This window comes from Oryctolagus cuniculus, chromosome 4, assembly GCF_964237555.1.
Source record: "Oryctolagus cuniculus chromosome 4, mOryCun1.1, whole genome shotgun sequence".
In the NCBI taxonomy this organism is placed as follows: domain Eukaryota; kingdom Metazoa; phylum Chordata; class Mammalia; order Lagomorpha; family Leporidae; genus Oryctolagus; species Oryctolagus cuniculus.
Genome location: NC_091435.1, coordinates 169,129,828 through 169,200,415, shown reverse-complemented (window position 1 = coordinate 169,200,415; position 70,588 = coordinate 169,129,828). Strand labels below are relative to the sequence as shown.

Here is a 70,588-nt window from a genome sequence, read left to right as displayed (position 1 = left end):
AACCGCAGGGCTTTTGCATTAACTCAATTCTCTGAACCAATCTGTATTGGTTTACTTTAGTTAACAACATCAAAGTCTTGTATACACAGAATTTACTCTCATTTTCTTAAGACCACTCTAGCTGGAAAGCAAAAACATGAATACAACATAGGTCTGACAACATTTACAACATTTTAATACATTTCACATAATCTGAATGGACTCAAACAGCTGTTACTTTAACACATTTAGAGTCCCATCCTTTGAGAGTTCCAGGGATCCGACTGGAAGCCCAAAGTTGGAAGACTCGGTTTAGAATTTAAGCTGACAGAGAGTCAAACAGTTTAGCCAACAATTAGTACGTTTCTGATCAGTTGGGTAATCACTCAAACATTAAAAACAGACAAATAACGTAAACAAACTTCGCGTTGCAGTTTTCCCAATCAAGACTCTTAATGGCAATAGAAAAACTCGAAACCTTCAAGACAGGTGAACGCTCTCATCAGATAAGTCAGGGACAGCAGCACAGAAAAGAACTCGTCATCGGCGGCGTATGAGCCCATTGCTTAGGCTTCCATTAACTGCAAAGAGAAAAACCCATCAGGTTGGAAAGGGTTAATGGATTACGGGTTCTGGCTCCCTTAGGTAAGGCCAGCAGTAGTATTGAATTGGAAATTCTCAGGAGAGGAAAAAAAGCAGCGCTGGGGTGGGGGCGCTCTCCCTAGAGATATCTGGCTGTGCCTGCCTGGGTGTGGCAGGCCACATGGCCTGGAATAGAGTGCAGAGAAAGGCTGGGGTCCCCCATTTACAGAGAAGACTGCGCACACCGGGCCTAGCAGGGCTGGCCGTGGGGTTGGATAGGTGCACCTTCACCAGGAGTGCTGGGAACCTCCTATAATTCAACCAAAGCCAGATCAATCAGGACTGCTGCAAACACTCAGTCAATTACAACAGATAGTTAACTTTAGCTCCTTTCCAGATTCAGTCCTCAGGCACTCAAAGCTTGGCAACAGTAACAGCGCACAAAAACTTTAAGACGCACCAGAGCTACCATAAGCTGCAAAGACAGAAACCTTCTACCAGGCTGGAAAAGGTTAACAGGTAACAGCTTTTCCCTAGGTGGAGAGACCTGTGGAATTTCCCTCTCCCTTTCTCCAGGCCAGCTGTATAGGAATGGAGATGAGCAGAGCGGAGTGGAAGAGTGGGGGAGGAAAGTGACAGAGGACGAGATGTGAGTGACTGCCCTCACCTTCCCCTACAAATCTCAGCTGGAGGAGAGCATAGGGAAAGGCCCTCATGTCTGGGGAAAGAGTGGGTGTTCCAAATCTCCTATCACTCAAGATTGCCCACTACCTAGTGGGCCAATATTAGCCTCGACTGAAGCTAAGCCCTGCTCACGCAGCAGTAGGCAGCGTGACCAGGCGTCCCTCCAAGAGAGGGACCTGGTCCTCGGGTCACAGTCCGGCCACCGGGAGGCCAAAGCGAGCTCAGGGGGTCTCCAGGCTCTCAGCCAACTGCCCTTCCTAATTTCCCTCCCGTTCCTTACAATCCCTCTGGAGTTCCGGCCGTAGCTAAGCCGTGGCGGGGGCAGGGGGGATACTCCGTGTTCTCGGAGAGCTGTGGGGTGCCTAACAACCTCATTCCTCAGTGTCACCCGTCTGCAAAAATAACCCTACAAATTGGCAACAAGTGGTCAGGGCCTTACGTTCTTGTCGTGCAGAGCAAAAATATCCAGGGGCCCTTGGGGCCCATGGTAACTGCTTCTCCCAACAAACCACTGAGTCAGCCTGCATTTGAGTGAGATGCCGTGGTGGTCTGTTGGCCTGTGAAGGTTGAGAGGTGCCTCTCCAGGGCTTATGCGAGCATCTGCCCTTCACATTGACCAGGCAGCCGAAGCTCGTCACCACCGCTGGCATCCACTGCTCTGCCTCTCACACATTTTCCATAGACCTGGTGTCATGCACAAAGCTGGGGAAGGAGCAGGGGAGGACAAAGCGTGCAGATGGGAGCTCGTGCACTAAGTCCCACAGGGGGCATTCTTTTCTCCTCTAGCAGGGGGTCCCCAGGGTGTCCTTCAAGACTCAGACCACAAATCCACCGTGCCACAGGGAACCCAGCTCTCCGGTCTTCTGTCTCCATCCTTAGCGTTTGGCTTTCACACTCACGGTTGCAAACAGCTGCACCTCCAGGAACCACATTCATATTCAAAGCAAGAAAACAGGAAGAAGAAAATCCATGTGTCAGATGAGTGTATCCCGTCCTTGTCTTTAAAAAGATCATTTTGCTGAGGTCTCATCCAGTGGACTTCTGCCCAGATCGCGTTGTTCAGGAACGAGGCACCTGGCCCGCCACGAGCCAGAAGGGAGACCAGGAGACTGTTTATTTAAACCATCACCTCGCCTCTGAAACGAAATTGTGGTTTTGTGAGCGAGGAAGAAGGGAGGAGAGGATACTGGAATGCCAGTAGCTGAAGCTGTTGAGCCCACGCAAGGTCCCTGGGGCACATGGAGGGTTGGGGGTGTCCAGTCCTACGGCCTCACAAAATTATCACAGATGCCAAGGGACTCACTGGGTTTGCTCTCACAGTTGCGAAGGGGCCTCGGACTTAGTCTTTTGACCTGGGCATATTCTATCATTGCATCTGTGTGGGTGTTTTCAAGTTAGGAATTGGCTCACTGCAAATCTTTAAAATAATAGCACATTTGTTATAATCTTCTTGTGACTTTTCTTTACTTAAAGAATTGTCAGCAGTCTGCAATGTATTAGTAGCCTATACGTCGCTCATTGTGTAGCCCTGTCATAACGGTTTAACTGGTAAAGTGGGCAGTTAAAGGGAGGGTGGGTCCCTGGGAGGGTGGGTCCCCGGGAGGGTGGGCCCCCACATCTACCACCAAGCAGTGCCCTCTGCGACCTGGAGAAGTCGCTGGAGCTAAGTAGGAGAAGACAGAGCACAGAGATTAGATGTGGTTTTGCATTTTCCCTTGAGTGGTTGAAGGTGATTACCTTGGGGCCTTAAGCTCCACCCGAGAGACATACATCCCTGGGTACTTCCCAAGGCAGTGCAGAACTGAATTCTTGCTTGCGTGTAGCCGAAGTCTACTCTGCAAGACAGGACAGGAGGCCGAGCTGTGAGTCAGGATCCTGGCACTCGGGGCAGCCGCTTTCTCCTAAGCGCTGGTCCTCTTTCTCAGCTGTTTCCTTTAGGGGATCTCAGTTTGCCTCCGGGGTAGATTTCCGGAAGGGGAAAGCCGCTGTAGTGGGTTCTTCTTTCCCCAAACCCAGGTGCCCGAAGCACCTGCCGCCCCGCCCCTCTGTGCTGCGCTGGCTGCAGCAGTGGCTTCCCTCTGACTGTCAGTGAAAGCACGGACCACCTTGAGTGTTGCTGCAGGACCACCTGCTGAAGACGCCGCCCACAGCTCAGCACCGACGGGGGCGGGGGGGGGGCTTGGTCGAGGTGTGCAATCTGAGGGTAGGTGTGTGGTGCAGTGGTAAGATGTGGCTCAGGGGGCCGGCACCTTGGAGCAGTAGGCTGAGCCTCCGGCCATGGTGCCGGCATCCCATATGGACGCCAGTTCATGCCCCGGCTGCTCCTCCTCTGATTCAGCTCTGCTATGGCCTGGGAAAGCAGTGGAAGATGGCTCCTGCAGCCAGGTGGGAGACCTGGAAGAAGCTCCAGGCTCCTGGCTTTGAATCCGCCCAGCTCCGCCATTGCAGCCGTTTGGGGAGCGAACCAGCAGATGGATGACCTCTCTCTCTCTCTCTCTCTCTCTCTGTGTGTGTCTCTCCCTCTCTCTTTCTGTAATTCTGCCTCTCAAGTAAATAAATAATTTTTTTAATGTTTACACTCCTATTTAAAAAAAAAAAAAAAAAAAACATGGCGCAGGATGCCCACATCTCATATTGGAGAATCTGGGCTCTGCTTCTGATTCCAGCTTCCTGCTAATGCACAGCCTGGGGCAGAGTGGTGATGGCTCAAGGGGTTGGGTCCCTGCTACCCGCATGGGGGACCCAGTGGAGTTCCTGGCTCCTAGCTTTGGCTGGTCTAGCCCTCGCTGTTGCAGGCGTTTGGGGAGTGACCCAGCAGATGGAAGGTCTCTCTGTCTGCCTCTGTAGCTCTCTCTCCATCGCTTGCGAATGTACAACCTGCAGCGTGACCTCTGAAATTCGGAATGAGTACCTGCATTTTAACAAGAGCCCTGTTGAGTCATCCTCACAGTGAGGCTTGACTGCCAGCCCTCTCGATCACCAACCTGCTCGCTCACTCAACCACCTTGTGGTTACAATGTGCTCCGTAGAAACACCTGTCTCAACATCCCGTCCCTCAGCTTCTCAATACCAGAGCTCCAGTGTTATTGGTATATCAGTGTGCCTGGCTCAGAGACTACACTTTGCAGTGTTCCTCATAGCTACACTGGTTACGAGACTCGACTCTCACCCACAAACAGTAAGCAGAAAGTTACTCCTGACCGCTGCCTGGGCCGTGGACATCAAGATAAGCCTCCAGCCCTCAACCTGAACCTCAAGGTCATCTAAGAAAGGCACCACAGGCCGAGGTTGGCAGCACACAAGGTGAAAGCTCATATCCTAGATGACACACTGGGTCTGCTACGGCAGCCTGGAGTTGTATGTGTTCAGACTTCTGTTATGGGAAAGAGAAACTTCTGTCTTATTTGAGCTACTGTAATTTGGGGATTTCTGTTTTAAAAAGGCACCATTTGTGTATCTAGAACCCACTGGTAATCAAAAATACAGATATTCAGCCTCTCAGCGGTTAAGACTCTCCTTGCAAATTAATAGAATAACAGTCTGGTTAATACATCAGTCTCTCTTTTCCTGTATTTTTTTTTAAAAATTTATTTGACAGAGTTAGTGAGAGACAGAGAGACAGGTCTTCCTTCCGTTGGTTCACTCCCCAATTGGCAGCTATGGCCGGCGCGCTACACCGGTCCGAAGCCAGGAGCCAGGCGCCTCTTCCTGGTCTCCCATGTGGGTGTGGGTGCAGGGCCCAAGCACTCGGGCCATCCTCCACTGCCTTCCCAGGCCACAGCAGAGAGCTGGACTGGAAGAGGAGCAGCCGGTACTAGAACCTGGTGCCCATATGGGATGCTGGCACTGCAGGCGGAGGATTAGCCAAGTGAGGCATGGCACCAGCTCCCCGTCAGTCTCTCTTGACTTTTGCCAATGTGGTTCCACCCCTAAGAGATGACCCAGTGATTAAGTGCTGGGAGTAGGGCAGTACAGGTGCTGACCAAGGAGCATCCCTCTGGTTCCTTCGCAGGCAGCACACTTCCCTCTCTCTTGCTTTTCTTTTCTTCTTCTTCTCCTCCTCCTCTGCTGCCACCTCCCCCTCCTCTTCCTTCTTCTTCTTCTTTTAAGATTTATTTATTTATTTGAAAGGCAGAGTTACAGAGAGAGGTAGAGACAAAGAGAGAGGTCTTCCATCCACTGGTTCACTCTCCAGTTGGCTGCAGTGGCTGGAGCTGTGCTGATCTGAAGCCAGGAGCCAGGAGCTTCTTCCAGGTCTCCCATACGGGTGCAGGGGCCCAAGGACTTGGGCCATCTTCTACTGCTTTCCCAGGATTTAGCAGAGAGCTGGATCAGAAGAGGAGCAGCCAGGACTGAACAGGTGCCCATATAGGACACCAGCACTTGAGGCGGCAGCTTTACTCGCTACGCCACAGAGCCGGCCCCTCTTTATTGCTCTAACTTTAATATGTACAACCAGCAAGAGAAAGGCCCACAGAATTCCAGATTGAATAATGGATCCTTCAATCTCTAAGAATCAATTTATCTATAAATTATTTCTTGACTTATGAATTGATCTTTGTATGTTGACCTTGTCTTTGAATGTTCTAGATAGAAAATTCATCTCTCTTGAAGGATGTTGTTCTATTATCATTTTTTTAAAAAAAAGTTTTATTTACTTGAAAGGGAAGGAAAAAGGGAGGAAGAGGGAGAGAGAGAGAGAAAGAGAGAGAGAGAGGGGATAGACATATATTCTGTCTGCTGGCTCATTCCCCAAATGCCCACAACAGCCAGGGCTGGATCAGGCTGAAGCCAGGAACTCTATCCAGGTCTCCCACATGGATGCAGGGGCCCAGGCACTTGGGCCATCCTCTGCTGCTTTCCCAGGTGCATTAGCAGGGAGATGGATCAGGAGTGGAGCAGCCGGGACTCAAACTGGCTTTCTAACATGGGATTGCCAGCATTGCCAGGGGTGGCTTATCCCACTGAGCCACAGCACCAGCCTCTATTCTTATTATTAAGCATAAAGAATGTCAGTGTAATTCTGGCATGTCAGCCACTTTCTAAACTTCAGTGATGAATGATAATATTTATATTGTCTCTTTATTACAGTGCCAGTTCCTTGTGTAGTTTGCTTAAGCCTCAACAGCTCTATGTGCAGGCATTCAGTCCATTTGTCTGTGCAAGAGTAAACAAAGACAGAGATGAGCCCAAGTAGGGATGAGAGGTCACCTACCAGCAGCGTGCTCCTCCTGACATGAAGACTGCGAAGCCCAGAGTAGTGAAATGATTGATCCAAAGTCTTAGGGTTGGAGAGCAGTCCTGCACCGTGCCCTCTGAGCCCCTCCACCCCATGGGGGCCAGCGCTCCTTCCAAGACATCACTGTCATTCTTGGTCAATTCCAAGCCGATTGTGGCTATAGCAGCCATGTTGGACCCCAATCAGGGTGTATGCTGGCCCAGTGTATCAAGATACAACTCCTGACCCTAATTCAATCTGGCCCTGACTTCCAGTGATTAACACCCAAATGAACCATTGGCTGTCCCGGGACCTGCATGTTAGTACAGGAACTGGTTCATGGAGAAGCCTCAGCTTGCCCTGCCGCTCTGGTCTTCAGTCAGCACATAGTCACCTTTGAATACCTTGAAGATGTGTTTGAAAAAAGCTAGGGCTCAATCACAAAGTAGCTTTAGACACAAATGTTACACTAGGGGGCTAAATTCACTAAACTGGCTTTCTATGTAAGCCCCAAGGAGTCGGTTTTTCTTCTGATGTAGGAAGTTTGGTGTTTGTTTGAGCATCAGACAAAATGGCTAACAATTAAACTTCATTGTTAAATGAAAAAAAAAATCCGTACATTTAGACACTGGAAACATCTCCAGAGCAGAAATAAAGAACCTTGTTGTGGAGTATTTGCTGCTATCCACTGTGTGACCATTCCCACTGTGGCCAGTTTCAAGTCAATGAACACAGCATGTGTCGGCCTTGGCACTCTACTGAGGTGACCAAGACTGAATTAGGAACCTGAGATTCATGTCTCTTGCTGCTGCTGCTGCTGCTGCTTCTTCTTCTTCTTCTTCTTCTTCTTCTTCTTCTTCTTCTTCTTCTTCTTCTTCCTTCTTCTTCTTCTTCTTCTTCTTCTTCTTCTTCTTCTTCTTCTTCTTCTTCTTCTTCTTCTTCTTCTTCTTCTTCTTCTTCTTCTTCTTCTTATTTGTTTCAAAGGCAGAGCGATAGAGAGGGAGAGAGAGTTCTTCCATCTGCCGGTTTACTCCCCAAATGGCTGCAAAGGCTGGAGCTGGGACAGGCTGAAGCCGGGAGCCTGGAAGTCCATTCAGGTCTCCCAAGTGGGTGACAGGGGCCCAAGTACGTGGGCTGTCACCCACTGTTTTCCCAGGTGCATTATTAGGGAGCTGGATCAGAAGTGGAGCAGCTGGGACATGAACCAAAGCTCTGACATGGGATGCTGGTGCCGTGAGCCATGGGTTAGCCCACTGCACCACAATGCCAGCCCCATATCTCCGGCTTCTGCCTCATTCCAGGGAATATGCTCCTTGCTCAGAGTATCAGACATATTGTGCGCACTACTGAATATTTGAGTGTGTATTTTTTTTTCTCATTCAGTTGAGTCAATGTAAATGAACTGTACCTATGATCCTTCTCTCCCTTAGCTGGAAATAGGCAAGGTACTTTAATTTATTATTTTTAGTGTTTTTTTTTTTTTTTTTTTTTTACAGGCAGAGTGGATAGTGAGAGAGAGAGACAGAGAGAAAGGTCTTCCTTTTTGCCATTGGTTCACCCTTCAATGGCCGCCGCGGCCAGCGTGCTGCGACCAGCACATTGCGCTGATCCAAAGCCAGGAGCTTCCCTGGTCTCCCATGGGGTGCAGGGCCCAAAGACTTGGGCCATTCTCTACTGCACTCCCGGGCCACAGCAGAGAGCTGGCCTGGAAGAGGGGCAACCGGGACAGAATCCAGTGCCCCGACCGGGACTAGAACCCGTTGTGCCTGCGCCGCAAGGTGGAGGATTAGCCTAGTGAGCTGCGGCGCCGGCTATTTTTAATGTTTTTAAAATTTATTATTTGAGAAGCAGAGTGACAACGAGATAGAGAAAAGGGAGGGGGAGAGAGAGAGAGAGAGAGAGAGAGAGAGAGAGAGAGAGAGAGAGATGGCACACTCATTTGCTAGTTCACTCCCCAAATGCCTGCAACAGCAGGGGATAGGCCAGGCCAGTGTTAGCAGCTGAGAGGTCAATACAGGCCTCCACGTGGTGGCCAGGACCCAGCTACTTGAGCCATCATGTGCTGCCTCCTAAGGTCTGTGTTAGGAGCAAGTTGGGATCAGGAGCAGAGATGGAACTAGAACTCAAACCTTCCAATACGCGATACAGGTGTCTCTTTTAATTTTTTAAAAGATTTATTTATTTACTTGAAAAGCAGAGTCACAGAAAGGGAAGGAGAGACAGAGAGAAAGGGACCTTCCAGCCGCTGATTCATACCCCAAGTGGCTGCAATGGTTGGAGCTGGGCCAGGCTGAAACCAGGAACCTGGAACTCCGTCTGGGTCTCCCACGTGGGTGCAGGGGCTCAAGGACTTGGACACTCTTCTGCTGCTTTCCCAGGCACATTAGCGGGGAGCTGGATGGGAAGTGGATCAGCTGGGACCGCACCCATACCGGCTGCCGGCATCACCGAGGGTGGCGGCTTGACCAGCTATGCCACAATTCTGGCCCCACCAGCAGTATCTTAACCACCAAAGTCGAACACCTACCCTCGTCTGTTTAGTTGTAAGTGGTTGCTATGGTAATAGCCAGGCATGGTCATCAACTGTCCAACTGTTCTCTTTCCTGGCCTTGGACTCCATCCAGCAGCTTCGTCTGCTGAGCGCACTGTGGGCCAGGGATACATTTCATTTCTGGCCACGGCACTTAACAGCTGGTGTGCCTTCCCTCCTTCTGCACTGCAACCCGGGGACCCACAAGAAGGAAGGGTTCCTGGTTCTCTAAGCTGCCTGCCTGCCTCTCATTTCCTGATGTGCTGGGCCAGTGCTATTTTGTAGTTTATTGTTGCTACAGCACAGCTTAGTTAGTCTCTCCCGACTGCCACAGTGGGTGACATTTAAACTTACTGAATTGTACATGAACACGTCTGCTCTCCTGACTTGTGCCGAGAAAGGGAAGCTGTGCCAAAGCCGGGCTTGACTTCCCGGCTGGCAGTGGTGTCTGGGGTGGAGTGGCATTCCCCGCTGGGGGGCAGGTATGAATTCTCTGTGTCACCCCTGTTCCCACCACTCCCAGGATAAACCCCTGGCGATCCAGCTGAGGGCAGTTGCCAATTATCATTACTCTTGTGTAGTTGTTTTCTTAAAATCAAAGGGAAGGGAATACCCCTAGCAAAAGTGGAGAAGGTAAACACAGATCATGAAGGCTATGCACTTAAAGAAGTGACAAGAGAGTAATGTTCTTTCTTTAAAAAGGAATGCTTTATGTGCGAAGTGTGTCTACATGCAGAGGACCACGAACCATGCTGTTCCGCAGTGGCTCATGGGAGAGCTATGAGGGGCTTAGAGGAAAAGTTGTCTGCCGAAAAACCTATTAACTGAAGATTGGGGCTTAGATGTCAACAGGGGTCCCTTTGATTGTGACTACAATAAGTGGTACTGCCGTGAATGGTCTTTGTGTATCAAGCGAGAAAATTATATGCCGTTCACTTTGCTCGCTCGCCTGCCTGCTTCCCTGAGGCCTCCAAGTCTGAACAGGTTGAAACAGACAATGCCTGGGGAATACCGAATGTGGCATGAAGAGTGGCCTAGCGCGGTGCCTGGCCTGCTGTTGGCTCTGAAAGGACTCATTCATTCCTTTTTTTTTTTTTTTTTTTTTTTTTGACAGACAGAGTGGATAGTGAGAGAGAGAGACAGAGAGAAAGAAAGGTCTTCCTTTTGCCGTTGGTTCACCCTCCAGTGGCTGCCACGCTGGCGCGCTGCGGCCGGCGCACCGCGCTGATCCGATGGCAGGAGCCAGGTGCTTCTCCTGGTCTCCCATGGGGTGCAGGGCCCAAGCACTTGGGCCATCCTCCACTGCCTGCCCTGGCCACAGCAGAGAGCTGGCCTGGAAGAGGGGCAACCGGGACAGAATCCGGCGCCCCGACCGGGACTAGAACCCGGTGTGCTGGCGCCGCAAGGCAGAGGATTAGCCTAGTGAGCCGCGGCGCCGGCCACATTCATGCCTCTTGATTCATTCATCTTGACCCCAGGGAAGGATTTTGAGATCTATTTCCAACTTCACCCTGAAGCCCAGCAGCTCACTATCAGCACCGAAGCAAGGAGGCCGACAAAAGACATTGCATTGAACGGAGTGTGGAGACCAGGGAGGAAAGCCAGACTGAATGGGGAGAAGGGGGGCAGCGTGTTATCCATTCCCCTAATGACAAGCACTTTGCTTGATCCCACATCTTGACTACTGTGCTTGTCTTCATTTTATTTGAATGGTGGAGAGAGTTTCAGAGACGCAGATCTTCCATCTACTGGTTCAACCCCCAAATCCTTACAACCGCCAGGGCCAGGCTAGGCACAAGCCAGATTCCAGGACTCTAGCCAAGTGTCCTGTGTGGGTGGCAGGGCCCCAAGTGCTTGAGCCTCTGCCGCCTCCAAGGGTGCACATGAGAAGGAAGGTGGATCGGAAGCAGAGTAGCCAGGACTTGAACCAGGCACTCGCATGAGGGAAGCCGGCGTCCCAGGCGGTGCTTGAACAGCGGTGCCAGATGCTGGCCCCTCAAGCTTGTATTGGCTGCTGTGGCGCTGCGGGTGCACTGGGTTTGGATAATGGGCACCAAGTCACGGTTAGGTGGAAGGAAGAAGTTTCCTCTAGTACAGCCTACTGGGGAGCCTGTAGTTCATGGTGACCTGTATATGTGTGTGAACAGACAGAAGGAAGAAGCTCCAGGCCTCCAATCATAAAATAATGTCAGAGAAGGGGAGCTGTTGATTCTTCTGATTTGATCAGTACATGTTGTACACAAGCATTGCAGTGTCACGCTGTAGCCCACAAACATGTACAATTATTGCCAATAAAATGGAAATAAATAAATTTATAGAGCAAACAATAAGTAAGTATTGCCAAGTGTCAGCACCACTGAGTTTTGGGGAGCCTTGTTATGCAACATTGTTTTTTTTTCCCAACCCCACAACATTGTTGCAATAAGAGCTATAGGGGCTGCATATTGCATCAACAAAACGAATGCTACCAAGCATGCAATTATGGCAACAGGTGCAGAGGAAGCATTTGATAAAATACAACATCCATTTATGATTAAAAAAAAAACTCAAAAAATTGGGTTTAAAGGGAACGCATCTCCTAATAATAACGGCAAGCACTGACAAGCACATAGCCAGCGTCATATTGAATGGAAAGAAGCCGGAAGCATTTCTATTAAGATCCAGAACCAGACAGGGATGTCTGTTCTCACAACTTTTATTCACTATAGTTCTGGAAGTTTTAGCCAGGGCCATTAGGCAAGAAAAGAAATCAAGGGGGGCCAGTGCTGAGGCGTGGTGGGCTAAGCCTCTGCCTGTGGCGCTGGCATCGCTTATGGGCCCCAGTTCTACACCGTGTGTAGATTTCCTCCGTCAGCTTGTTCTCTCCAAAGGAGCTGTCGTCTGGCCATTTCTTAGGATTTTCCTCTCCTGTTAATGATAACAATAACAACAGCTAATACCAAATAACTTTTAGGTGGTAGACACTGCTTTGAGTGCTTGACAGAGTTTAACTTGTTGACCTACACGACCTACACAGCCACCCTGAGTGTTAAGTACTGGGTGTCCCATGTGGGCACAGGGCCCATCTTCTGCTGCTTTCCCAGGTGCATCAGCAGGGAGCTGCATCAGAAGTGGAGCAGCCGGGACTTGAACCAGCGCCCACACGGGATGCCGGCGCTATAGACAGCAGCTTAACCTGCTGTGCCACAAGGCTGGCCCCTGAAGCTCGGCTCCTGCCTGCTGCTGATCTGGGTACAATAGCCTGGGCACACGCTGGGCAGAGCGTTTGCTCCACTTTAATTTTTCAGACAGAATTGTGCAAGCCGAACCAGCTGAGCTGTGTGTGCTGCTGACCGTCGCTCCTGCTGTTAATCAGTCCTCTTCAACTGGGGCGTGAACAAGTTTAATTTTTTTCCCGTGTGCTCTGCAGCTGTAGGCTTCATCTCCCACACTGTCTGGTCCCTTCTTAAAGGGAATTATCCATTTCTAGACCGTTCACTTCTTGAGGGCGTTGTCGCCATAAACTCCTCATAGACCATCAGTGATTTCACCCTTCTTCACCATAAATCTGATGTTTGTTCTTGCTTCAGTTTTTTTTAAAGACTTTATTTGTTTATTTGAGAGGCAGAGTTACACAGAGAGAGAGGGAGAGAGAGAGAGAGGTCTTCCACCCGCTGGTTCACTCCCCAAATGGCTGCAATAGCTAGAGCTGAGCTGATCTGAAACCAGGAGCCAGGAGCTTCTTCTGGGTCTCCCCCGTGGGTGGCAGGGGCCCAAGGACTTGGGCTGTGCTCCGCTGCTATCCCAGGCCATAAGCAGAGAGCTGGATGGGAAGAGTAGCCAGGACATGAACCAGCGCCCATATGGGATCCCAGCACCGAAGGCAGAAGCTTAGCCTACTACGCCACAGCGCTGGCTCCTCTTGCTTCAGTCCTGACGTAATTCACACTGTTCTGGTAGGAGTTCTATATAAACTGATGTCTCATCCTTGTTAGTGGTTCAAATTAGATCCTTTGTACACGCACATGGTGGATCAAACTAGTACAAGTTTATGTTGGTGCAAACTATTTTTAGTCCAGGTATAGTTTTTTTTTAAGTATTCACTTTTATTTTGTTTAAAGATTTATTTATTTATTTGAAAGTCAGAGTTACGCAAAGAGAAAGGAGAGGCAGAGAGAGGTCTTTCATCCGCTGGTTCACTCCCCAATTGGCCGCAACGGCCGGAGCTGTGCCGATCCGAAGCCAGGAGCCAGGAGCTTCTTCTGGGTCTCCCACACGGGTACAGGGGCCCAAGCCCTTGGGCCATCTTCCACTGCTGTCCCAGGCCATAGCAGAGAGCTGGATCGGAAGTGAGCAGCCAAGACTCAAACCCTTGTCCATATGGGATGCTGGCACTGTAGGTGACGGCTTTACCCACTATGCCACAGTGCGGGCCCCCAGGTATAGTTTTTAATAATGCACATTTTCCATGCACTTTTTGAAAATCCCTTTTGTATCTAAAGGCCTAAGCAGCAAAAGAAAATATTTGGCCCTCAGCAGGAAGTTAGAGAGGATAATTAATGTCGTAAAATCAGAGATAAAACTTCTCGATTGCAGTTTTAGCCCGGGAAAGGTCAGGCTAGACATGAAATAGCAGGCCTTTATCTTAAGAGCAAATCACCTTGTTTTAGGCAATCAGGAGGCAGAGCGAGTCCTCAGCCTTCACATCCAGCGGGACCTGTGAAGCCTCGTCCAGCTGTAGTGTTGCACAGGGATCACAGAACGGTAAGCTCTTTGTGCAAGCTTAGGACTGAGCTGATTTCCAGGAGGGACCTGCTCCTGGCAACAGTAAAACAAGTTCTTTCTGGGGCCGGCGCTGTGGCGTAGCGGGTAAAGCTGCCACCTGCAGTGCCGGCATCCCACATGGGTGCCGGTTTGAGTCCCGGCTGCTCCACTTCAGATCCAGCTCCCTGCTGATGTGCCTGGGAAAGCAGCAGAAGATGGCCCAAGTGCTTAGGCCCCTGCATCCACGTGGGAGACCTGGAAGAAGCTCCTGGCTCCTGACTTTGGATCGGTCCAGCTCCAGTGGTTGAGGCTATTTGGGAAGTTAACCAGCGGATGGAAGACTTCTCTCTCTCTCTCTCTCTCACTCTCTCTCTCTCTCTCTCTCTCTCTCTCGCTGCCTCTGCCTTTCAAATAAATAAATCTTTTTTAAAAAATAAATTAGAAAACCCATTCAGATATAGAGAAGTCATGCTCTGCCAAAGAGCCTTAGTGATTTATCTCAAATCAGTCTGATTCTGGAGCTGGGACAAGTAAGTCTTTATACCATGTATACCATTCCAAACACTGAATCCAACCATTTGGTTTCATCTAAATGATGCGAATTAGCTGCCCATGCTCCTCTATTAATCATTAACATTGTTAGAATAATACTTAGATTTGATGATGTGGACAAAGTCTAAAATGTCAGCCTCAATATAATATTGCTTTTATTAGCCATGAGCTCATATGGCCAGTCTATTCATTAGCCTACAGCCAGCGTGTCCAAAGAATCCATCAGAGTGAAAATTCTAGTCGTTTGTCCAGCTATTCCTCATTTACCCATAGGTGAACTGAAAGATGAGATGGAGTTGACTCTTCAAAAGAAACCTGACATTATTGGGGGGGGGGGTGTCACAGAGGACGTTCCCCTGTATTTCAGCTCTCACCACCAGTGACTGGGTCAGGAGTGAGCACCCCAGAGTCAGGAGAATCTCCTCTCTTGCCAAAGACAACCTTTTTTTTTTTTTTTTTTTTTTTACGGTGTAAGATAACTGATTTATCTTGTTCATAAAAAAATTCCCACTGGGCAACTCTCTCATCCTCCTGCCATGAGGGGAAAAAAGAAACATGCAAAATGTTTTTGTTGGTGCAGAATAGATTATAATTCTAGCTTTACTTTTAGTAACTGCAATGAGAAACCATAATTAGCTCTAGAATAAAGTAGATAAAATTGCTATAAATATGAAATCACCAACAGCTACAAGAGAGAGCACGTTTCTAAAAGTAATAGGGAGTTTATGTAATTTTTTTGTTTTCATTTTGCCTAATGCAGCTTCCACCAAGCAGAAAGACTTCATGACCTTTGTGACCCAGTGTTGGCAAATCTCAAACCATAAAATTAGTGATTAGATATCTTCTCCCTTAGGAAGCAAAGAGGGTGACACTGGACATCTAAGAGGCAGGAAGCATCAACATCACTATGTGTAGAAACAGGGTAATGGACTTGACCTTCAGAATGTTTGATTACAAGGAAAGGAGACCCTCCAAACATATGTGTAATAAATATCCCGTTAACAATCCATCCATCAGTGGACCTTCTTTCTTCTTTTTCAGTGGTAAGGAACAGATTAAAATCACAATGGCTTCTGCGCATCCTAAAAATCCTATCTGTTTTGTATTGGAAAATCCCTGATAAGGTCATTGAAACACTTAGAAGAACAAATGTTCTCGTAGCCTGAGAGGTTAAGTCTCTGGTTGGTTCACGCAGGCTGCTGAGGGTGGGAGCTGATTCTATAAGCTGCTACTCTTCCATTCGTCACCCCATTTTTTTTCTGGGATGGACATGAGCATCGTGCTGAGGAGTTCAGTCTGAATTGAAAAGCAATGCTAATGCTTACATTATCCTGAAATTAAAAAATATATATCTGAAGATTGTTTCACTAACTGATGAAAACATTTCTTTGTAAAACCGATTCCTAAAGTATTCTTGCTTAAAAATACACACACACACACACACACACACACACACTCACACACACGTACTTATTTTTTTTAAAGGAGGAGGATTTCATTTCAGATGTAAAAAGCTGTTTGCTAAGAAGAAAGTCTATTTCTACCTTTTTTTTAATTTGAGAGATAAAGAGAACTTCTATCTACTGGTTCATTCCCCAAATGCTGGCAATGGCCAGGACTGGATTGGACTGAAGCCAGGAGCCAAGAACTCAGTGTGGGTGGGTCTCCCACGTGAGTGGCAGGGACCCAGCTACACAGCCAGCGCTTGATCCAAGAATAGAAACGAAAGTACTCTAGTAAGGGATGTGGGCAGCTTTTTTTCTTTAATTTATTTACTTATTTGAAAGTCAGAGTTACAGAGAAGGGGGGGAGGAGACGGGGAGGCAGACAGACATCTTCCACCTGCTGGTTCACTCTCCAAAAAGCTGGCCACAATGGCCACACTATCTGAAGCCGGGAGCCAGGGGCTTCGTCCGGGTCTCCCCTGTGGGTGCGGGGGCCTAAGCTCTTGGGCCATCCTCCACAGCCCCCACTGCTTTCCCAGGCCGTTAGCAGGGAGCTGAATCGGAAATGGAGCAGCCTGGACTCGAACTGGCGCCCATATGGGATGCGGGCGGTGCAGCCAGCAACTTTACCTGCTGTGCCACAGCACTGGCCCTGGTTATGGTGTTTAACCCCAGGCCAAAAACCTGCCCCTATTTCCACGTTCTATCCTCGGGCTATTCCCCATTTCTTTATTTGTGCTAAGATTGGAAGGGCTGTGGGGGCTCACTGGATACACCCCTACGGGAGTAGCAGGGGAGGTGTTAGGTCTGTAATTGGAGAGACAGGTAGTCCATCGGTTCATTTCTTCTAAGGAGGTATAGGCCGGCGCCGCGGCTCACTAGGCTAATCCTCCGCCTAGCGGCGCCGGCACACCGGGTTCTAGTCCCGGTCGTGGCGCCGGATTCTGTCCCGGTTGCCCCTCTTCCAGGCCAGCTCTCTGCTGTGGCCAGGGAGTGCAGTGGAGGATGGCCCAGGTGCTTGGGTCCTGCACCCCATGGGAGACCAGGAAAAGCACCTGGCTCCTGGCTCCTGCCATCGGATCAGCGCGGTGCGCCGGCCGCAGCGCGCTGGCCGCGGCGGCCATTGGAGGGTGAACCAACGGCAAAAGGAAGAACTTTCTCTGTGTCTTTCTCTCTCACTGTCCACTCTGCCTGTAAAAAAATAAAAATAAATAAATAAATAAATAAGGAGGTATATAAACATGCCTGGAAGGGAAGCAGAAATAAGCACCTTGGTGTGTCTGCTTTTCTGCTTTCCCTCTGGTCCCTGCCTGGGTCTGCCAGGACAGGCTGTGAGCAGAGAGCAGAGATTCTGCCAATGCTAGTCTGGCCATTTGGTCTCAAATGTCAGGGATGCTGCAAAAAAAAAAAAAAAAAAAATGCATGTGGTGGGTAGGCACTAGGACTACTTAAATTCCGAAGCGCTTTCCAACACTGTTTTGATATTTGAATAGTTCAGAGTCAGATCTTAAAGGTCTACTCCCCTTGCACAATTCCTTGTAGTTTTTGGTTTTGGCCTTTCTGTCAGCTTTGTTTATTCGTCCAAGCCTGGCAGCTCCGGGCCCAGCAGGGGAAGCGGATCTTAGTGGAAGCCTGCTGCTGACAGCCTGTGGGAGCCGCCAGAACAGGAAGCAGTGGAGCGGTGGCTGGCGGCTGCTCCGTCCAGGTTCCCAACCACGGAGGGAGGCAGCCCCACCCGAGAGAGGCAGTGGTGCCGGTCACCCCACCTCAGGGTCCCTCCCAGCTGAACTGTGTCTGCGAGCCCTCACATTGCTTGAGGAAGTAGAATAGCTGCCTGTGGCCTCGAGAAAACTGAGGAGTGAGTGGAGGAGGCCGAGCCGCGGGGAGAGAAGGCAGACAAGCAGAGAGGAAAGACGTGCAGCCCCTGGGAGTGAGGATGGAGGAGGGAGAGGGGCTGTCCCCGTTCTGGCTCTCGGGCTCCATTTCCTGCTTCCAGGCCCAGGGCTCCGCCGAATCAGAAACACACTACAAGGCAAGCCTTGGGGACTGGTGCTGTGGCGTAGCAGGTTAAGCATCTACCCACAGTGGCGACATTCCGTATGGACACTGACATGGAGGCCCGGCTGCTCCACTTCTGATCCAGCTCCCTGCTGATGTGTCTGGGAAAGCAGTGGAAGATGGCCCAAGTGCTCGGACCCCTGCCACACATGTGAAAGACCCAGAAGAAGCTCCCGGCTGCTGGCTTCAGCCCGGACGCTGTGGCCATTTGGGGAACGACCCAGTAGATGGAAGATCTCTCTGTCTCTCCTCCTCTCTCTGTAACTCTACCTTTCTTTCTTTCTTTCTTTCTTTCTTTCTCTCTTTCTCTCTTTCTCTCTTTCTCTCTTTCTCTCTTTCTCTCTTTCTCTCTTTCTCTCTTTCTGAAAGGCAGAGTGGACAGTGAGAGAGAGACAGAGAGAAAGGTCTTCAATGGCCGCTGTGGCTGGCACGCTGCGGCCGGTGCACCGCGCTGATCCGAAGGCAGGAGCCAGGTGCTTCTCCTGGTCTCCCATGGGGTGCAGGGCCCAAGCACTTGGGCCATCCTCCACTGCACTCCCTGGCCACAGCAGAGAGCTGGCCTGGAAGAGGGGCAACCGGGACAGAATCCGGCGCCCCGACCGGGACTAGAACCTGGTGTGCCGGTGCCACAGGCAGAGGATTAGCCTAGTGAGCCGCGGCGCCGGCCTGTAACTCTACCTTTCAAAAAAAACAAAACAAAACAAAGAAACAAAATAGGGTATCCCAGTAAGATCTGAGCATGTCCTCCAAAGCAACAGGGTACCATGAATAATATATTTTTAAATTTTATTTTTTTTATTTTTTTATAAGGATATCTTTGATCTTTATTTATTTATTTATTTATTTATTTATTTTGACAGGCAGAGTGGACAGTGAGAGAGAGAGACAGAGAGAAAGGTCTTCCTTTGCCGTTGGTTCACCCTCCAATGGCCGCCACGGCCGGCGCACCGCACCGATCCGATGGCAGGAGCCAGGTGCTTCTCCTGGTCTCCCATGGGGTGCAGGGCCCAAGCACTTGGGCCATCCTCCACTGCACTCCCGGGCCACAGCAGAGAGCTGGCCTGGAAGAGGGGCAACCGGGACAGAATCCGGTGCCCCGACCGGGATTAGAACCCGGTGTGCCGGCACTGCAAGGCGGAGGATTAGCCTACTGAGCCGCGGCGCCGGCTTAAATTTTATTAACATGTAATACTTGCACATCTATATGGAGTCCGTGAGATATTTCAACACCTGTATACAGCACAAACTGATCAAACCAGGCAGCTGGCATTTCCACTTGCTGATTTGTTTTTATGTACGAAGCTTCCTAGCGCCTTCTTCCTGTTCTCTCCATGTTCTTAGGAAGCACAGCTGCTCCACGCACTGTGCACACTACCACTTACTGCCTCTCCTGGCTCTGTTGGGTGCATGTTATCCAGCTTCCTTTTGTTGCCCTTTTCCCCGCCCTTCCCAGCCTCTAGTCACTCTTTCTAATTTGGATAGATTATTGTTTCAAACTTCCACATATAAGAGAGAACAGGTGGTATTTACCTTTCTGTGTCTGACTTACTTCATTTAACATAACGACCTCTGCTTGCACCTGCTATGCTGCAGGTGTTGGGGTTTCCTTGTGCTTAATGGCTGAGTAGCGTCCCATTGAGCATGCCCACCACGGACGGGTACTTCCGGGGCTTGCGTATCTTAGGTCTTGTGAATATTACTGCAGTCAACATGGGAGAGCAGGCATCTCTTGGATGGGCTGATTTCATTTCCTACAAATACATACGCAGAAGTGGCATAGCTGGGACCTAGGGAAAATCTATTTTTAGTTTTCTGAAGAACTCCATCCGTTCTCCATGAGGGCTGTACTAATTTTGCATTCCCACTAGCAGTGTACAAAGAAAAGTGTATCCTTTTTCTTTGCGTGATCACCGGCACTTGTTATTTTTTGGTCTTTTGACAGCCATTCTCATTGCAATGAGGTGAGATCTCATTCTGGTTTTGAGCTGCCTTTCCCCGATAGCTGGCAATGGTAAGCATACGTCTGTGTTGGTTATAGTGCCTATGACGCGTGTCTTGAGACCAGGCAGAGCGATGCCTCCAGCTTTGTCCTCCTCGTTCAGGGTTGCTTTAACTATTCATAGTCTTCTGTGTTTATATCATATAAATCATAGGATTTTTTCTGTTTTAAAAAAAGATTTTATTTATTTGTTTGAAAGGCAGAGTTACAGAGAGGGAGAGTCAGAGGCAGAGAGAGAGAGGGAGAGAGAGCGCTCCTATCTGCTGGTTCAGTCCCCCAGATACCCACAATGGCTGGACTTAGGCCAGGTTGAAGCCAGCAACCAGGAACTCAATCCAGGTCTCCCATGTAGGTGGCAGGAACCCAGGCACTTCAGCCATCACCTCTGCCTCACAGGGTCCACACCAGAGGTGGGAATACCTGGACCATTGGCTGTGTGAGTCATGAAAACATTTGGTCTGACCCTGCCAAGACAACCGCAGGTGGGACTCAAAAATTCAATAAATATGTAGCAGGCTAATTTAAAAAAACCTTTTATTTAATAAATATAAATTTCGAAAGTACAATTTTTGGATTATAGCAGGTTTTTCCCCATAACCACCGTCCCACCTGCAAACCATGCATCTCCTACTCCCTCTCCCATCCCATTCTTCATTATGATTCATTTTTAATTATCTTTATATACAGAAGATCAAGTCAGTATATACTAAGTAAAGATTTCAACAGATAGCACCCACAGGGACACACAAGAATGGTCAGAGCAAAAGTCGCCAAGCAAACGGGGCACACACAATGCTCGGAGAATAGCAGTAGGGCTGAGATGGCTGGAAAGGAGAGAGGAACACACACAGTCCCAGAGGCAAATGGCAGCCGGACACTGTGTGGCCTTGGGGGCCCTGTAAGGGCTTCGGCCTCCACTCTGATTGCAATAAGGAGCTACCGCTTGGCTTTAAGCAGAAGAGAGACACGGTCTGTCTCACACTTTTTAAAAAGATTTATTTATTGATTTGAAAGGCAGAGTGACACACAGAGAAAAACAGAAACACAGAGAGGTCTTCCAGCGGGTCACTCCCCCAATGGCCATAATAACCAGGGCTGGGCCAGCAAATGCAGTCAGGAGCTCCATCTGGGTCTCCCTTGTGGCTGGCAGGGGCCCAAGCACTTGGGTCATCTTCTGCTGACTTGCCAGGTGCACTAGCAGGGAGCTGGATTGGAAGTGGAACAGCCAGCCCCTACTTCATATGTTCAAAAGATCATGCTGAAGAATCATTTACAGAAATTCAAGCAAAAAATGGCAGCTCAGACAAAGCGAGTATCAGGGAATGCATGATAGGAAGTTGGATTGTGGGGCCCGCACTGCATGATAGGAAGTTGGATTGTGGGGCCCGCACTGTGACGTAGTGGGAAAAGCTGCTTCCTGCAGTGCTGGCATCCCATGTGGGCACCAGTTCGTGTCCCAGCTGCTCCACTTCCAATCCAGCTCCCCGCTAATGTGCCTGGGAATAGCAGCAGAGAATCGGCCAAGTGTTTGGGTTCCTGCCACCCATGTGGGAGACCTAGAAGAAGCTCCAAGTCCTGGCTTCAGCCTGGCCCAACCCTGGCAATTGTGGCCATATGCGGAGTGAACCAATGGACGGAAGATCTGTCCCTCTGTCTCTCTGTCTCTCCCTCTCTGTGATTCTGACTTCCAAATGAATAAATCAATCTTTGAAAAAAAAAAAAAAAAGACGATGGGTCTATTTTGAGGGTGGGAAACAACAGGATTGCTCTTGGACTTGACATGTGGGGTGAAATAGAGAAGTTGAGGATGACTTGGTTTTTGGCTTGGGCAATAAGGAGGGGCTGCCTAATGGGGAAGTGGATCAAGTCAGAAGTTCCATCTGAGGGATGTTGACTTGGAAATGCCTGTTAGATGAGTGGAGATGTGCAGCAGACAGTCGCACGTGTTAGTCTGGAGTTCCAGATAGAGCGTTCGGCTGGAGAGACAGATTTAGAAATCTTTATTGTAAACAAAGGTAGTTCAAACATGTTCATGGAAAATGGAATTAAAATGTTTATTTTGGTGCAAAAATTTTTTAAAAATTCATTTGTTTGAAAGGCAGAACAACAGAGAGAGGGACACACACACACACACACACACACACGGTCGGGGGGTAGGGGGAGGGAGGGAGGGCGCGAGGGAGAGAGATATGGCAGGCACAGTGGCATAGCAGGTAAAGCCACTACCTGAGATGCCAGCATCCCATACGGGTGCCAGTTCAAGTCCTGGTTGCTCTACTTCTGATCCAGCTTCCTGCTAATGGCCTGGGAAAGCAGTGAAGGATGGTGTAAGTGTCACCCATGTGGGAGACCTGGAAGAAGCTCTTGGCTCCTGGCCTCAGCCTGACCTAGCTCCTGGCCGTTGTGGCCATCTGGGGAGTGAACCAGCAGATGGAAGATCTCCCTCCTTCCCTCCCTCTCTCCCTCCCTCCCTCCCCTCCTTCGTTCCTTCCTCTTTCTTTAAACATTTTTTTAGGGTTTATTTATTTGAAAGGCAGAGTTAGAGAGAGGAACAGACTGAGAGATGGTGAAGAGAAAACAGCAGAGGGGACAGCAGGAGCAGCTGGCTAGGGAAGAGAGGCCAGAGGACATGCAGCCTGGAAGCCACGTGAAGAAGGATACGCAGATGGATGACCCACTGGCCCTGTGCCGTCGGCAGGTCAGGAGGCGGGATGGGGATTTACCCCTGGGCCGGGCAACAGGGGCCCACGGACAGGGTGGGGGCAGTTTCTGCGGCAGTGCCGAGGGTGAGGGGGAAGAGGAACTGAAGGTGGCAGACAAAGGATCCTTCTGAAAAAGAGCTTTGCTGTGAAGGAGAGGAAGGGAGTACGCAGTGGGGGGTGACGGAGGTTCACAGAAGTTCCTTTCCTTTTTAAAGGAGAGTTGGTAATATTTTTTAAAGATTTATTTATTTATTTACTTGAAAGTCAGAGTTACACAGCAAGAGGAGAGGCAGAGAGAGAGAGAGAAAGAGAGAGAGAGAGAGAGAGAGGTCTTCCATCTGCTGGTTCACTCCCCAGTTGGCCGCAATGGCCAGAGCTGTGCCGATCCAAAGCCAGGAGCCAGGAGCTTCTTCCGGGTCTCCCATGTGGGTGCAGGGGCCCAAGCACTTGGGCCATCTTCCACTGCTTTCCCAGGCCACAGCAGAGAGCTGGATCAGAAGTGGAGCAGCTGGGACTTGAACTGGCACCCATATGGGATGCTGACACTGCAGGCGGTGGCTTTACCCACCACGCCACAGCGCTGACCCCGAGTTAATAATATTTTTTATGCTTATGGAAATGATCCAGCGAAGATCAGAAAGTGATGATGTTGAGACAGAGCAGGGAGAAGTGTGGGAGCACTGTCCCTGAGCTGAGGACGGGAGGTGGGAGGCAGCACGTGGACACTGCTCCAGCACAAGGACAGGAGATGGTGGACACCACTCCAGCACAAGGACAGGAGATGGTGGACACCACTCCAGCATAAGGACAGGAGATGGTGGACACTGCTCCAGCACAAGGGCACGGAATGTTCTTTGGCTATTTGGCAGGAATGGAGAATATGAAAGTGCAGAAACTGGAAGCCGGCTAGATGTGTTAGCAGGAATCTGTGGACGTTGTAAAGGCTTCCAAGGAAGAAAAAACAGCACCTAACTGGGTGAAGAACTGGGATGGCTTTGGCTTTCTCGGTGGCACACTGGACTCCAGCAGACAAGGAAACAAGGCCTTTAAAAACCTGAAGGGGCTGGCATCGTAGTGTAGCGGGTAAAGCTGCTGCCTGGAATGCTGCCATCCCACAGGGGCGCCAGTTCGAGTCCCAGCTGCTCCACTTCCAATCCAGCTCTTTGCTAATGGCCTGGAAAAGCAGCAGGAAATGGCCCAAGTGCTTGGACCCCTACACCCATGTAGGAGACCCAGATGGAGCTCCAGGCTCCTGGCTTTGGCCTGTCCCAGCTCTGACCATTGTGGCCATTTGGGGAGTGAACAAATGGATGGCAGATCTCTCTCTCTCTCTCTCTGTAACTCTTTCAATGAAATAAATACATTTTTTAAAGAACTCAAAGGAAAATACCGTTCAGCCTAAGAATTCTGTGCTCAGCCAGATCACTGAGTGAGGGCAGATTCGACGCCTCTGCTCCTCCAGACCCTCTCTCCCCTGCTTTGTGCTCAGGAGGGAGACCACATGTTGGGTTCTTTCTCCTCTGGCTCCCACTCAGCTTTGGTGGGGGGAGACCCTGGCAGGCTGGGGGTAGCGAGAGGTCGGTACTGGTTTCCTTTACTCAAGGCTCCCTGTCTGGTCAGACAGTCCTTACTTAACTTACTTATTTTAAAAGATTTATCTTTTTATTTATTTGAGAGACAGAGTTACAGAGAGAGCCAGAGGGAGATCTTCCGTCTGCTGGTTCACTCCCCAAATGGCCACAACAGCTGGAGCTGAGCTTATCCGGAGCCAGCAGCTTCTTCTGGGTCTCCCACGTGGGTGCAGGGGCCCAAGGACTTGGGCCATCTTCCACTGCTTTCCCAGGCCACAGCAGAGAGCTGGATTGGAGTTAGAGCAGTCAGGACTCAAGCCGGTGCCTATATGGGATGCCTGTGCCGCAGGCCAGGGCTTTAACCCACTGCGCCACAGCGCTGGCCCCCTTAATTATTTATTTAAAAACTTATTTGAAAGGCAGAGAGAAAGAAAATCAGGCCCCCGCGTGGGAGACCTGGGAGAAGCTCCTGGCTCCTGGCTTCAGATTGGTGCAGCTCTGGCCGTTGTGGCCAATTGGGGAGTGAACCAGAGGATGGAAGACCTCTCTCTCTCTCTCTGCCACTCCTCTCTCTGTGTAACTCTGACTTTCAAATAAATAAATAAATCTTAAAAAAAAAAAAAAGATGATAATATGGTTAGAATACCCAGCAAGAAGTTTTAAACAACCAGGACAAGAATTTGAGAGTCAATTAGCATTAAGGACATAGAAGCTGAAGCAAATGAAAAACAAAATAGTTGATGATTGTAGATGTGACAAAAAAACTGGGCAAGAAACAGTCGTAATAATTAGCTTAACTGTAAACAGCACGTATGCAACAAAAAGCTGAACTCTCTACTTTTATAGACTGCCCCACAATTCCTAGGTTCCCTGTTTTTTTAATGTAGAAATTTGCACAGAAGGTATTGACCGTAACAGCATCTGAAGTTGCCAGGATGTCTATATTGGCAGGATTTGACCTGGACCGCTTGACAGAGCAGAAAACAAAAACACCTGAACTCTATGTGGCCCGGAGTGGGTCATTTAATTCTGGGGTCCCTTACAAAGTCTGAGGATGGCCGAAGACATCTGAGCACAGCACGAAGTGGGTCTTCATAAATGGCCCCCTTTGGTAGTCGTCGTAATGCAATCATGCTGGATAGGGATTTTGCAAAACTACAGCGAATGCAGGGCGTACATCAACTCCCCAGGGGCAGGGGCAGCGCACAGCTCTCCGCACTCAGTCCCCGTGCACGACCCAGCCGGCTGTGCGCCCTGGAAAGCCTGGGGGCTTTCCTAAATGAAGAGTTCAGCTGCGGGCGTTCGACATTCCCAGCGCCTGGTCTGAAAGGCTCGGCGGAAATCGGCCAGTCGTTACCCAGGCTGCAGCGCTGAGGGTTTGCTAGTCCCTGTCCTCAGCCACCGTGCACAGACCATCCCGCACCGGGGTCTGCCGGAAGCCCGGGGCTGCCGGGTCCACAGCCGGCTGGACTTCCGTGCGGCCGATGCTGCCCTTAGCGACCGCACAGAGCTCACTCCGACTCTGGTCACTCGCAGGCTGACACCAGGACGCGACTTCAGCGCCGGCTTGATTTCCCGTCGGTGCATCTCCAACGCCAGCTGTGGGTGGACCTGGCTCTGGGGCGGGTCTTTGCAAGCAAGCCTCGTCCAACCCCTTCACGTCGCTGCTTGCGGGCCGGGAGAACAGGGTCCTGGTGCAGGTCCAGCTTGATGAACGCGTCGCCACTGCTGAATTTTGCAAGGCAGCAGAGGCCCAGAGACCCCAGGCCAGAGCCGCCGGGCCGCGCGGGTGTGGGCTGGGGACCCGCCCGGGCTCAGCTTCCCTGGTGGGTGGGGCCGCAGTGACGGTGCAGGAACGAGGCCCCGACGGAAGGGCGGGAGGGAGCTGGGCTCGCCCGACACACCCAGGCCGCCTCGCTGCAGCCGGGCGCCGCGGACGCACCCGCGACCGACGCTGTCACCACCGCACTGGCACGACTGCAGCTGCAGTCTCCGGCCGCCCGCGTCTGCGCCTGCGCACACAGAACCCGCCGCGGCCCGCCTGCGGCGCACGCGCAGTCGGTCCTCACTCGCCCGTCCCCGCGCCCCGCCCCCACAAGCCCCGCCCCGCTCCCGTGCGCCGGGCGCCCCATATCCGGGTTCCCGCCGCCGCCGCCGCCGCCGCCGCCGCCGCCGCCCCGCTCATTCAGCCCTGCGGGGAGTGGTGTGATTGCCGAGCAAGATGGCGGCCGCGGGGCGAGTCGGCGCCTTCGGTTCCTCCCCTCCGGGACTAGCCTCGACGTACGCGGCCGGCCCCTTGACCAGCGAGCTGGCGTCGGGCAGCGGCGGAGACGACGAGGACGGGCAGAACCTTTGGTAACGACCCCACCCCTCCCCGGCCTCGCGGTGCCTGCGGCGCCCGCCGCAGCTCGGCGTCCCCGGCCCGGCCCGGCCCGGCCCGGCGTGGGCAGCCCCGCGCGTGGCGGCTCCGAGGCCCGGCGCCCGGCACTCAGCGTGCGCCTTGCCCCCGCCAGGTCCTGCATCCTCAGCGAGGTGTCCACCCGCTCGCGCTCCAAGCTGCCCGCGGGGAAGAACGTGCTGCTGCTGGGTGAGTGTGCGGGGATCGGGGCCGGCCGCGCCCGGGGCTCCCGGTGCTGCGGGGCGAGAGCGGGCTCCTCGCGCGGTGCGGAGGCCCGCGGAGCTGTCAGCGGGGCGGCCTCTGCGGTCTCTGCAGGCGGTGGGCGTGCGGCCGGGGGCGGAGGGAGGACGGGCGGCAGGTGCACTGGCCCGCCCCCGCCAGCCTCGCGGGAGAGGGCTCTCCCAGGGGACGCTGTGACGGTCCGACGTTGAAACTTTGGGGCTGGCGGCTCCAGACTTTGCGCTCTGCACGTCTACACACAGGAAACAAAGAATCCGAATGCTGCTCGCCAGAGCCCCGGTTTCCGACGGCTGTGTAGAAGGCACTCGTCTTTCACCAGCTGCTTCTGGTCTACACTATTCGATTTTTCCAGCAGCGACACGGAGCTGGTTGAAAAACCGGCCTTTAGCTTTGTTTTCCCGGTGGGGGGGGGGGGGGGCTGGAAGCGCCCCGAGAAACAGCCCAGTCGCATCCGTGCCCCTGCGCGTCGGCAGGTGCTTCGAGCCCTGACAACCTCCGCTCCTCCGTCTGTGCGAGGAGTTTGCAGAAATAACAGCGCCTGCCACGCATGGCTTCGGGGCGGATTGAGAGAGGTGTTTGTAGAGTGGGTAGCAGCACAGGGACTCTTCGATGGCTTTATCGTCCCTGGATTAGAAAATATTTATTTGGTCAGAATCTCCTTGGGAATTAAGTTCGTGCCTACATAAGTGATATCGATAGCACAGAAAAATCCAGAAAATGTGTTTAATGTACTCATTTAAACGATTTTTACTAATTACTGAATTAAAATGGACCTAATAGTATATGCCCTTATTGAAACGGGTTATATTTTAATTACTTTAAGTTAAGTAACACTTCTTTCCAGCTATTGTAACAATAAGACGCCTGAGTTTTGTGTTCTTTTTTATTATTATTATTATTTTTTTGACAGGCAGGGTGGACAGTGAGAGAGACAGAGAGAAAGGTCTTCCTTTGCCGTTGGTTCACCCTCCAATGGCCACCGCGGCCGGTACGCTGAGGCCGGTGCACTGCGCTGATCCGATGGCAGGAGCCAGGTGCTTCTCCTGGTCTCCATCTTTAAAGTTTCCTCCGGTTCCTCCTGCACGCCAGACACCACACAGATGCCGCAGGGCTGCTCTTCCTGAGTGTGCCGGCTTGCACTGAGGGTGCACGTTGTGTGTGTGTCTGGGTCAGTGCGCGGGGCTGGGTGTGCTCGAGCTGCAGGCTCTTCCATCCTGCACACTTACGGTGGCTACCTGTCCCTCCTGATCCGTGTGAGTCCAGAAGGCCCCATCTAGTGTCAGGTTGCACGCACTGGAAATTTCATATTTTCTTGCAGGCTGTTTGGATTTTCATCAAAGCACTTTTTGGCTTCGGAGAAAGCCGGTAACTGATTTGTGTACTGGGTGCATCAAGAGGGTGAATTTTCTGAAGTGCCTCCAGGGATTTCCTGAAGACATTTCCTGCCGTGTGTTGTGGTGGGCATGGAATTACGGTTTTCTTTGTTATGAGTTTGAGGGTCCAGGCAGGGTGCTTGACCCTACCATGTCTTTCATGAATGATGGTTGTCTTTGGAGTCCCATATTTGAAAGACCAAATTTGAGACTGTAACAAGGTTTCGCATTTCCAGAAACAACCTGAATAGGCCTATACACCAGTCTCCTCCCCTACTCCAAATTTCAGGGTGTGGTTTTTTTTTTTTTTTTTTTGACAGGCAGAGTGGACAGTGAGAGAGAGAGAGAGAGAGAAAGGTCTTCCTTTGCCATTAGTTCACCCTCCAATGGTCGCCGCGGCCGCGCTGCGGCCGCACACTGCGCCGATCTGATGGCAGGAGCCAGGTACTTATCCTGGTCTCCCATGGGGTGCAGGGCCCAAGCACTTGGGCCATCCTCCACTGCACTCCCTGGCCACAGCAGAGAGCTGGCCTGGAAGAGGGGCAACTGGGACAGAATCTGGTGCCCCGACCTGGGACTAGAACCCGGTGTGCCGGCGCCGCAAGGCGGAGGATTAGCCTAGTGAGCCGCGGCGCCTGCTGTTTTTTGTTTGTTTGTTTGTTTGTTTTTTTTTTAAGGTGTATTTATTTATTTGAAAGAGTTACAGTTAGAAGGGAGAGACAGAGAGATTGATCTTCCCATCTGCTGGTTCACTCCGCAGTGGCCGCAGTGGCGGAGTTTGGGCCAGACCAAAGCCAGGAGCTTCATCCAGTTCTCTCACATGGGCTGGCAGGGTTCCAAACTCTTGGGCCATGTTCTGTTGCTTTTCCCAGGCCAGTTAGCAGGGAACTGGATCAGAAGTGGAGCAGCCAGGACACCCACTGGTGCCCAGTGGTGTCGCAGGCAACAGCTTGACCCGCTATGCCACAATGCCGGCACCCCAAACTGTGGTTTGATCTGGACTTGCTTATGGCCTCCCTGCCCCCTGCCTGTGGGAAAAAGGAGTCAGGAGTAGGGATCTGCGGATGAGCCAGTCTGAAAGCATTCTCATACGCATCTCACTCTGTCCCTCTGCCCTCGCTGGTCCCAGTTTTAGATGAGGTAATGGATTCTGGAGACCTGTGAAGTGTGTTCTCCGAGGTCACACAGCGGTGAGGACCTTGTGTTCCGTGTTCTGCGGTGGCTTTCCAACTTGATAAAAGCCCCTGCCAGCTACAGGGATCCTGCTCAGGGCTTGCCTCAGAGCAAAAGTGCTGGTGGTTATTTTAAAACAAGGTCCCAATATGTGGTGGACTTTGGGATGCCGTTCACCGACAGACATGACTGTGGCCATGACACTTAAGTTGAAGCAGTCCTTTAGTCCTCTAGGCCTGACTCACGGTGAAATCTGCAAAGATTTAACATTACTGTTTAGTCCTCCTTTCTTGAAAGATTTTGAGGCTAGGTTCCAGAAAAGTGTGTTTTTTAGTGTTAAGCATAGGACTTCTTGTGTATGTATTTTAAGTGGGACGTACTCATTCTAAATAGTCCTTTTAAAAACTATTATTCCTTTACTGCAGTTGGTCATAATTAAATTTTAATAGCATGTTTCTCATGTGTTGATAGGAAAACACTAACAGCTAACAGAGCATTTACAAGTACCAGTCATGTAAGGAATGTTTACATTCTCTGATTATCCCTTGGAAGATCAGGAAACAGAGCTGTTAAGTAAGTTGCCCTGAGCGCACAGTCAGGAGGCGGACACTGGGAGTTCCCAGTGTCTGCCTGGCTCCAGAGGTGAGCTCGGTGTGCAGAGGCTGGCCTAAAGCGGGGCTGGGCAGGCCATGAGACCAGCCCCAGGGAATGGCTAGCAGGGAGTTCTCAAGTTGATAATTTTGTATAGCCTGTGAATGATATTATAAGTATCCAAATGACCCTTGGCAGAAAAAAGGTTCCACTCCCCTGTTAAAGAAAAAAGCTTTCTTTGTAGGAAAAGTAAGGGGAGGGGTAGTTACACCTGATTCTCCTGAGCGTATCTGATTTGGTTTAACTGAGTTCAAGGTCAGCTAAGACACTAACACAGTGACATCAGCGTAACTTTCTGATTTGCAGTCAGTGAATTAATGTAAACTAGCTGGTCTTTTGGCAAGTCATTGAAGCCTCATCTCTGTCATTTGCAAATTAAACTGTTAGGATTTAATGATGTCTAACACTTGTCAAAAAACTCAAAACTTAAATAATTTTTTTTTTTAATTTGAAAGGCAGAGTTGGAGCAAGCGAGGTCTTCTACCCCCTGGTTCATTCCCCAAATGGCCACAACGGCTGGAGCTGGGCTGGTCTAATGCCAGGAGCCAAGAGCATTTTCTTCTGGATCTCCTATGTGGGTGGCAGGGGTCCAAGCACCTGGGCCATCCTCTGCTGTCCTCCTAGGCACCTAAGCAGGGAGCTGGATCGGAAGTGGAGGAGGGGCCGGGACTGTGGCGCAGCGGGTTAAAGCCCTGGCCCGAGGCGCTGGCATATGGGCGCTGGTTCTAGTCCTGGCTGCTCCTCTTCCGATAGCTCTCTGCTGTGGCCTGGGAAAGCAGTAGAGGATGGCCCAGGTCCTTGTGTCTCTGTACCCACATGGGGGACCTGGAGGAGGCTCATGGCTCCTGGCTTCGGATTGGAACAGCTCTGCCTGTTGCCGCCATCTGGGGAGTGAACCAGTGGATGGAAGACCTCTCTCTCTCCCTGCTTCTCTCTGTAACTCTGTCTTTCAAATAAAATAAATCTTTTAAAAAAAGAAGTGGAGGAGCCAGGCATTGAACTGGTGCCCATCTGGAATGCCAGCATTGCAGTCTGTGGCTTTACCTTGTTACAGCACAATGCTGGCCCCTAAAAATCACATTGCAGGAGACTTTGAATTAACAAAATATTTCCTTGTACATGGGGGCTGTTTAATTCTACCCAGAGAAGAAATTTAAAGTCTCTGTTGCTTGGCCCCTGGAGGCATTAGTCCAAGGTACTGTGTGTCAAGAAGTGTTTCTGAAACAGGTGTCTTTTTTTTTTTTTTTCTTTAAACTGGAGGACAAAGCTTGCCTCTCATGTTTGGGCTGTTGCAAGTGGGAAGCCTCAAGAGGTGTGCAGTGGAACCAGAGAAGTAACTTGTGACTGTCACAGGAGTACGTGGCTTTCTGAGAGAGCTCATTTTTAAAGTGAGACTGTTCGTCATCTTGTGAGGAGCCGGGATCAAGAGCGCCAGGGCTCTGTGACTTGCGGGCCGTGCAGACTTTCATTAGTTGGAGTATGTTAATGCTGTCCTCTGGCATGATTAGTTATGGGAATATAATGCAAGAAATGCAGTGTTATCACGTATACAATCTTGGTGGTTTTTCAGAGGATTAATATGAAATTAGTGCAGTGCATTACTGCTAGTAAAAAGACACCAAAGTAAAATATTTTGAGAGTCAAATTGCATATTAGTTACAGTATCAGGGTCAGCAAACTTTTCTGTACAGAGCCAGATATTAAATAGTTTAGGCTTTTTTTTTTTTTTTTTTTTTAAGATTTATTTAGGGGCTGGCCCTGTGGCATAGCAGGTGAAGCCACTGCCTGCGGCACCAGCATCCCATGTGGGTGCCGGTTCAAATCCTGCCTGCTCCACTTGCGAACCAGCTCCCTTCTGATGTGCCTGGGAAAGCAGCAGAAGATGGCCCAAGTGCTTGGGTCCCTGCACCATGTAGAATACATGGGAAAAACTCCTGCCTTCTGGTTTTGGAGCAGCCCAGCGCCTGCCATTGTGGCTATTTGGGGAGTGAACCAGCAGATGGAAGATCTCTCTCTATCTCTCTCTGTAGCACTGCCTTTCAAATAAATAAGTAAATCTCTTAAAAAAAGAACTGAAAATTTAAAAATTGAGTCATTTATTTGAAAGGCAGAGTTGGGGGTAGGGAGAGATCTCTTCCATCCACTGGTTCACTCCCCAAATGACTACAACAGCTGGGATTGGGCCAGGCCGAAGCCAGGTTGGAGCCTGGAACTCCAACCAGGTCTGCCATGTGGTTGCGGTACCCACGTATTCGGGCCCCCATCTACTGCTTTCCTGGGAGCGTTAGCAGGGAGCTGGATCAGAAGTGGACCAACTGGGACTCAAACTAGTGCCCGTATGGGATGCCAGTGTGGTAGGCAGTGCTTAACTGGCTGTGCCGCAGTGGCGGCCCCACTGGTTTAGGCTCTGTGCAGCTGTTGGCTTGTTCTTGTAGCTCTCAGACAGCCATAGACAACGTATAAATGAATGAGCGTGGCAGCATTTCAGTAAGACTTTATTTACAAACAGGCAGCGGGTCGGTTTGATCTAGCTAAGGTGTGTGAATCCTGCCTTGGGTTTGTTGTGAACACCAGTCTTTGCAGTGAGCTCAGCTGCCAGTTAACAGAGGCTTCTGGTTAGCTGGCTATGGTGTTTGGCACGTCATGGGTGCTCAGGGAAGGTGTGTTGGATGATACTTAAAGTATCATTGTTATTCCAGGTGGAGCCACAGCTTGAAAATAGGTGTACACATTGTTGAGAGGTCATATGTCTCCCCCAATGCTTCTGTCAAAATATCAAACAGCTGGAAGAATCGTAGATGTAGCCCAGTAGAACCATAATTCAACTGGTATGAAGTCCGTGTGAGAGAATGTTAGCAAACACACTATCAAAATTTAGCATGGGACTGTAACACTAAGAAGTGAGCGTGGGCGAAGCTTTTTAGTCCTTATTTTCTTGAGTTGTAAAATCAGGGCAGTGTGTTTAGGGAGACCCAGAGACTGCCTCTTTATTCACTTGTTCGTCCGAGATACGTGAGAAGCTTGCTATGCATAGAGACTTTGCTGAGTCACCTATGGAAGAAACAGGGCCGAGACTAGACGGGACCCCTGCCCTCCAGAAGCTTAGGAACTCCTGTAGGAAAAGGCTCCAAACCAGATGTGTCAGCATGAAGTAATGCCAAAAGGGCCACAGCGGGGTTTGTGGGAAGGTGACACCTGAGTGACGTTTTGCTGTGGGAGGGAGGCAGGGGAACACTGGGTTCAGGGAACCTGTGAGATGGGTGGAAGTTGGGGAAGGGAAGGAGGCAGCGCAGGGGATGGCGGGAATCCTGGCCTGGAGGCACAAACGACTCTCCATCTGGGAGACTGGAGACGGTTGCCGTCTCCTGACCGATGAGATGAGATTGGTTCATATTTCAAAGGAGTAAAAGAACCACAAAATTAGAAACCACTATTTTAAATTGTGGGAGCAATGGCATGTTTCTTGTCAGAGTAGGGAAAAAAGTAAGAAGAAAATTAAAATAAAGCACGATTCCACCACCTAGAGGTCATTTTTCCTGTGCGTATTTGTTTCTGACATAAAAATAGGCTCCTAACTTACACTGTGTCGTTTCCTTCATGTGCCATTACTATGGAGTTGGTGTTTTTCCATATTAATGGATATAGTTTTATCCCTTTTATTAACTCTGTGTATATGGCTATACCATAATTATGATTGATAAGTAATGGGTTATTGTTAGATTTCATTTTCTGCTTGCCCAGTGATATCTTTGGAATAAATTCCTAGAGGTGGAATTGCTAGGTCAAAAGTATGTCTCTGTACGTTTTGAGGAATCTTACCGGTCTTCTAGGAAAGTTAGACCATTTTGCAGTTGTCCATTCAGTATGTGAGAGCACCTGATTGCCTAGCGTCATTGCCAACGCTGAGTACTGTTTGGTTGAATCTTTGCCTATCTGAGTGAAGATTGGCATCTTGAAGTCAATTCGGTTGTAGAATATAGCCCATATTTGTTGATCAGGAACCATTGCTTTAGTGTGACTTTGACCTCCTAGAGCATAGAACTGTTAAAAGCCACTGAGATTAGCATTTATTGTCCTTGGTGAATGTTCACTGAATTGAACAAAATGACTTTTAATTCATGTCTGAATGATTCTGTGAAAGTAAGGGAAATAGTAAGTTCTTTTTTTTTTAAAGGCTGAATGGCATGCCTTTGTATATATATACCACATTTTCTTTTTTTTTTTTTTTTTAAGATTTATTATTTATTATTTGAAAGGCAGAGAGAGAGAGAGAGAGAGAGGTCTTCCATCCGCTGGTTCACTCCCCAAATGGCTGCAGCGGCCGGAGCTGGGCCGATCCGAAGCCAGGAGCTCCTTCTGGGTCCTCCACATGGGTGCAGGGGCCCAAGGACTTGGGCATCTTCTACTGCTTTCCCAGGCCCTAGCAGAGAGCTGGATTGCAAGTGGAGCAGCTGGGACTCAAACCAGTGCCTATATGGGATGCCGGCGTTGCAGGCGGTGGCTTAACCAGCCCCTGAGAAGTTCTTTTTCAGTGTAATGTGGATTGCTAAATAATGAAATCCAGAGGTGGGGCTTGGGCCAAGCCTGGGCGTGAGAGCCGACAGATGCTTTGCCTGTTCCTTTTACGAGATGTTCTGCCGGCGCAGCTTACTGTTCTACAGAGGAGGGTTTGCGCCACAGGTCACACAGCTGAGCGAGCATTAGAATCAGGGTTGTCTTTCTGCTTTACAGACTCTCCTGGCTACATAGAAAGGACTTCTTGGACAGGTGTGCCTACCCATTTACTTAAAATTACTGAGTCCTGCCGCTGGTCAGCAGCCTCCTCTTGATCTGCTGAGACAGGGAGGGAGGCCAAAGGCCCCACCGCCGGGTCCTCCCGATACTGTGTGGAAACCACGGAGACCCCTCGTGGCTCGTCCCTAGGTCAGGTCAAGTAGAACAACTACATCGTGGAAAGCCAGAGAGGCAGCTCTACCCTACCGATAACCTGTGTGGATGAGGAGGGGATGTGATGGGTTGGGACTCCCTGTCTCCTGATCGTTGTAGTGGACTGTCCAGGTATGTAACTGAAGGAGGCTCTGCATGAAAGACAGGGTCAGGCACGCTCTGTGCAGAGCAGCCAGTGTAGTGTTTCAGCTGCAGCAGGAGAGGAGAGGGAGAAAGTAAAGCTAGAATATTGCTTAATTTTACCTGCTGTCATCCCTGCTTATTGTTCTCGGTGCAGATTATTTGTCCGTAGGCAGAGTTAGATATCTTCCATCCACTGGTTCACTCCCCAAATGACCGCAATGGCCAGGGCTGGGTCAGGACAAAGCCAGGAGCCCAGAACTGTCTCTGGGTCTCCCACATGGGGGCAGGAGCCCTAGCACTTGGGCCATCGTCTGCGGCTTTCCCAGGCACATTAGCAGAGGGCTGGATCAGTCAGGACTCAGTGGCACTGATGTGGGATGCCAGCATGGCACGAGGCAGCTGAGCCCGCTGCCCCACAGTGCCGGGCCATCGCCGTCTATCTTGAACTGAGTGGAGGAGGACGGCTGCAGCGTTGGGCAGTGTTCAAGAACACTGGCTGGATTCAAAACCTGACCCGTTAGTGAGCAGCTAATCTCTCAGATAATACTGCTTACCTTTGAGGATTACTGTGAGGATTATATGAGGTAATGTTTGTAAAACACTTCCAATAGTGGCCTGTCTCGGAAGTATTCCCATGAGCAGTTTTCATTAATTGTTACGTGTGTGTAAGTGTTTGCTTTGGTTAAGGTAAACATGACTCGTATTTTATCACAAACACTGATGATGTGTTATAAAGGAGTTTTCTCTCTAATGAAGGACTAATGAAGGCTGCTGGTGAACTTTTCTTTTCCTCTATCAGAAGTACGTTAGTGAACCCCTTACAGAAATGGGGGCCTTGTCAGTGAATCTCTTACGAAGGTGATTGGCTGATGAGGCTGACACTGAGTAACCCTTCAGATGAACTCATGAGTGAAACCTATGAGAAATATGTAAGATCTACTGAGGACTGAAGCGGAACCCCTAAATAAACTAGTGGGGAGTAACTGTAAAAAGAGCACTGATGGGGCCAGCATTGTGGTGTAGTGTGTTGAGCCGTCACCTGCAACGCCAGCATCCCAGATGGGTGCCAGTTCCACACCTGGCTGCTTCAGTGCTGAGCCAGCTCTGTGCTGATGCCCGGGAAAGCAGCAGAGGGTGGCTCGGGTACTTAGCGCCTGCCTTCCACTGGGAGACCTGGGTGAAGCTCCTGCCTCCTGGCTTCTGCCTGGCCCAGCCCTGCCTGCTGTGGCTCTGCTTTGCAAGTAAATAAATCTTAAAAAAGGAGAAGTGTGTTGTGTAGCAGGTTATGACACCACCAGGGTTCCTGTGCTCCACTTTGGATCCAGCTCCTTGCTGATGGCCCAAGTGCCTGGGCCCCTGTGATGTACGTGGGAGACCCACATGAAGCTCCTGGTGGATGGAAGATCCCCCCCCCCCCATAACTCTCTTTCAAATAAATAAAAAATCTTCGGGGAAAAAAAGAATTAATTAATACAGAACTTTAAATCTATCACCATAAAGATGATCTAATCCTATTCCTCTCCATTTAGAAGTCAGAGTAAATGATTTACCCAGCTGTGTGCAGTTAGCGGCAGTGTTATGGTTAGAAGTTGCATTTTCTCCATCCTCACATTTTTTTTAAAGATTTATTTATTTATTTATTTGGCAGGTAGAGTTACAGACAGAGAGGGAGATGAAGAGAAAGGTCTTCCTTCCGTTGGTTCAACCCCCAAATGGCCGCCGTGGCTGGCGCGCTGTGCCGATCCGAAGCCAGGAGCCAGGTGCTTCTCCTGGTGTCCCATGGGGTGCAGGGCCCAAGCACTTGGGCCATCCTCCACTGCACTCCCGGGCCACAGCAGAGAGCTGGCCTGGAAGAGGGGCAACCGGGACAGAATCCGGCACCCCAACCGGGACTAGAACCCGGTGTGCCGGCGCCGCAGGCGGAGGATTAGCCTAGTGAGCCACAGCGCTGGGCCCCCATCCTCACATTTTTAACATGTTAATTATTATCAAGTTTAAAAACATTGCATCCTGTGTTGAGTTAGAGATCTCATGGAGATTAGTCTCATGAGCACAGCTTTATGCCTGTACTGTTGTGGTGACTTTGTGTGGAGTTTGAGGAGATTTTGTTTTGCAGTCTGAGCTGAGGAATGAGGTTTAATGGCCATTGCTGCTTTATGGTAAAACGATAGTTCCATTAACTGCTTGAATCTTAGAGTTGGCTTGCAGAGTGACTTATTTGGATGGGATCTAGACAAATAATTTGTAGTAAAGGCTTATCTGTTGTGGAAAATTCCACTGTAGCCTGATTAACAAGCTTTCTTTCGTCCATGTGCTAGGACAGTTTGGCGCATGGACTGTCTTTGAATGGCCAGCAAGCAAAGAATAGTGTTTTCTCTTTATTTAAAGAGAGGGGGAACATAAAGATGAAAGTGTGGTACACACTTATGTGGCCTACACATCTTGAAATATTTGTTGTTTTACAAAAAGATGCCCAGCTCCTGTGTGTCATGAAAATGGCTTTATGACAATAGTGATCTAATGAAATGTTTTAGTTTGTTTTAAAAACATCTTTAAAATGTGCTCTCTTTGATGAAATCTAACATATACAATGCAAATTTAGATAAAATATTTAGAGGATAATGGCAGCATCCTCACTTGGAGGGTTCTTCACGGAAGGGCGCCCATCGTGGTCTGGGAGCAGGAGCTCCACTGTGTAGGTGTAAGATTGCAGATCATCAATTATTGGGCTGGCAGACCTAAAGCTGTGTATCTGTTTCGCTGCCGGCTGCGGTCGCGGAGCTGAGAGGTGGATGAATTCCTTCAGCGCGTTTGAAGAGCTGTAGCTGCCACTTTACAAGACACGTTGTTTGGAATAAAGTGTGGGTGACAGGTCTATCTTGTTTTACTTTTCTACTTGCTAGGCTTTTTTTTTTCCAAAAGTAACTTATAATTTAATGACTTTCCTCGTGAATGGTTTGCCATTAAAGTTGATTTTGAATGTGTATGCATGCCACAGGATGGCCATCCTCAATTTTCACATTTTTCTCTGCCTGGTAGAATAAAGAGATGCATTGCTGATGGACTGCTTATTGTCTTCAGATGTAGTGCAGCTTGGCTGTGGCGTGGTAGCTGAATAACTAAAGAAAGTTTTCCTTAGTGAAGGAGGAATGCTATATATTAAGTGATCTGTTACTGATGAGTGGTGGCCATTAGAGTTTCATAGGTATGGTAATGAATGATTTTTTTAAGGTTTTATTTATTTGAGAGGTAGAGTTACAGACATAGAGAAAGAGAGACAGAGAGAAAGGTCTTCCATTGCTGATTCACTCCCTAAATGGCTACAATGGCCGGAGCTGTGCCAATCTGAAGGCAGGAACCAGGCGCTTCTTCCGGGTCTTGAGTGCGAGTACAGGGGCCCCAGGACTTGGGCATCCTCAGCTGCTTTCCCAGGCCATAGCAGAGAGCTGGGTAGGAAGTGGAGCAGCTGGGACTTGAACCAGTGCCCATTTGGGATGCTGTCACTTCAGGCAGCGGCTTTACCCACTACACCACAGTGCCGGCCCCAAAAGAGTGTTCTTAACCAACCTTGTGAAATCTGAGAAAGCTTTCTGGAGACTGGAAGGATGAACTAGGGTTTTCGTAGGTGAGGAAAAGAAGAGTGTTCCAGAGAAGTGACAGCGCAGGGGAAGCGTTGAGTTGGGAGTGCCACCAGGTAGAAAGGCCCAAGGGTTCCTGTCTAGCATGTGTGCCAGTGAGAACACACTGATCTGAGCTGTAAGCAGAGAGAAATCTATTTGGGTTGACCAAGCCAAGATACAAGATGGTCTCCTGACCAAAACCAGACTCCCCAAGCAGCCAGGAATTACAGGTTTTATAGGGCCTTTTTTTTTTTTTTTTTTTTGAGGGAGATTGTGTGTATTCATGAACTTTCCTGGAAATCTCAGAATGGCTATACGTGTTCAGAAGGGGATGGGCACACATGTTATTTATGTCAGTTAGAGTGGAGATTTAACATAAGGAGGGGGCTTTGGCTTTCTACATCAGAAAGGGCAAGTTGGGGATGAGGCTGTGGCGTAGGAGCAGGATCCTGGGCCTGGTCAGGGCCTGCCATTTTAAATCAAGGACGGCTCACCTGAGCGGGGGGGGGGGGGGGGGGGGGGGGGGGGCATCTTCACTGATCCACTGTGATTCATGTCTCCCTGCAGTGTTGATTGAACAGGGCTGGCTTCTTGTCTTGGGGGCAGCGTTAGGGTTAGGAGAGAAAAAAAAATAAGTGTCAGCTTTGTTTTGTTCTTTTCCCACAAAGCAGAATTAGAGCGTGAAGGGTTTTTTTTTTTTTTTTTTGCCTCATAGCTTCTAAAAATTCAAAACATACAAGAAGTTGAAGGGATTTTACAGTTAATATTCACCTATCCCAACCTAGATTCTGCCATTAACATTTAACCACACTGACTTTATCACATGTATCCTACTCTGTGACCCATTTTTGGATGCATTTCAAAGTTGCAGATCTCCCTCCTAAATCCTTGAGTGTGCAACCCCCGAAGGGTTAAGAGTGGCATGAGGAGATGGGTAGAGGAGGGTCCAGGGGCTGCTGGGACCAGAGTGTGCAGTGCTGTTGGGGTGTCGGGGTTGCACGCGGTGGTCGGATATGGAGGGCAGGGTAGAGGAGGGTCCTGGGGCTGCTGGGACCAGAGTGTGCAGTGCTGCTGGAGTGTCGGGGCTGCACGCGGTGGTCAGATGTGGGAGGGGCAGGGTAGAGGAGGGTCCTGGGGCTGCTGGGACCAGAGTGTGCAGTGCTGTCGGAGGGCTCGGGGCTGCACGCGGTGGTCAGATGTGGAGGGCAGGGTAGAGGAGCTTTTGGTCTGTAGACGTAAAAAGACAAAAACATTCTAAGAGATAATATGACTGGAGGAGACATAGTTTATTAGCAGGTGCACAGAGGAAAATATTATGCTTTCAATTTTTAAAAAGTTTGATTGCTGCTGGTCTTGTGGCACAGTGGGTTAAACCGCCCCCTGCTATGCTGGCATCCCATGTGAGCTCTGCTTTGAGTACTGGCTGCGCCACCAGTGATCCAGCTCTCTGCTAATGCTCCTGGGAAGCAGTGGAAGACGGCCCGAGTGCTGGGCCCCTGCACTCATGTGAGAGACCCAGATGGAGCTCCTGGCTCCTGGCTTTGGCCTGGCCCAGTCCTGGCCATTGTGGCAGTTTGGGGAGTGAACCAACAGATAAAAGATCGATTGATCTCTCTCTCTCTCTCTCTCTCTCTCTCTCTCCCCCCTCCCTCCCTCTCCCTCTCCCTCCCCTTGCTGCTATTCCCGTAACTCTGCCTTTCAAATAAGTAAATTTTTTTTTTAAGTTTGCCTAAGTACTTGGGCCTTGCTACTCATGTGGGAGACCTGGATTGAGTTCCTGGCTCATAGCTTCAACCTGACCCAACCTTGGCCCTTGCAACACTTTGGAAAGTAAACCAGTGGATGGAAGATCTCTTTTCCTCTCTATATGTCTGTCTGCATCTCTCTCTCTCTCTCTCTAACTATGTCTTTTAAATAAATAAAAATATTAAATTTTTAAAAAATGTGTTTATTTGAAAGGCAGAGAGACATAGAGACATTACATCTTTTGGTTCACTCCCTAAATGCCCATAACAACCAGGGCTGTGCCAGGCCAAAGCCAGGAGCCTGGAATTCAATCTGGATCTCCCGTGTGGGTGGCAGGGACCCGGGTACTTGAGCCCTTCACCTGCTGCCTCCCAGGGTGCCCGTTAGCAGGAAGCGGAAACTGGGAGCTGAGCTGGGTCTTGAATCCAGGCGCTCCGGTGTGGCATGCAGGCATCCCAAGTGGTGTCCTTTTTTCTAAGATTTATTTTACTTATTTGAAAGGCAGAACTATAGAGAGGCAGAGAAGAGAGGGAAGTCTTCCATCCATTAGTTCACTTCCCAAATGGCTGCAACGGCCAGAGCTGGGCTGATCCGAAGCCAGGAGCCAGGAGCTTCTTCTGGGTCTCCCACATGGGTGCAAGGACCTGGGCCATCTTCTGCTTTCCCAGGCCATAGCAGAGAGCTGGATCGAAAGTGGAGCAGCCGGGGCTTGAACTGGCACCCACATGGGATGCTGGCGCTGCAGGCCAGGGCTTTACCCACTGTGCCACAGCGCCGGCCCCCAAGCGATGTCTTAACCACTGCACCAAGCACCCACCCGGGAGGCTGTGATTCAGATGAACTAGTCAGGGTGGTGTACTTGACCAGATGATTTGAGGAAGGCGAGAAAGTCAGGTGACGTGCGTGTTTCTGAAGAAGGTGCGCTCTGGATAGGAACATCGCACGTGTAGGAGCCTTGAGATGTGGATATTATAATTATGTGAGCGGGGGTAAGTGGCAGGGTAGTGGTGCTGCCTTTGGACCTGTTGAAATGTGAGGTATTTATGGGACGGACGACCCAGTAGTGATGCCAGCGAGTGGTTCAGGAAGAGTTGGGGCTAGCAGGAAATCTGAGGGTCCCAGGGGATGGGTGCAATGGAAGCCCATGGATGGTGGAGACTCTGGGGACTGCACATGGAGTGAGCAGAATAGAGAGCTGAGAGGGACCCTGAGTGGGGACGGAAGAGTCTGGGGACGACTTCTCTCCGAGGTCCGTAGGCGGAGAGGGTGGTGGTACTCAGGTGTGGCAAGGCCGTCTCCTCTGACTCGCACAGCTTTGTCTTCTGCCAGCTCCCTTTGCAGCCGCCTGCCACCCCAGCACCCCAGTTCCGACCTCGCTCATTTCTTGGTGGGCTCCCACTGATAGTCTGCGCTCTCTGGTCTCCTGCTCTGAACTCAGTCCTTCCCAGGTTCTGTGCTTCTGCTGGGGCAGTGTTTCTAAAATGCCTGAACTGAGCCAGCGACTCGCCCCTGCCCGCCCAGGGAAGCGTAAGCTCAGCTGGGCAGAAGAGGCCCCTCGGGATCGGGCCTGCTCTCCCCTCACATCCTGCATTTCAGGCATTGAAGTGATTTGTCTTTGCTAGAAGGACACTGCTTTGCCTCCAGGTCCCTGCGCGAGCTTTCCTTGCTTCCTGGAGTGACTGACTCTGCACGGTTCACTGACCTCCCAGGGCTGGGCTGAAGTGTTCCCTTCTCTGCAAAGCCCTTTCTGGCTTCCAAGCAAAAACAGGCTGTTTCCTCTGGGCAGGTTTTCTGATTCGCACACCTCTGCTGTAATCCTGATGACAATATGTTGAAACTGTCTCCTATGGCCGGCGCCGCGGCTCACTAGGCTAATCCTCCGCCTTGCGGCGCCGGCACACCGGGTTCTAGTCCCGGTCGTGGCGCCGGATTCTGTCCCGGTTGCCCCTCTTCCAGGCCAGCCCTCTGCTGTGGCCCGGGAGTGCAGTGGAGGATGGCCCAGGTGCTTGGGCCCTGCACCCCATGGGAGACCAGGAAAAGCATCTGGCTCCTGCCATCGGATCAGCGCGGTGCGCTGGCCGCGGCGGCCATTGGAGGGTGAACCAACGGCAAAGGAAGACCTTTCTCTCTGTCTCTCTCTCACTGTCCACTCTGCCTGTCAAAAAAAAAAAAAAAAAACAAAACTGTCTTCTGTTTGTTTTCCCTCTGCTGCTTATGAGCTCCTAGCACAGCAGCATTGACATGTGAATCTGTAATCCCGGTGTTTGACAGTGTAGTAAATGCCTAATTATTGGTTTTCAAAGTTTGATCCCTAGACCCAGCAGTGTCAGCATCACTGGGAACTTGTTAGAGACGCAGATTCTCAGGGCTGGCACTGTGGTGTAGAGGGAAAAGCTGCCGCCTACAGCGCCGGTGTCCCGTGTGGGTGCCGGTTCAGGTCCCGCCTGCTCCACTTCCAGTCCAGCTCTCTGCTGTGGCCCGGGAAGGCAGTAGAAGGTGGCCCAAGTCCTTGAGGCTCTGCACGCACGTGGGAGACCCGGAGGAAGCTCCTGGCTCCTGACTTGAGATCAGCCCAGCTCTGGCTGTTGCAGCCATCTGGGTAGTGAACCAGTGGATGGAAGACTGACTCTCTGTCTCTCTCTCTCTCTCTGTAATTCTGCCTTTCAAGTAAATAAATCTTTAAAAAAAGAATTGCAGATTCTTGGGCCCCATTCCAGAATTAATGAGTCAGGAACTTAGGGATTGGGGCCCACTAATCTGTTTAACAGTCTCCCCAGCTAACTCTATACATGTGTGAGAACCATTGATGATTGTAGTGGAGTGAATGATTGACGGCCTCACTGAAAGGCATCAGCTCTGGCTGTGTTCGGGAAAGCGTTTCTACTGTCTTCCGTCTAGAGAAAGGAAGTAGCCCAGCCGTGGTGATGGCTGCAGTACCTTAAATTAGGGAGCCTTGTAGCTAGATGGTAATAGTTCTGCATGCTAATGTAGGCTTGGAGCTGTTCTTTTTTTTTTTTTTTCCTTTTTGACAGGCAGAGTGGACAGTGAGAGAGAGAGAGACAGAGAGAAAGGTCTTCCTTTTCTGTTGGTTCACCCCCCAATGGCCATGCACTGCGCTGATCCGAAGCCAGGAGCCAGGAGCTTCTTCCAGGTCTCCCATGGGGTGCAGGGCCCCAAGCACTTGGGCCATCTTCTGCTGCTTTCCCAGGCCACAGCAGAGAGCTGGATCGGAAGTGGAGCAGCCGGGACTTGCACCGGCGCCCATTTGGGATGCTGGCACTGCAGGCGGCGGCTTTACCCACTACGCCAAAGCGCCAGCCCCAGACTCCTTTTAAAGGAAAGTTTTCATAGATCATCTCACACAGCAATTTAAATTATTTTTGTTATCAAGTCTAATTCTGGTGCCTGTTTAGGTGACATAATTTTTTGCTTTTGTAGTCTTCACTGTAAAATGAAAAATCATAAATGCTGTAGAACTGTGGAACTGAGAAAATTCCAATTAGCAACATCAATGCAAGAAATTGTGCTGTGTGCACACACAGCATCTGCCTCTCCGTCTCTGAACGGTGCCTCGGTTGAGTCGTAGCTTCGCTATTATGAATAACAGTGCAGTGACCGTGGGAGTGCGGGCGTACAGATACCTTTCAACATGCAGACTTCCTTTCCATTGATGTTTTGCTGAAATTAAGTGCCAGTGTTGAGTTCAAAAGTAGAGGTTTATTTTTCATTAATTAACTTTAAAATTTTCATTTTAAACATGCATCATTGTCATTATCATAGCTGTTACTGTTTTTAACCCGCTGTGTTCCTTTTGACAGTGTACTGTAAGAATAGATTAAGAAATACATTCTCATTTAATGTCATTCTTTTTAAAAATGTATAAATTTATCACGCATGGTGTTTTGAAATATATATATCACACATTAAGGAATGGTTAAATCAAGCTAATTAATTCATCTGCTACCTCAGATAGGTACTGTCTTTGTGGTTAGAATACTTGTAATCTGTTTTCAAGAATACAGCATATTGTTACTAACTACAGTCACCATGCTGTATAATAGATCTCTTGGACTTACTCCTCCTGACGACATTGTGTGACCTTTGACCAACATCTCTCCACCCCCTGCACGGCCACCCAACCACTGTGCTTCTCCCCCGTGCGGGAGCTACTCTGCCTTCCCCACGTCGGGTCACGCGGTGCTTGTCTGTCTGTGCCTGGCTGGTGGTGCGTACCGTGATGCCCTCCAGACCCACCCGTGTGGTTGCAGATGTGGGCTCGCACAGCGTTTGCTCTAACCGCCCGCCTTTGTGTGTGGACACTTGGGATGATTCCATACCCGCTGCTGTGCTCTGTGCTGCAGTGACCCGGGCTGTGGGCCTGTGGATGCTGTTTAAGACGAGCTGGGAAACGGCTCATGGGAAACCAGTGTGCGCAGTATAACTGAGCACTGTGCCCTTGAGTACTCTGCTCCGAGTCCGTGCGTGTGCTTCCTGTCCTGCCCGCGTCCCCTGGGCTCCACTTAGCACCCCTCGGATACGAGCATTGTGCAGAGGTGAGCCGTGCAGTCGGGTGACAGCCAGCATTCAGGAGACCTGAGAGATGGGTAACTTGTTTGAAAATGAAAACGATTTTTAAATTCTGAGAACTCATGAATCTCTAGGAAGAAGTCCCTAGATCTAAGGAAGTTTTGTATCTTTATATGATTAATACGGTACTACTAACTACATAATAAGTTCATGCAGCATTTACATCTTCCCAGTATAAAAAGGTTCTTACCAAAACACTAAAACACTTGCTATACTGTGCCAAGTTGAAATCATATGATTTCTTGTTGTTAATGTTTTCAAACTTTAAATTTTGGTCTGTTCTGTATTCCTTCTGCCTTTTTTTTTTTCTTGCCCAGTTTATTCTGATTCTATCCCCAGTTTTTCTCCCATGCGTTATATTTCTTTCATGGTTCTAGTGAGGGCCATGCTAACTTGCTATGGTCAGTCTTGATGCACTGTCTGTTCTCCATGACTGCCTGTGCGTGGGCTCATGGCTCAGACCAGGTCAGTTCCAGGTCTACACTCGAGGTGCTGGTGAAACCGAGCTAGCAAAGGAGTGCTGCGTCCCCAGGATGTTGTTTACCTCGCTGTCTCCTGGCAGTTACACGGAGGGAGGCGTTTACGATAGGACAGAACCAGACCTCACAGAGAGCAGTGCCTGGGGAGAACGTGCTGGTGGTGACGGAGTCTGCGTCTCTGATTCTGTAGCTACCCAGTTATCTTCCTAAAATGACCTTTTAGGTTGAAGCCAGTTCCAGTTGGGTTTTTCACATAGCACCAGAGAGTATCCTCAAATAACCCATAGGATAATTTAAAGGTTCACCTTTTTTATGTGTATCTAGGTGAAGATGGAGCTGGAAAAACAAGTTTAATAAGGAAAATCCAGGGAATAGAGGAATACAAGAAAGGAAGAGGACTGGAATATTTGTACTTAAACGTGCACGATGAAGACCGGGATGGTGAGTCCTTTACCTGTGACGTGAGTGTTCTAAAGTGACTGAGGCCCCGACGTCTCTTAGGGCGTGGTTTATACTGGGACCCTGGGTCTCGTGCTGGTCAGGACAGTGCTGTGTAGGCATGCTGCATTGACTGGGATTGGCATTCATCGTGTGTGATGCCGTTAAGCGTCTTGGGGTATTCTGGGGAGCAGATGTTAGCCTTCTTGCCGTCTTGGAAATCTTAATTTTTGCCTCCCTTTTCAAAGCCGTCTTATTTTCTGACAGAAATGTCGTCTGTCCCCGGCTGTTCATCTGCTCAGCCATTTCTTCTGTGGCTCACTTGCCTTCCCAGTTTGTATGTATCTAGCACATAGAACTATCTGCTGGTGGTAAAAAAAAAAAAAAAAATGTTGTTGTAGTCTCTGCTTTAAACTTAAGAAGTATGAAGTAGAGGATGCTGGTCCTCTGGTTGTCAGTTAAATCATTTTGGGCCTTTACTAAATTGGGATTTGTGACCTACATCACAGCTTTGTCAGTTGGTCTCTCCTGTGGAGATACCCTAAAATACCAGCTAGTGTTGCAGTGATGAAATGACAGTCCTGTTGCCTTAGTAACTGTCTCTTGTGTGTTGTAGATCAAACAAGGTGTAACGTGTGGATCTTAGATGGAGACCTGTATCACAAAGGCCTCCTCAAGTTTTCACTGGATGCCATTTCTCTGAAGGACACTCTGGTCACGCTGGTTGTTGACATGTCAAAGCCCTGGACTGCTTTAGATTCGTTACAGAAATGGGCAAGTGTTGTTAGAGAGCACGTTGACAAGTTGAAAATCCCTCCTGAAGAAATGAAGGAGATGGAACAGAAGTGTGAGTAGTCTAGAAATAATTAATAATAATTCAGATACAAGATATTTTAGCTGACTGTAGTAATTACTGGGATTCTTTGTCTCACTCAAGGATTGATGAAGGAAACTTATTGTACCGTTATTTGAAATGCACTTTGAGTGACATACTAACTTTTAATATAGTTTTAAACTGGTGACATAAACATGATGGAGGGTGCCTTTTCTTGCCAAAAAATTGTGTTCATTGTGAAAAATAATTCTTGGGGTGAAAATTTTGAGTTTTTTCTCGCTGTTTATTAGTTTCATATAAAGATTTTCTTTTTAAATATTTATTTATTTATTCAAAAGAGTTACAGAGAGAGAGGGAAAGACAGGGAGAGAGAGAGATCTTCCTTCTGTTGGTTCACTCTCCAAATGGCTGCAACAGCTGGAAGTGGGCTGATCAGAAGCCAAGAGCCAGGAGCTTCTGGGTCTTGCAGAGTGGGTTCAGGAGCTGAAGGGTTTGGGCCATCGTCTGCTTTCCTAGGCATGTTAGCAGGGAGCTGGATTGAAAGTGGAGTGGCCTAGACTTGTACTGGTTCCCCTGTGGGATGCTGCCACAGCACTGGCCCCGGGATTTTTTTTTTTTTTTTTTAATTTATTTGAAAGGCAGAGTTACAGAGAGAGGGACAGAGTGAGAGATCTTCATCTGCTGGTTCACTCCCCAAATGGCTGCAGTGGCTGAGGCTGGGCCAGGCCGAAGCTAGGAGCCCAGAGCATGATTTTTGTGTACAGGGGCCCAAGCACTTGGCCATTTCCCTGGCACATTAGCAGGGAGCAAAGGCAGAGTGACAGAGATGCAGAGTAAGAGATCTCCCATCTGTTGGTTTACTGCCTAAATGTCTGCAGTTGTCGGGGCTGGGCCAGGCCGAAGCCAGGAGACTGGACTTCTGTCCAGGTCTCCGACGTGGGTGCAGGGGCCCAGGCACTTGGGCCATCATCTGCTGCCTTTCCAGGCTCATGAGCAGGGGGCTGGATCAGTAGTGGAGCAGCTGGAACTCAAACTGCAGGTGTTTGTTACAAGCAGTGGCTTAACCATTGTGCCACAACGCTGGCCTTAGTTTCATTTCTCGATTAGTAGAGCTATCTTACTAACCCTGTCAAAACAAAATATGCCTGAAAAGGTGTTAACAGCATAAATAGAAAGACGTTAATCTGGTTTTTAAGATTTATAAAGTACATGGTATAGATTGCTCATGCCCATGTGAATTGGAAATTTTCATGGAAAGTATTAAAACGATACGTGTTATTTCTAACGTAAGCCAGTGACATTTTAAAATTTCACTGACAGCTCTTTATTTGCCAGTGTTTTACTTTACCAAACAAAATACATAAAATGCTTCATTATTATAAGTTGCTAACAATTTTTAGGGCGAAATGAACAGCTTACTAAAATTTATATCCTAAGGAAACAGTAAAAACCTAAGAGAATGTGACTCCTGAGTCATTAAAAAGATGTTTAGGTGCTTTTAAAACATACTTTTCTTTGCTTGTTGGCCATTGCGTGGAGGTTTTACCGTCCTGGCTCAGCGAAGGCTTACCCTTGACCAGCAGTTTTCCACGTGTGGTCCCTGGACCGGCAGCGTCGCTACCAGTGCAGCTGGGAACAGATTCTCACTGCTGACTCAAACTCCGGAGGACGGAGCCAGCAACCTGTGATGCCTTCTCAGTCTTCTTGCGTGGTTCCAGTCTGTGATGCTGTCTGAGAACCCCTGTTAAGGATTCAGCCTCTGATCTTTGGGCGCTGTGTCTCTGGAGGAACCCGGCTCAGCTATTCAGACCCCCCTCCCTGGCCCCCAGAAAACTAGAGCAGCTTCTTCCAGGTGCATGCTCCTGTGTGAGGCAGAGGGTCTGGCTCAGGATCACTCTAAAAAATTAATAGCATTTGCCTAGTTATTTCAGTAATATACATGGATTGCTTCTTAAAAATATAGTGGAGTGTAGCCGGCGCCGCGGCTCACTAGGCTAATCCTCCGCCTTGCGGCGCTGGCACACCTGGTTCTAGTCCCGGTCGGGGCGCCGGATTCTGTCCCGGTTGCCCCTCTTCCAGGCCAGCTCTCTGCTGTGGCCCGGGAGTGCAGTGGAGGATGGCTCAGGTGCTTGGGCCCTGCACCCCATGGGAGACCAGGAAAAGCACCTGGCTCCTGGCTCCTGCCATCGGATCAGTGCGGTGCGCCGGCCGCAGCGCGCCGGCTGCGGCGGCCATTGGAGGGTGAACCAACGGCAAAAGGAAGACTTTTCTCTCTGTCTCTCTCTCTCACTGTCCACTCTGCCTGTCAAAAAAAAAAAAAAAATATATATATATATATATATAGTGGAGTGTACTTAGTATTTTTCCAGCTTTTTTATTTCTAGACTAGAATGATACTTATATTTCCTTCTCTCTCTCTCTCTCTCTCTCTCTGTGTTACTATTTTCCTACAGCTTTCAATATTTTTTATAGAGATTTATTTATTTGAAAGGCAGTGTTACAGAGAGGCAGAGAGAGAAAGAGAGAGGTCTTCCACGCACGGGTTCACTCCCCAGATGGCCACAACGGCCCAAACTGTGCTGATCGGAAACCAGGAGCCAGGAGCTTCTTCCAGGTCTCCCAGGGGGGTGCAGGGCCCCAAGGACTTGGGCCACCTTCTGCTCTCCCAGGCCACAGCAGAGAGCTATGTTGGCAGTGGAGCAGCTGCTCTCAAACCAGTGCCCATATGGGATGCCGGCACCACAGGCATAGCTTTACCTGCTACGCCACAGCTGACACTTGATGACATCTTATGGCTCTGAGTAGTATTCCTGGTACGACTTTAATCCTATACTGTGGGTAATGGTTTCCAGATTCGCTGTTTTGAGCATGGTGAGCAGTGTTCTGTAGAAATCCTCGTGTGTACATCACTGGTGGTGCCCTTGAGAATCCCAGAAGGGCGATTACTGAGTTATAGCCTACATTACCACAGCTCCTGATAAGTCAGTCTTGCAAAAGGCTTCTGAAATGTGTCAGTTTCAGTAATATTTCCTTAGTTTTTACCAAGGATACAAAGTGAATATGGCCCAAGATTGAGATTAGGAGGAAGGTTTAGAGAGGGGACGTTAGCATGAGAAATCAGCTAAGACGGCTGTTTAAGTCACATGATGTCTCTTCCTTGTGTTGATTAGGGGAGGGAGAAGGGTACTGCTGCACGTGACCAGCAGGGGAGTTTTGCGTTAGACCTGTGTCGGCCTGCTCTCTGGAGCCATCCCCTGCAGCGCTCTGCCTTGCAGTTACTGATGTGTGTAAACAGACGTGTCACACTTCTGTCCTTACAGGAGGCCAAGTGTAAGCTCTAATAAAGCGTGTGTTTAGATTATGGCAGGAAGAGCCACCTCCTGAATAAAGTGATTTCTAAAATATGTTTACTTTGGTTTTCAGTGATTAGAGACTTCCAAGAATATGTAGAGCCGGGAGAAGACTTCCCAGTTTCTCCTCAAAGAAGAAACACCACGTCACAGGAAGACAAAGATGACAGTGTAGTTTTACCGCTGGGTGCAGATACACTTACACATAACTTGGGCATTCCAGTACTAGTAGTTTGCACAAAGGTTAGTTTGCTTCCTAGAGATTTGCTGCTGATATTCACTGAGGACAAACAATTGTTTTGTTTTTCAGGGTTTTTTTTGGAGCTAACACATTGTTTAGTTTTCTTAGATAATTTTTGTTAACATATAACAATAATATCTTAAAATGGCATATGAGACATGTTGCCTTTGTGATCTTAATCATAGTTCCTTTGAAAGAAAACACCATTTCAAATATTCTGTTATTGAATTTGTTTTTTTTGTAAAATAATGTTTTTCCACATTAAATTGTTGCTCTCTTAATAGCAGAAGATTGCATATTTAAAATAGATTTAACACCTAGCATCACTCATTATAATTGATATGTAAATATCAAGGGTATCTTACTTATTTATAATAAAGGTGAGAATAGGATCATTGTTGTCAAAATTCTGTTCCCTTAGTTCTTTCACTGTAGGTATTTTATGATGAAAACAGATTTCTTTTAAGACTAACTCAATGGATAAAGTTAATACGCTCCCTACTCGGTCCCAAGTAGTATGTTTTAGCTGTTTGTAGCTCGTAGAATAGTTAATGTAATGACTACATAAAGCTGTTTGATACCTAATGTTTTTGAAATATGTAAAATTAACAAATAGTTAAAAGGAAAGTACAGAATTTATTTGTCTTTAAGATAAAAAATGATAAAAATGTAAAGCCTATCTTAGTTTTACATGAAATGTCACAGAAATTGTCAGTAACAAAGGAAAGGAAAGGCAGCATTTGGAATAATCAAGTTAAAACCTGCTGTCTGCTTTTCACATGGTGACTCTGGAGTACTTAATTGTTACTTAACACCTTTCGTGTCAAACAGTATTTTTAAAATTCACACTTGAATCCTTATATGTGGTTTGTTTTGGTTTTGTTTTGTTTGGCAAAGAGCTATTTATTAGCAGATGTTTCTCTTGTTTTATAACACAACTTGTCTCATAAAAAATTGTTATTTTCCAAAGGAGAAAATGTTGAGTTTAAAGGGTCCTTAATCAGTATCAAATGAGTCAGACTCATAAATTTTAAAGCCCAGAGAGATTGTCTGCTGTATTATATAGAATCTAAGGCACTGTCAGATATACTTAGTTTATAAGCTTTTAAAATGTGTAGTGTGTGGCAAGGCAGAGAGGATGGATGGAAGGGAGGAGGCTCGTCTCTGAGTTTAGAGACGCTGGAAATGGATTCGGGGGGAGACAGTTTGTGGCCGTAGGTCCGAATCCTCTGATTTCAGTTAAAATCTCTTTACTAAACTGTGCTTTACTGGAAATGTCATTGAGTCAATGGTGTGGTTACAAGTATCTGTAATGTTTTGAATACCACTCCCAGTATTCTAGAGTGGGCAGCCAAATGCTTCTGGTGATTGTCCCAGGAGCCTGTTCTATCATATGTATACATGTGTGTAACAAAGGACTAGAGGCCAAAGTCGACCCCAATACTATTAGTTTGTTTCATATTAGAAGTTTCCATATTTCACACCTTCGTTTCAGAGGGGTTTAGTGAAGTTACTTGGGTCCCGTGATGCTTGAACATGTCTGCGTTGTGTGTTCCTTTAGCAAGCAGAGTCCAGAGTCACTCCACTGATCGCACTGGTGGTATGTTAAAAGCAGCCTGTGACCCCCTCACTTTGTTATTGATGAGATTGTTGTGAAAGTGAATAAGAGCGCCAGAAGAGAAATGCAGTTCAGTAGAAAGTGATCAGATAAGCAGAGGAACAGAAAGGACACGGGGAGCAGTCGAGGTCCCTTGTTTAAGACTGGGGTAGGTTTTGGATCTGAAAAGCGGCACTAAGACATAAACACTAGAGTTAGAAAATCTGACCTCTTGGTATGCGTTCAGTGTTATTCTTCATTCCTCTGCATGTAAAGCTTCTCCTTTTGGTGTCTTGGATTCAGTATAACATAAAAGTTACTGCTTTTTAAAGAAGTAAAATTATTTGTTAGTCTTAAGACTCCAGCTAAATGTCTGTTGTTATTCTAGGTCCTACTATTCAGTCACTGTAGCAGAGTGATCGTTTTGTGTTGCTCCTCCATCCAAAAAGGAATGTGTTTAAGTTACTATATTTAATTTCTATTATATTAAGTTTACTTCTGTTTAATTATTTTAACTCAACAGTGTGATGCCATTAGTGTGTTGGAGAAAGAACATGACTACAGAGATGAACATTTTGATTTTATCCAGTCCCATATCCGGAAGTTTTGTTTACAGTGTATCCTTTTATACCACTTCTCAAAGCAGTGCACCTTATCTGTTCTAATCTTATTTTAAGTAAAGGAACTACATGGATGGGTTTTAGGAGTTGGTGTAAATGTTTTCCCGCATTCCCATTCGTGGGCGTTGAACTGCTTACAGAGAGCCTCACTGAGTAGGATTACTTGACACTGGCGTGTGTGGCCTTTTTGGTGTCTTCAAATATTTGAAAATTTGAGAACAGTCTGTAAATGTTTAGTTTATGTTTACTTCAAAATGTTACAGCAATGTCAGAAAACACGTTGTCTACTAAAATAGAAACACGATTGATTTAAGAGTTGCCTCATGAAAGTGAGATGTGTGTGTTTATCAATGAGTAAGGGTAAGAGTTCAAGATCATCTGTCTTTATTTTATGTTTTAGTGTATTTCGTTTGAGAGACGGAAGGGTGGGTCCCATCTGCTGCTTCACTCCCAGGTGCCCGGGAGCCAGGAGCTGAGTGCGAGTGTGCTGTGTGAGGAGCGGGACTGCCCTGCCCCCACCCCCTCCCTGGCTGTGTGCCCAGGGAGCCGGGACGGAGGAGACGACTGGGACCCGGCCCTCCTCGGGGATGTGGGCACCCTGGCCAGCGGTGTAGCTGCGCTGCCAAGCCCCTGCTGCCACAGCCCTCTCGACTGTGATTTCTCAGCCGTAGGACAACTTTCTCAGTCGTAGAAATCTTCCAGATCCAGCAGTGTGTTCTCATTACAGGGCCCATCAGAAATGCAGAGCACACAGTCAGGCATCTGTGACGATTTCTGTATCCCACATTAAGGTGCGCTGAGCACTTTGAGGTGCATAAGCCTCAGACACGTCCAGAGAGCGCGAGCGAGCTGCTTTCTGCGGTTTACTCCCCACGTGGATACAGTGGCCAGGCTGGGCAGGGCAGAACTGGATACAGTGGCCAGGCTGGGCAGGGCAGAACCAGGAACCTGGAACTGCGCGTGGCTGGCAGGGGCTCAGGTGCGTTTCCCCTGCTTTCCCAGCTGCATTCAGCAGGTGTTGGATTGGAAGCAGAGCGTCTGGGACTTGAACCAGCACTCTAATTGTGATGTCAGCATCATGTATTGGTGGGTTAACTGTGGCCCCTGCCTGGGATCTTTTTTTTTTTTTATAATTGCAAGAGAGGTTGGTATTTTTATTATTATTATTATTTATTTGACAGAGTTATAGACAGAGAGAGAGACAGAGAGGAAGGTTCACTCCCCAAATGGCCACTACGGCCGGCGCTGCGCCAATCTGAAGCCAGGAGCCAAGTGCTTCTCCTGGTCTCCCATGGGGTGCAGGGCCCAAGCACTTGGACCATCCTCCACTGCACTCCTGGGCCACAGCAGAGAGCTGGCCTGGAAGAGGGGCAACCAGGAACAGAATCCGGTGCCCATATGGGATGCGGTGCCGCAGGAGGAAGATAACCAAGTGAGCCACGGCGCCAGCCCCCGGGATCATTGTTTTGAAGCTTCCTGTGGGACCTGTCGGGGTGCTCCCGCCGCACCGTGGGTCTCCCGAGTTGGGCATCAGTCTCACTTCCCGGGAGGCAGCACTGCTCACCGTGCTTGTTGAAAGGGCCAGCACGTCCTGATGAGCAGCCTCTGTCGTGACCTTCACAGCGATGAGAGGAAACGTCTCTGCGTCGTTCATAGCGGTGACCGTGGTGGCGGTGTGGCTGGATTCACCTTCGTTTCTTTGCTTAGACTTCCAGTTTCCCAAGTCAAATTGATTGTGTAAAGATTATTTGCATCTTTGCCAATAAGTAAATGTTTGATACTTTAGAAATTTCTTTTCTATCCTATACTTTTGGAAGTTAGTCTTAAAAATAATATGCATGAGGTTATAAAGGTTGAGCTGGGAACGCAGGATTGGGTGGTCCTTGCTCGCGGGGTTTGTCAGATTTTCTTAACTGCAGTATCCAGACGGTGCAGCGCTTATTTACACATCAGTAAAAGAGAACAAAAATATAGACCTCGTGTATAAGTACATTGTCCAGAAACTGTATGGATTTCCCTATAAAATTCCTGCTATCGTGGTGGAGAAGGACGCCGTATTCATGTAAGTACACTCCTCCGCAGGTTGTGTCGTCACTGTCCGCTGTGAATCATTTTGAGTCTTGAGGGGGACGTTGGACCTTTCATGACGAGGACGCGAGTGCTTGCGCTGCCTTTTTGTTTTACTGCTGGCCTGGCCCCGTTGTATTTTTATTTTATTTTTCAGATGATTTATCTTAGAGGGAGAGATAAAGGGAGGAGAGGATTTCCTTTCTGCTGGTTCTCTTTGCAAAGCCCTCAATGGCCAGGGCCTCCCCTGAGGGTGGCATCACCTGAGCCATCACCAGTCCCTGGCAAGAACGATCCAGCAGCCGGAGTGAGGAAGTGAAGCAAAGCCCTGTGACGTAGTGTGTGGGCACAGACGCCTGCTCTCCCAACTCCTTTTTACAAGGGCTTGCTAATAGCTAACCTGCTTATTGGATGCAAATAATGGTTTATCATAACTACTTTTAAAAAAAAGATTTATTTATTTGAAAGAGTTAGAGAGGACAAGGGAAAAACAGGGAGATCTTCCATCCCATAGTCCACTCCTCAGATGGCCGCAGTGGCCAGCACTAGGCCAGTGCAGAGCCGGGAGCTTCATCTGCGTCTCCCACATGGGTGCCAGGGACCCAAATACTTGGGCCATCCTCTGCTGCTTTTCTCTGGTCATTAACAGGATCTGGATTGGACATGGAGTAGCCAGGACATGAACAGGTGCCCGTGTGTCACAGGCAGTGGCTTTACCCGCGACGCTACAATGCGAGCCCCTGTATCTGCTTACTTGTTTAATGGTTTATGATACATAAATGATTCAGTGTGTAATCTAGACATGCTTTTTAAGTTCATAAAATTGGGAGATAATTATTGCCTCCCCCAAGAAAAAACTGTAATCACATCTTTAAGGACTGTTGATCATCATTTTAAGTGGGAATTACTAAGACATAATGTGGACATCTTCACAGTAATTGGGTTTCCCTAGTTGGTCAGGTTGCCTTCCTGAAAGTGTTCCCTTTACACGGTGATGGGCTGAGTACAGGTGATGATGTGAGTGCTTGAGAATTCGTCATGCGTGTTTCTTTGCAGTCCAGCAGGGTGGGATAACGACAAGAAGATAGGAATATTACATGAGAATTTTCAGACGCTAAAAGCAGAAGATAATTTTGAAGACATCATAACGAAACCACCTGTCCGAAAGGTAACAGTTTTGGTAAATGGTCTCAGCGTTTGGGCTTTCCCACCGAGAGGGGAATTCCTGACTTGGAGGTTGTAAGCAAGGCTGTCCTTCTCTGTCAGGGAGGTTTCGAAGTCTATTGTGGGTGTTTCTCATGTGCAGTCGGCGTAAGGATTTGTTTTAGCAAAATGCAGATCAGCTGTTCAGCTCCTGACTCTTAGCTTTGGCGTATTAGCACATCTCCACCTTAGTGCAGAACGAGTCGTCTAACCCAGAGCCTTGGAAATCAGTGATTGGCGTGACAACTCCGTGGATCCTGAGCAGTTTGAATAGGTAGACGCTCTGAACTTTGTAACCTGGGCCCCCGTCAGGAGGCAGGAGAGCAGTGTAGGGTGGTTTGCTTCACGCCCGCTGAGGCCGATCCCGGGTCTGCTTCCCAGTTACTCGTTACTCAACTCACAGCCACCCAGGAAGCTCCAGGCTTCTGTATTCAGTTTTGGTCTTGACTGTACCAGTCATTCTGTGACTGTTGGATCTGGTTCCAGAAGGCACTCTGCTTCCACTTACCTTGATTTGATATGAAGGAGTGTATGGCGTAGATGTTCTGAAAAGTTGTATAAAAAGGAATGTTTGCATATAATGGTTCTCACTGACTTTTAATTTGAAGTATATTTCAGCAAAAAATAGTTTTGATTTAATATATATTAAGATCTGTGTTTAAGGACCCAAACATTCACAATATAGAGCATCTATCTTATTGGTAGGTTATAAATAATACAAAAAAGTTCAAAGGAAAAATTGTCAGCATGGTATTGAGTTTGGCTGTCTATTAAAAGAAATGTGCACATCTAAAAATGGTTCCCATTCTTTTACCAACAAAATGATGCTTTAAGGTTTTTTCTTTTATTCATTCCATAAAAGCTGGAACGCACCAGCTGAGGCACCGTTCGGGCACGGGGTGCTAACCAGACGGGGTGATGAAGTCGGTGGATGTGGAGTAGCGCGTTGGTTCAGGGCTGTGAGAGGACGGGCCGGGCGTCCTGTTGGGAGGGGCAGGTCTCTGAAGGTGGATCCGAGGGCAGAGGGAGCTGCAGGGTACCTGCCCTGGGGCCGGAGGGGCTGGGCCATTGCCTGCCGGGAGGCAGGCTGCGGAGGGCAGCTCTGCTGGGCCTCGCAGTGAGGGCTTGGGGTTCCATTCTGAGAGGGAAAGCAGTTGGAGTTAGAGCTGAGGAGTAAGGTAGCCTTTTGAAAGGGTCCCTCTGGCTCCTGGAAGAAGGTAGTAGGCTGGGTGTGTGTGACGTCTGCACTTTTCCTGATTGTTCCGCTGGTAGAGGAGCCGTTACGTTTTTTACTTCAGGGAAAACAAGGACAACTGCATTTCACTCCACTGGACATTACTGAGCTTTTTCAAAGGCCAGTGTGGTGTAGACGTTTCATGGTTAATGTGCCTGTGGCTCTAGGGCTGTTCAGTACGGTGAGGCGCAAGTCACATACGACACTGAAATATAAAGCAAGTTGAGGGTTCAGGTCCCCAGTCACACCAGCTTCATTGACAGTGCTCCCCAGCCACTGGCGCTGTCGCGGGCTGAAGAGCAGGTGCAGAGCTTTCACGTGACCGCAGGTAGTGCCTGGATGGCTTTGCTGTACAGCTGGGGTGCGGCGCCTCACTGCTAGCTGTTCATGCAAGCAGCGTTCACCTTCGGGAGCTGCCTGTGATTAGTCTGCTCCAGAAAGCGTGTTCTCGGTGATGTCAGCGTAACGTGTTACGCCTGCTCATGTACACGTTGCTTGTTGCAGTTTGTGCACGAGAAGGAGATTATGGCGGAGGATGACCAGGTGTTTCTCATGAAGCTCCAGGTAGGAGGGCGCACCGGAAGCGGCCGGGGCATGAGCGGTGGGTGTGTCGTCCTGTCGAGGTTTTCTTCAGAAACAGCAGTGTGCGCTATCACCTCTAAACTGAGATTCTTTTTTTTTTTTTTCAGTCCCTCTTAGCAAAGCAGCCACCAACTGCAGCTGGAAGGCCTGTGGTCAGTATTACAGATGCGACATTGTTAAAGTGCAGTACATAGTGCTTTGGTTCTTTTTTCTTAATCTTAGACATATCTCGCTTCATAGTGGTATACTTTGATCTAAACTTGAATTCAGAATTATTTTGGAATTGTGAAATTTTTAAAAGAAACTTTACTCTTTTAGAATACTGAAACCTTACATAAAAACCTGTTTGGCAGCATTTGTTGTATGTGAGTTGCTGTATGAGCCAGTTATATGAGTTATTTTACAAACCCCCACAACAGCCTGAGCAGGTCCTGTTACTAGCCGCTGTCTGCAGAGGGGGCGCAGGGCCTTCAGGGGACGTGGTTTGCTGCAGATTACACAGCTGGTGGGATCAAGTCCAGGTTGTAGTCCCGGTCTGCCTGCCAGGCTTGAACTCACAACCATGCTTCATTACTCAGTGTATTCTTTCCACTGAAAAAGGTCGTCAGGGCTTCCATGTAGAAGTACCCACAGAACACAGAGGGGACGGTTACAGAGGGGTTTTTTTTAATAATACCTTTTGTGAAGCTGAAAGTGTCAGATTTTTCTATATTTGTGGTTTTCCTGTTTTTATATAGGATGCCTCGCCAAGGGTCCCAGGAGGCTCACCTCGCACGCCAAACCGATCTGTGTCGTCCAACGTCGCCAGTGTGTCACCTATCCCTGCTGGCGCAAAAAAGATCGATCCAAACATGAAAGGTGCAGCTCCTTCTTGGAGAAAACAACACAACACATTTTTAAAAAATATTTATTTATTTATTTGAGAGACAGAGTTACAGACCAAGAGGTAGAGACAGAGAGAGAGGTATGGAGTAGCCAGAACATGAACCAGCGCCCGTATGGGATGCCGGCCGGTGCCAGAATCTTAACTTTCTACGCACAGCACTGGTCCAGCACGGTGCATTTTACAGTGGAGAAAAATCTTCCTGAATCCCACCTTTTACTATAGCTGTTTGCACTTTCGTGCAGTACTTTATGAGGTTTGTCTAACCAGATAGATTATAAACCATTTTACAGTGTATTTTTTTAATTTAAAGATTTATTTATTTGAAAGAATTAGATCTTCCATCCACTGGTTCACTCCCCAAATGGCCACAACAGCTGGAGCCAGGCCAGGCCAGAGCCAGGACCCCGATCTCCACCTGAGTCCCCCATGTGGTGCAGGGGCCCCAGCACTCGCACCGTCTGTACTGCTTTCCCAGGCCAGTAGTAGGGAGCTGGATCAGCAGTGGGGCAGCTGGGACTGGAACCGGTGCTAGGATATGGCATGCGGGCACTGCAGGGCCACACATGGCACCTCACAGTGCATTCTTGGTCCATCATCATGTCTGTACTGAAAGTTGTGTTGTATTTCATCCTCCTCCTATATTGGCCATTAAGGAAAAAATACACATGATAGGAGTAATTGCCATAAGTGGTTCAGGAGGTCAAAGAGTGTGTGCGCTTTTATGCCTTCTGATAATGTCTTTCAAATGGATTTTTCAACTTTACATGTTACCAACCTTGAGTATTATAATTTTGCCACCAGCTAATTAGCATTTTTAAATACTAATAAAGGGTTTCTCTTCTGAGATTTCCTTTCTGTTTACATTTTGTTTATGTGAATTATTTATTGCTATCCTTTACCCATTTATCTCTTAGAACTTCTGGTTGTCATATAAGATTAGATATTTTTAGTGATATTAGAAGCAAGTATTTCTCAACAGTTCTATTTTTGAAGAATCTTTTTCAAAAGGGAGTTTTAGATAGCATCAAACATCTATTTATTTAAAATGCTTTTAGGGGCCAGCATTGTATAACAGTTGAAGCCACCACCCGCAGAGCTGGCATCCCATCTGGGTACTGGTTCAAGTCCTAGCTGCCTCCCCCCCCCTTTAAAGATTTATTTTTATCTGAAAGAGTTACAGAGAGAGGTCTTCCATCCACTGGTTCGCTCTCCAAATGGCCACAACGGCCAGAGCTGAGCTGATCCAAAATCAGGAGTCAGGAGCTTCTTCCGGTTCTCCCACATGGGTGCAGGAGCCCAAAAACTTGAGCCATCTCCCACTGCCTTCCCAGGCCACAGCAGAGAGCTAGATCGGAAGAGGAGCAGCCAGGACTAGAACTAGTGCCCATATGGGATGCTGGTGCTTTAGGCTGGGGCTTTAACCTGCTGTGCCACAGCACCAGCCCCCACAGCTGTACCAGTTTCAATCCAGCTCCCTGCTAATGTGCCTGGGGGTGCAGCAGAGGATGGCCTGTTCTTGGGCCCCTGCACCCACGTGGGAGACCCAAAGGAAGCTCCTGGCTCCCAGCTTCAGTCTGGCCCAGTTACAGCCGTTGCGGCCATCTGAGGAGTTAACCAGAAGATGGAAGATGTCTTTGTCTCTCCCTTTCTCTTTGCCTTTCAAATAAATAGGTAAATCTTAAAAAAAAAAAAAAAAAAAAGCTTTTGGCCTGTCAAAAATAATTTTCTAATGTTTAATTATAATCTTAAAGAATACTAATTAGCTTTACATGTGAATATATTATGTAATTACTCAACCTCAAAGTTGAAAGTAGACTGAATTTGGGATATGCAGCTCTTATATTTGAGCCTTATTCATTCCTATGTATGTTTACTGAACTAATTTATGGCAAAATCTAAAAGTTTTAAGTGAAGGGCTTTGCTTTTTGTTTTTATTTTTACAGCCGGAGCTACAAGTGAAGGAGTCCTGGCCAATTTCTTCAATAGTTTGCTGAGCAAGAAGACTGGCTCTCCGGGAGGGCCCGGTGTGGGTGGCGGCAGCCCTGGTGGCGGAGCTGGAAGTGGAAGCAGTGGCTTACCAGCGTCCGCCAAGAAGTCAGGTACGCGCACCTGGAGCGCGGCACGTTTCTTTGGTAACAGCTGTAGTGAGCTCCAGGGCACCCACGACATTAGCTGTTCATTACTCGAAGTACCTAGTGCAGGCTCCTTAACAAAGAAGGAGGCTTCCTTCATCCCATGGTTTTGGAGGTTCACTTCCAAGATCAGGCGGGCCCCCAGCTTATGTGGAGGAAGAACACATGGAGGCCAGGCGGTGGAGAGGTGGCCGCCTGTTCATCGTCACCTGTGTCCATGCCCGCCCACCCCCAAAGCCACCACTGCATCCTGGACTCCCCCCAGCAACCTCTCCCGTCTGATCACCTCCCAAAGACCTCACCTCAGACACTGGGATTGGATGACGTTTCTGCCCTTAACCCACTGACATAAAGCCTTAGGAACCAAGCCTTTGACGCGTGTCGTTTGGGGGACACCCTGTCTGATATCCAGACCAGAGCACCTGCCATGAAGTTCACTTTGATAAAGTGTGTAATGGTTGCAGTCTCTTTACAGACCTGTACAGATTATTATCTGCTTTGCTCTTTGTCCTATGCCTGTAAAAGTACGTGTATTTTTCTGAGATTGAATGATAGGTGCCAGTTTTATATCCACAGCTTAAAATGAGGGAATTTATTTGTTATGATTGTTATATAACTTAACAAGCTTGGTAACAGTGAAAGCATTGCAGTGTTTAAATGAAGAGACTTTGTGGGGAGGATACTTGGCTCTACCAAGATTTTAATTCTTTCCTTCATTGCAGGCCAGAAGCCTGTCCTCTCAGATGTCCACGCGGAACTGGACCGAATTACACGGAAACCGGTCCCCGTTTCTCCTGCAGCACCTGCATCTCCTACGGAAGGGGAAGCTTCTTGAAGACACCAAACAAAGCCATTTACCCAGGTTTTCTGGGGTGATGTCGCCTGGCCTCTGCCTTTTCCTTCAAAAGTGGAATTAGGGAGCTGGAGTGCTTTTACAGATGGACTCAATTTATGTCTTTTTTTTTTTTGTGGTTGCCCATTTTTTAAAAAGGAGCTAAATGGAAGGAAAACGTCTACATTATGTGGAATTGTTGTTTGCAATGCATTTTGCATAAAGTAATTTTGGATTTTGAAATCTCAACCCTTCCAGATCTGAAATACAACCATGTGACCGTACTCTAAAGGGTTCCTGAAACGCGAGGAGTGCAGGCAGGGCGGACAGTGCGCCATGGGAAGGCGAGCGTATTCAGTTAAGATTGTTGAAATCATTTTTAAAAATTTGTGTGTGTTGCTGAAAAAGAAAATGATGAGTTGTCGGATTTTGCACACCAACATGGAACCGTCACCACCTATGAAATATGCTGAGAGAACTGTCAGACGCCACTCGATACACTAGTCGTAGTCTCAGTCCGTGCCCGTGCGTTGTCATCAGAATGAGTTAGAACACTGGCCAGCATGTTTCCTGACCTGCAAAGGAAAGAAAGCACACCGAGGAAAGGCTGAGAGCGGCAGAGGTTGTGGGGTGCAAGAGGCAAGTCTGGGTGTGTTATACATATATATATATATGGCTCTGCCTTAATATCCTCCTTTTTTGTTTGTGACTTTCCACTGTAATCAGTTAATAAAGTATTTATTCTCTGCATTCAGGTTCCAATAACTTGTTGCATTTTCTTATATTTAAGTTTCTATTTGTCAGCTAATCCATAAGAGTCGTTAATAATATGAAATGGTTAATAGGAATAGTAAGCGTTCTGACCTTTCTAAGAGGCAAATGAGTACATGAGATTCACTGTTTTCTAAGTTTCTTAATTTGGGAGTTTGCCTTGATGGGCACGTCTCAGTCTGTGGACTCTGTGCCAGCACTCCTGGTAGATAAAAAATAAAGCCTGTATCATTGTTTAATGAGAAGAAGCTTGGCCAGTACGCTAACGCCCAGCTCCGACAGGTCAGGGTGCTGCTGTTCGTCCGCCTTTGCAGTCCTCAGTGTCCCGTGCCTGCTTCGGAGCTGTCCCAGGAGCAGCGTTTTACTGAGCTCCAGCTCACGTGTGAGACCTGTGCAGTCACTTCCCAGAGCTGACAAAAAGTGCTCGAAAAGGTTTTCCTTTTTGCTGTTGGTTCACTCCAATGGCTGCCACAGCTGGCGTGCTGCGGCCGGCGCTGATCCAATGGCAGGAGCCAGGTGCTTCTCCTGGTCTCCCATGGGGTGCAGGGCCCAAGCACTTGGGCCATCCTCCACTGCACTCCCTGGCCACAGCAGAGAGCTGGCCTGGAAGAGGGGCAACCGGGACGGAATCCTAGTCTTTGGTACTACCTTTTTTTTTTTTTTTTTTTTAGGTTTATTTATTTGAAGGACAGAGAGGAGACAGATCTTCCATTCCAAATGCCCACAGTAGCCATGGCTGAGGCCAAGCCAACCCCCAGAGCCATCTGGGTCTCACATGTGTGGCAGGAACGCCCCTCCTCCACTGCCTCCCAGGCGTGTTAGCAGGAAACTGGATTGGAAACGCGGCGCGACTGCGCTTGACCGAGGCGCTGGGCTCTGGGGCGGGCAGCGTGGCGCGCTGCGCTGTGAGGCTGGTCGGAAGGTTGTTCCAGCACAGCACTTGAGGACGGTGCCTCTGTCATCTAGCTATAACTTTTCCATCACAAACTTTGAAATCCGTTTGGTTTTACCGTAGTATTTGACACCTTATGATTTAACGTAAATGGTAAAAATACTTGAGAAGGTAATAACTTGTTTCCACGTGGGGAAAATGTAGGGTGTTCACAGGCATGGGAAAATTAATTCATGGAAACATTACATGGGCCGGCGCTGTGGCAAAGTGAGTAAAGCCGCCGCCTGCATCGTCAGCATCCCATGTGGGTGCCGGTGTGAGCCTTGGCTGCTCACTTCCCATCCAGCTCTCTGCTGTGGTCCAGGAAAGCAGTGGAAGATGGCCCAAGTCCTTGGGCCCCTGCACCCACGTGGGAGACCCAGAAGAAGCTCCTGGGTTGGATCAGCGCAGCTCCAGCTCTTGCAGCCAATTGGGGAGTGAACCAGCGGATGGAGGACCTCTCTCTCTCTCTCTCTCTCTCTCTCTCTCTCTGCCTCTCCTCTCTCTGTGTAACTCTGACTTTCAAATAAATAAATCTTAAAAAGAAAAAAACATTACATTTGGTAAAATATTTGAGATAAAATCTACCATTAGCAAAGTGTTTTGAACTTATTACCTGAACACTCGTTGTTTACTCTGTGAGATGCAGTTCCAGCTAAAGTCTTGCATTTGCCGTGTTTAAGCCATTTTTGTATCAGCTCTTGCAAAGAAGTTTGTTTCTAAACTACTTGTTTTGCTGTTAAGGAAACATTTTTATTGAAGTACACAGTACAGAAAAGTGTACAAGTCCTAAGTGTGTGGTGTGAAATACCAGCAGCACCAGGAGCTTCCCTGGGTGCCCCCGTCAGTGCCCCACCAGCAAGTAGCCACTGCCTGACTTCCAGATTCATATTTATATATAAAGAGAAATCTTAGCTTTTATATATATATATATTTTTGACAGGCAGAGTGGACAGTGAGAGAGAGAGAGACAGAGAGAAAGGGCTTCCTTTACTGTTGGTTCACCCTCCAATGGCCACTGCGGCCGGCGCACCGCGCTGATCCGAAGCCAGAAGCTAGGTGCTTCTCCTGGTCTCCCATGGGGTGCAGGGCCCAAGCACTTGGGCCATCCTCCACTGCCTTCCCAGGCCACAGCAGAGAGCTGGCCTGGAAGAGGGGTAACCGGGACAGAATCTAGCCCCGACTGGGACTAGAACCCGGTGTGCTGGCGCCGCAGGCGGAGGATTACCCTAGTGAGCCGTGGCGCCGGCAGCTTTTATATTTTTTAAGAATTATTTATTTATTTGAAAGGTAGAGTAGTAGAGGTGGAGACAAAGAGGGGTCTTCCATCCATAGGTTCATTCCCCAAATGGCTGCAACAGCCAGAGTTGGGCCAGTCTGAAGCCAGGAGCCAGGTGCTTCCTCCGTGTCTCCTATGTGGGTGCAGGGGCCCAAGCACTTGGGCTATTTTTTTTTTTTTTTAAGATTTATTTGAAAAGAGTTACACAGAGAGAGGTGAGAGAGAGAGAGAGAGAGAGGTCTTCCATCCATTGGTTCACTCCCCAATTGGCCGCAACGGCTGGAACTGCACCTATCCAAAGCCAGGAGCCAGGAGCTTCTTCCAAGTTTCCCACTTGGGTGCAGGGACCCAAGGACTTGGACCATCTTCTGCTATCCTAGGCCACAGCAGAGAGCTGGATCGGAAGTGGAGCAGCTGAGTCTCGAACCGGTGCCCATATGGTATGCTGGCACTTCAGGCCAGGGCATTAACCTACTGTGCCACAGCACCATTGGGCCATCTTCCACTGTTTTCCCAGGCCATAGCAGAGAGCTGGATCAGAAGAGGAGCAGCCGGGACTAGAACCGGTGCCCATATGGGATGCCGGCACTGAAGGCGGCAGCTTTGGCTGCTATGCCGCAGCGCCATCCCCTGTTTTTCTTATATATGTGTGTGTGTGTGTGTATGTATATGTATATATATTACTCATTGTTTGCAGGCGTTTTTCAGTACAACCTTGTATTCTGTGGTTCAGCCAGTTTTGTTGCCTGTAGTGGTCATTGTCCTCATTGTGTCATAATACTCCACTTTTTGACCATAATTTATCCATTTTGCTGTCAGTGTTGGTTTACTGCTACTGTGACAAGTTGCACCGTATTTAGAAGCTGAAAACAACACAGATTTACCCTCTTGCCGCTATGGGGGTCAGCGTTGGAAGTTAACTCACTGGGCTGAAGTCAAGGTATCTGCAGGGCTGGTTTCTTTAGGAGGCTGCGTGCTGACCTTGGCTCCTGGTGTCCTCTGCATCTTCAAACCCAGCACCTGTACCGCCTCCAGCTGCCTGCGTCCGTCATGCGCCTGCTCACTCAGCCCTCCCGCCGCCTCCTACAAGGGCCCCGTGGCTAAACGGTGCCCGCCTGAATGAACCAGCACATGGGGAATCCAGAATGTTCATAAAAAATGAAATTAAAATATAAGTTAGCAAAAAAGTTAAAATATCTACAAGGGGTCTTCAAAAAACCCATTGAAAATGTGTATCATGAAAAACTATGGATTCAAAAAGTTTGTTACACCAAAGTGAGTGTATAATTCCACTCTCCATTAGATATTTGGATTGCCCTGGTATAATCTCCCTTACTACTTAAAAAATTTAAGAATGTGTCCATTTCTTCAAGGCTATCAAATTTGTTGCTAGTTCATAGTAATCTCTAACAATCCTTTATTTTTTTTAAAGATTTGTTTGTTTGTTTGAAAGGCAGAGTTACACCGGGAGACAGTTCTTCCGTCTGCTGGTTTACTCCCCAAGTGGCCCCATGACCGGAGCCGAGCTGATCCTAAGCTGGGGGCCAGGAGCTTCTGCCCGGTCTTCCACACAGGTGCCGGGGCCCAGGCACGTTCGCTTTCCCAGGTGCGTTACCAGGAGCTGGATTAGGAGTGGAGCAGCTGGGACAGGAACCAGCCCTTACGGGGGTACCGGCGCAGCAGGAGGGGATTAACCTACCACATCACAGCGTCAGCCCCACCGCTTTAAATTCTGACTCCACTCTTGCATGGTTTGTGAAGAGGAGTCGGGTGTAGTTCTTGCTTGACTGTGTTCTTTCTTCCCTAATTCCTTTCAAGCTTTTTTTTTTTTCCCTGCAGTTTGAATATGGTACACATAACGCTGGTTTTATTGGCCATTTCTCCTGCTTAATGTTCTCAGAACGTCCAGGAGCTGTGGTTTGGTTTCTGATGTTGATTTGGGAAGTTGTCAGTGATTGCTTCAAATATTCTTCTCATGGCTGGCGCCACGGCTCACTTGGCTAATCTTCCGCCTGCGGCGCTGGCACACCGGGTTCTAGTCCCGGTTGGGGCACCGGATTCTGTCCCGGTTGCCGCTCTTCCAGGCCAGCTCTCTGCTGTGGCCCGGGAGGGCAGTGGAAGATGGCCCAAGTGCTTGGGTCCTGCACCCCATGGGAGACCAGGAGAAGCACCTGGCTCCTGCCTTCGGATTAGCGCGGTAGGCCGGCCGCAGTGGACATTGGGGGGTGAACCAACAGAAAAGGAAGACCTTTCTCGCTCTCTCTCTCTCTCTCACTGTCCACTCTGCCTGTCAAAAAATATATATATATATATATATATATTCTTCTCTTGACATGCCCATGATGCCTTACACCTTTTGTAGCTGCCCCACAGTTCTTGGATATTTGGAACCTTTAAAAAATTTTTTTAAAGATTCATTTTATTCATTTGAAAGAGTTACAGAGAGGTAGAGACAGATCTTCCATCCGCTGGTTCACTCCCCAAATGGCGGCCAACAGCCAGATCTGAGCCGATCCGAAGCCAGGAGCTTCTTCCGGGCTGCCACATGGTGCAGGGACCCAAGCCCTGGGGCCGTCCTCCGCTGCTTTCTCAGGTGCACTAGCAGGGAGCTGGACCGGAAGTGGAGCAGCCGGGCCTCAGCACTGGGATCCACATCACTGCAGGCCTGTTGATTAGAGTTCCTTTGCCCGCACTGCCCATCTGGCTCTGACCCAAGTGGGATTCCGGCGCAGCGCTGCGGATGCGGGCTTTAGCCCACTGGGCTGCGGGGCCGGCCTGCCTTTTTTGTGTTTTTAAGACTTATTTTCCTCTTTCGAAAGAGTTACTGAAAAGTAGAGAGAAATGTTTTAAAGCTCTGCTCGGTGCTTTTCAGTTCTGTTCTCCGGCACAGAGGTTGTTGCCCAGCCCCGCCCAGTCTACCGAGAAACCTGTCACAGGCGTTTTTTTTTTTTTTTTTTCACACTACAATAGTTAATTTTATTTGTTCAAGAACTCACTTTTGCAAGCGTTAAGGCAGGCCGTCCCTGGGAGTCTGAGCCGCAATTCGCTCAGACTGTGCCCCCCACACATGTGGATGACAGCTGTGGGCTCAGGACCCAGCACGTCCGCGTTTGAGTTTCTACACCTGCCACTCCGGTCCTTCTGGATGTCCCGCAAGGTGTCCGCACTTCTTCTTCTTTTTTTTTTTTTTTTAAAGATTTATTTATTTGAAAGAGTTAGAGGCAGAGAGAGAGAGAGGTCTTCCATCCACTGGTTCACTCCCCAATTGGCCGCAACGGCTGTGCCGATCCAAAGCCAGGAGCTTCTTCCGGGTCTCCCACAAGGACTTGGGCCATCTTCTATTGCTTTCTCAGGCCACAGCAGAGAGCTGGATGGGAAGTGGAGCAGCTGGGACTCGAACCAGTACCCGTATGAGATGCCGGCACTGCAGGTGGCAGCTTTACCCGCTATGCCACAGTGCCAGCCCCTGCACTTTTCCTGAGCCAGGCAGCCTCGCCATCCTCCAGCCTCTGGTTGATGACGCTGGTTCATCCCTGGGCACTGAGGATGCGCGGATGGCCCGGGAGACCATACAGTGCCGTATGTGCCCTTCACCATTGTGGACACTGGGTGAATCCTGGAGAGACTTTCCAACATGGGTTCAATGCGATCAGCCCCACGTAATCCAGTAGCCCAGTTAGTGCACCCTTTTAGCTGATGACTTTCCACCAGCATCTTGTGTACCTCCTCCTAGTTTCCACTGTGGTCCGTTCCCATCTCTGGACTCAGTTCCTGGAGAGAGACACCTGCAGGCCACTCCAGGCAGCCACACCTGCTACCGTGTTCTCCCAAAATCCAGCCATGGCAGCTCTGGGATGAATGCCAGGTTTTCAGCCATGAGATAAAAGGCGTTCTCTATTTCTGTTCGTGGTACTTGTCCAGAATTTGGGTTCCTCTGCTTGTTACCCATATGTTGATTAAAATCCTTAACATACTAATGAACAACTCTGTTAAATCCATGGTCTGACAGTTGCGGCATCCTCGCCTGGGGTCTGGTTCTGATCTCGCTCTGTCTCTTCAGACTCTTGCCTTGTGATTTTGTGTTAACAGCCAGATGAGAAGTGTGGGAAAAGGAACTGGGACCACAGGCCTTTGGTGATGGGGGCGGGGAGAGGGAAGCGCTCCGCAGTCCTGTGGTTGGGTCTCAGTTCCAGGCAGCCTGAGCCCTGGTCTGTGAACGTCACCCGTTTAGGTGGGTCCCTGTGGCCTAGGTTGAGTGTTTCCCTTCTACCACGCAGGGGAGGGGCTTATGAAAATAGCCTCTGAGGACAGAAGACCTTGGTAGGGAGAACAGGATTCTCTGGATCTTTGAAAATGCTTTCTGGCTGGCACCGCGGCTCACTAGGCTAATCCTCCGCCTTGCAGCGCCGGCACACCGGGTTCTAGTCCCGGTCGGGGTGCCGGATTCTGTCCCGGTTGCCCCTCTTCCAGGCCAGCTCTCTGCTGTGGCCTGGGAAGGCAGTGGAGGATGGCCCAAGTGCTTGGGCCCTGCACCCCATGGGAGACCAGGATAAGCACCTGGCTCCTGCCATCAGATCAGCGCGGTGCGCTGGCTGCGGCGGCCATTGGAGGGTGAACCAACGGCAAAGGAAGACCTTTCTCTCGGTCTCTCTCTCTCACTGTCCACTCTGCCTGTCAAAAAAATAAAAAATAAATAAATGGCTGCTTTCCCCTTCCCCTGCTGGGAGGATGTGGGGAGCCTTCTCTGGGCTGTCAGAACCTGGCGGAGCTCCTGGAGGTTGTCAGACAGCATGGGGACTGCCCTGGCTCCGGGTCTCCCCGGGGTTCCGGAGGGACAGGCTTGCTCACCGGGAGCCACCTGCGGTTCATCACTCACAGTTCCCATGGTCCCACTCCAGCGCGGGCTCCCTTCCAGGCGTCTCCCTGGGAGTTCTGCTCCGTGACGTCGTGATTCTCTGTGCCCGTTTGTCTTCGGTGCTGGGCAGTGACTGACCCGACGTCGGGAATCTCTGTGTCTGCCCGTTTGTCTTTGGTGCTGGGGCAGTGGCTGACCCGACACGCTCACCTCTCTGACGGAGCTAGGCAGAGTTGTTAGCTTTCAGTTGGTTGAGCTTTTTACTTGCTCAAGGCGAGTGATGAGTTGCAAAGTGGACCTGAGACCAGAAGTCAGTTTCCCCGTCTCGGGACAACCACACCTGCAAAGTCCCTTTGCCAACATCCCCAAGTCCCGGTGGTTAGAACAGGTTAGAACATGGGCATCCTTGGGGGCGAACGCTCATTCCCCCGTTTGGGTGACTTTGAATTACTCAATTGCTATTAAGAACAGTGCTTTGTTCCAACAACTCCCTGCTATGCTCCTGGGAAAGCAGAGGTAGGGGGTCCCAGGACTTGGGTCCCTGTCACCCACATGGAAGACCCAGAGTGGAGTTCCTGGCACCTGGCTCCTGGCTCCTGGGTTTGGCCTGGCCCAGCTCTTGCCATTGCAGCCGTCTGGGAAGTGAACCAGCAAATGGAAGGTCTCTGACTTTCCCTTTCTGTAACTCTTAACCTTTCAAAGAAACAAAGCCGGGGGTGCGGGAGGGGTGCGAGGAGGGGCGCTCTTGCGTGTGGCTGGTGGAAAACGTCTTCATTTCTGCTGGGTGTGCAGGCTGACCATCCTTAATCTGAAGATTGAAATGATTCAAAATTTGAAACCCTGAGTCCTCACATTGTGACACCAGTGGGAAATTGCACGCCACGGACCTTTTATTCTGGGTACAAAATCATTCAGAATGCAGATACCTTCAGGCTGTGTGTGTGGGTTTCTTTGGGGAATGCTGAAAATACTCTGGAATTGTGCAATGTGAATATACTAAAATCTACTGACTTGTATACTTTAAAGGGTGAATGTTTGGTATGTTTCAATTAATTCAGTCCACAAACAACAATTCAACTACATAAAAGTGAAAATGTTTCACACTGTTTCCTAATACAGGAAGTTAGAAGGGGGCTGGTGGTGTTTAGGAAGTTAAGTCTCTGCCTGCGGCGGCAGCATCCCCGTGATCGGAGCGCCTGTTCTAGTCCCGGCTGCTCTGCTTCTGATCCAGCTCCCCGCCTCTACCCCTGGGAAGGCAACGGAAGATGACCCACGTGCTTGGGCGTCTGCCACCCTCATGGGAGACGCAGATGGAAACCCAGGCTCCTGGCTTCC

General features: G+C 49.1%; 1 protein-coding gene across 1 annotated transcript; it reads left to right on the top strand.

Moving 5' to 3' along the window:
• The first annotated feature begins 26,130 nt into the window (after window positions 1-26,130).
• On the top strand, window positions 26,131-62,167 carry DYNC1LI1 (dynein cytoplasmic 1 light intermediate chain 1). The gene is made up of 13 exons (XM_002716249.5): window positions 26,131-26,418; window positions 26,577-26,650; window positions 45,725-45,841; window positions 46,455-46,685; window positions 50,097-50,266; window positions 52,385-52,478; window positions 54,408-54,543; window positions 55,605-55,716; window positions 57,490-57,549; window positions 57,675-57,719; window positions 58,305-58,425; window positions 60,397-60,552; window positions 61,308-62,167. Exons 1-13 carry the CDS (start codon window positions 26,285-26,287, stop codon window positions 61,418-61,420), a joined length of 1,563 nt encoding a protein of 520 aa, XP_002716295.2. The 5' UTR covers window positions 26,131-26,284; the 3' UTR covers window positions 61,421-62,167.
• Window positions 62,168-70,588: the final 8,421 nt, after the last annotated feature.

Coding starts and splice junctions, on each gene's coding strand:
- DYNC1LI1 (XM_002716249.5), top strand. CDS start 26,285: ATGGCGGCCGCGGGGCGAGTCGGCGCCTTCGGTTCCTCCCCTCCGGGA. Junction 46,686..50,096: donor GAAGGAGATGGAACAGAAGT/GTGAGTAGTCTA, acceptor TTTGGTTTTCAG/TGATTAGAGACTTCCAAGAA. Junction 58,426..60,396: donor GATCGATCCAAACATGAAAG/GTGCAGCTCCTT, acceptor TTATTTTTACAG/CCGGAGCTACAAGTGAAGGA.